Source organism: Watersipora subatra, chromosome 6 (genome assembly GCF_963576615.1).
Source record: "Watersipora subatra chromosome 6, tzWatSuba1.1, whole genome shotgun sequence".
NCBI classification, from domain to species: Eukaryota; Metazoa; Bryozoa; class Gymnolaemata; order Cheilostomatida; family Watersiporidae; genus Watersipora; species Watersipora subatra.
In genome coordinates, this window is record NC_088713.1 from 43,600,743 (window position 1) to 43,672,831 (window position 72,089).

General features: G+C 34.9%; 1 protein-coding gene and 2 long non-coding RNA genes across 3 annotated transcripts in view; all 3 read right to left on the minus strand.

Moving 5' to 3' along the window:
* Positions 1 to 7,690: 7,690 nt before the first annotated feature.
* Positions 7,691 to 51,094, minus strand: LOC137398643 (uncharacterized). The gene is made up of 2 exons (XM_068084820.1): positions 50,988 to 51,094; positions 7,691 to 9,482 (listed from the first exon to the last, which is right to left on the minus strand). Exons 1-2 carry the CDS (start codon positions 51,091 to 51,093, stop codon positions 8,257 to 8,259), a joined length of 1,332 nt encoding a protein of 443 aa, XP_067940921.1. The 5' UTR covers position 51,094; the 3' UTR covers positions 7,691 to 8,256.
* LOC137398955 (uncharacterized) lies at positions 21,688 to 29,818 on the minus strand. Its single transcript, XR_010979080.1, has 4 exons — positions 29,757 to 29,818; positions 26,837 to 26,959; positions 26,218 to 26,331; positions 21,688 to 21,876 (listed from the first exon to the last, which is right to left on the minus strand). It is a non-coding gene; the product is annotated as an uncharacterized lncRNA (long non-coding RNA).
* A 10,670-nt stretch (positions 51,095 to 61,764) lies between the features above and the next one.
* The window catches only part of LOC137398642 (uncharacterized), a 23,527-nt gene continuing 13,202 nt past the window's right edge, over positions 61,765 to 72,089 (minus strand). The window contains exon 4 of the long non-coding RNA XR_010978984.1: positions 61,765 to 62,159. This is a non-coding gene — a long non-coding RNA (uncharacterized lncRNA). The remainder of the gene's footprint in view (positions 62,160 to 72,089) is intronic.

Below are 72,089 nucleotides of genomic sequence, written 5' to 3' on the forward strand. Positions count from 1 at the left end.
CTTTTTTGTTTGACAATACAGCCCTGTTCTGCTTACCCCTGGTAGAACATTAAAACCATGACGAACACTTGCATGAAAAAACGTCTGCTACACCTTGCAGTATGACGATTAAACTATTTCCTTTATTACTACACCAAGATAGGTGAGTTATTTGACTTTTTTGATAAACAGGAGAAGACAACTTTAGATTTAGTGAATGATATATGTACAGTATATAGGTAGCCGGGATAGGAAGATAACTCTATATCGTGACATCATTTCTATAGGAATATATAATGTACATGTAAATAATGTCTTTTGGCTTGAGCGTAGCAAAACAGAGTGATAACAGACTATTATCATGTTCACTTGATTAAATTACAAAATAGGATATTGAAGAAAACTGACCTTAATCAGTTGTTACAGCAACAAGAAGTCCATCTAAAATTTACCTTACTTGTTTGTCACGTGAGCAAAATAAATAAAATAAAATTTAAATTAATATATTTATAATGTATATGTAAATTGTGTAAAAAATTATCTAAAATGTAAATTAATGTTTAAAATTTAATAAAATGTAATTTATAAAAAGCAATCGCGTTTTTGTGTGGTTCTATATAATGTTGTGTAAGATAGCACTCCTGACTGATTTTCTCACGTAATAAATAAATTTTTTGAATTGGCAAAGTGTCTCTTCCTGCCAGGCAAAGAAAATGTTCTCAATGTTATTAACTGTCAAGTTTAATCCTGCAAATTTGTGTGTAAGATGTTAAATACTCTACTTGTAATTCTGTCACAAGTTGTCTTCTCCTGAATTTTTGTATACCGACCTCTCAGTTCAGTAGTTATCTTGCCTTGCTTGGGCACCAATGTTTGTTCTTCTGTAGTACGAGTGTTAGCCACTTTTCTATTTATGGTATATATCCTCTATCAGGCTTCAATTTCAAATTTTGTATGCAATCTCGAATACTGTTGTAGTATCAACAAAAGGTTGGCCTATCTAAGGCTTTGATATAATGTATATTTAGCAATAACAAACCACACTTGGGCATAAAACAAAGGGAGAAAGATCACTCAAATAGTTTGCTGTATAATATATATTTATTTCATCAAAATGATACCAATTAAAAACTGTCTTCAGACAGAAAAGAATCAGTATACAGTAGTAGTACTCGATCAAATGGCCTTGTCTCTTTGTGGTAGAAATAGCAGAAAAAGAGTTATACAATTCTACCCATCTGGCCTCCATAGCCTGCTCTCTTTCCCACTCTCCCTTTTTTCCTCTCTCTCTCCCTCCCTCTTTCCATCTCTCCCTCTCTCCCTTCTCCCTCTTTCCCTCTTTTCCTTTCTCCCTCTCTCCTTCTCTCCCTCTCTCTCTTTCCCTCTTTTCCTTTCTCCCTCTTTTTCCTTTCTCCCTCTTTTCCTTACTCCCTCTTTTCCTTTCTCCCTCTTTTCCTTTCTGCTTCTTTTCCTCTTTCCCTTTTTCTCTTTTTCCCTCTCTCAACTGTAAACCACTTTCACTCTCCCTCTCTCTCTCTCTCTCAATAAATAGTAGTAACAGGGTTGTAATAGTGAACTATTACAACCCTGTTACTGTTACTGCTATTATAACCCTCTCCCTCCCTCCCTCACCCTCCCTCTTCCTACTTCTCCCTCTGCTTCCCTCTTCCCTCCCTCTCTAAAAATTTCTTTTAGCTATGAAAAACTATTAAAGCTTATTTTTCAAAGGCTCTCCTTGCTGCTAGAAGCCAGCTCCTTGGGAAATTCCATGATTAAATGGAATCCCATGGAGACATAGTTAAAATATCTGTTTTTCATAAGTTTGATAGTTTCTTCGGACCGCTTTAATATTGCCAGTGTACAATAAAATAAAATTAGTAGAAACCATTAAATTTAAAACTAACAGAAAATAGAAAACATAAAATACAAAGATTAAAATGTAAGATCAATTATTGTTTATGTGACATACTTAATATTTTTGTTGCAGCTCACGGATCTACGTATGGAGGCTTTCTTCTACTTTGTATAGGCTCTTTATAGGATTGGATGGCTGTTCTGTTCTCATGTCTCTCCTTCCGATGTTTATTCAACATTTTGATGTGTTGTGTTAAATGTAAATAAGTATATAAATAAATGTATATATTATGGTGAGATATAGTGGTCTGTGGGTTTCCTGTCCAGTTAGCATTGTTTGGTCTGTATTGGTCATTTGGTCTGTATTGTTTACATCATAGGTCATAGAATTTCATGGTTTTCTTGGCAAAATAGGTCCTCATATTTTCTTCCAGAACTGTTATCTAATAATTAACTAAGCAAGAAATTATCTATCTGGAGTTATTTTACTTTTAAGCAGACAATTCCTACTTAGATATGACTGATGTTTCAATCGTCTATTAATAAGTTGGTACATGGACATGACACTAATAAAACTCATATAAGTTTCGACTAGATGAGACTATAAATTTTATGCCAGCCCTTTTTAATCTCCTCTTTGAGGAGAAGGTATTTTCCATCTTTTCCTTTTTCGTTGTAGTCATTGGGTACTGATATAAAAATTAGGTTATTTGCCATCAATTCCCAGATTGTGAGTTTCATAGGAAAAACAATCGTGTCATTTTTCTCTGTAATCATAAATTAGAGTAAACAACGGTATTTAAACTAAAGATCATATAAATGTACATGAAACAAATTCCAAGTGTTATGTTTCTGCACAGAAGCAATTAAATAGAGTATTAAATTAGAGAAATGGTTTATTGCACACTCCAGAGACAACTGACTTGATAACAGAAAACCCAAGTATTTATATGTTTGGTCATAGAAAAGCTTTGTAAAAAGCTACAAGCATTATTAATAGCTACAGTACTATATAATATTAGCTTGTATAAAGCTTTAGCTAAAAAGCATAATGTTTGTTGGCAAAGTACCAATAATACTTGGCACTTGCATGACACCTCCTCACTAAGCTAAAGGTTCTTTCTGGTTCTCTTAGACCTTCGGGGTTTGTCTCTGCTATACTCATCTCCATCAGGTAGACGAGGGTTGCGTGGTCTTCTTCTAGACGGAGGTTGCTCTGTTACAGTTGTAGAGGCTGGTAGTTGCAGTTTTGTCTCCTCTGTTATATCAGGTTTATCTCCAGGGTCTTGATCTTCTTCTGTTGAGTATCTTGGTCTGAGTTGTTCAACATGTCTTCTCCAAGTAGGTCCCTTTGGTACCACTTTGACATTGAGACTACGAGTTCCATATCTCTTAGTAACAATGGCTGGAACCCATCTAGGTTGTCTGTTGCGTCTAGGTCCATGATACAAGGCATAGCATGGTGCTCCAAGATTGTAGCTGTGTATCTTGCTAACTGTCTTTTCTGCCGATCGGTTGACTTCTCTGGATTGATGAAACTGTGCTATGTGTGCGGGTGATGGCAATAGGGTGTCAATCTTGCATCTCATCTGTCTTCCATTCAGCAGCTGACTGGGAGAGTATCCCGTAGGAAGTGGTGTCCTTCTATAGTGCATCAGGAACTGTTGTAGTGCAGATTTAGGTGAGAGTGACGATTTCTTCATGGCTTGTTTGAAGGATTGTACTAGTCTTTCAGCTGCGCCATTTGTAGCTGGATGGTAGGGTGCTCCAGTGAGGTGAACAATGCTTCTCTCTTGACACCACTGCTGAAACTCTCCTGAGGTGAAGCTGGTAGCATTGTCAGTGACTATGGTGTGAGGGTATCCAAAGTGTGCGAATATCTCCTCTAAGATGTCTGTGGTAGCTCTGGTAGAAGTAGATGACGTCCTGTGTATGCATGGATACTTTGAGTAGGCATCTATCATCACTAGCCATTGGCTGCCCATGAAGTTCACTGCATGGTCTAAGTGAAGACGACTCCATGGCTTCTCAGGTAGCATCCAGGGATGTATAGGATACTTCTGTAGAAGCTTCTGGTGTTCAGCACAGGCAGTGCACTGTCGGCTTGTCTCCTCTATATCAGAGTCAATGCGAGGCCAATAGACAGCAGTTCGAGCTAGCTTCTTCATTCTTTCCATTCCAAAGTGTCCAAGGTGAAGGATCTTTAATACTTCCTGTTGTAACTTGACAGGAATGACTACTCTGTTGCCATATAGAAGACAACCTTCAGTGATAGAAAGTGAATCTGAGATCTTGTGGAAGAGTGACAGCTGAGTCTCCTTCATCTCTTTGTTACCAGGCCATCCTTCTGCTGTGTAGCGCATTACTGTGGCTAGTGTTGTGTCTTTCTTTGTCTCCTTTGCTAGAACATTGTAGTCTGTAGAGTTGAGCTGTTGTCCAATAGTGTGAATAGTGCATACTGTATCAACATCATCCTCATCTTCTCTTGCATCAAACTCTTTATCAGGTCCAACTGGCAGTCTTGAGAGGACATCTGCATTTTGATGATGCTGGGTAGATCTGTATTCTATGGTGTAGTCATACTGATTTAGTACCAGTGCCCATCTTGCTAGTCTGTTGGCTGCTAGAGCTGGAACTCCTTTGGTAGGTCCTAGAAGTGTGAGAAGAGGTCTGTGAGGAGGTGTCTGTGGTCAGTTACCAAGATAAACCGTCGACCATACAGGTACTGGTGATACTTCTTTAGAGCAAATATGATTGAGAGAGCTTCTTTTTGTATTTGTCCATATTTCCTCTGCGTGCTGGTCAGTGTTTTTGAAACATTGGCTATTGGTCTCTCACTTCCATCAGGATAACGATGAAATAGTACAGCTCCCAGTCCAGTTTCTGAAGCATCACATGAGATTCCAATGTCAAGATCTGCGTTGAAGTGTGCTAAGACACTATCAGTTGATAGCATATCTTTCAGTTTGTTGAAGCTCTTTTCTTGTTCAGTGCCCCACTTCCAGGTCTCTCCTTTGCGTGTCAGTTTATGCAATGGTCCTGTGAGTTGTGACAGATTGGGTATGAACTTGCTGTAGAATTGTGTAGCTCCTAAGAAAGATCTTAGCTGAGTTAAGTCTGTTGGGACTGGCATCTGTTGTACTGCATCTGCCTTCTTTCCTTTAGTGATTCCCTTTGAAGTGAGTTTGTGTCCCAGATACTCTACTGTAGGTTGAGCAAAACAGCACTTGTCTTTTCTACATCTGAGCCCTCTTTCTTCTAATCTTTGAAGGAGTCGACGTAAGTTTTGTAGATGGCTCTCTGCATTGGCTCCACTCACTAGTATATCATCTAGGTATACTGCTACTCCTGGGAGGTCTTGTGTCAGTTGCTCCATGATTTCTTGAAAATACCCTGGTGCTGAGCTTATGCCAAAGGGTAACCTCTTCTGTAGTAGTACTCCTCGGTGTGTTGATAGTGCTAGTCGTCGTTGACTTTCTGGTGCCAACAATATTTGATTGTAGGCATCTGCTAAATCAATCTTTGTGTAGCAATAGCCTCCACCTAGTTTTCTGATTAGATCTTCTGGTAGTGGAATAGGTTTCCTATGTGTTTCTAGCTGATTATTGATAGTCTTGGAGTAGTCTCCACATACTCTGATCTTCCCTGCAGCTTGACCTGTTGTAGATTTGCGTACAGGTACAACTGGTGTTCCATACTGGTTGAATTGAGTTGGTTCCCATATGCCTTTAGCTACACCTGCTTCGTATGCTTGGTTGAGCTCTTCTGTCAAGGCAATAGGAACTGGTCTGGGTCGGCAGAAGACTGGCTTTGTTGAAGGTTTGAAGTTTATCTCTAGTTCAAAGTTCTTGAGACATCCTAGCTCGTCTTTGAATATTTCTGGAAATTCTTTGCACATCTCCTTACACTTGATTTGTAACCTCCCATCTGGCTGGTTCTCTGTGATTGTTGATACAAGGTTCTGTTGTAGCTTGTCATCAATAGAGATGCCTAGTTGCTGTATAGCAGTTCTTCTTAGTAGGTTGAGATCTTGTACAGCACTAATCACAAATGGTAGTCTGACTTCTTTCTGTGCATCCAATTGGGCAGTTAGCTCACATCTGCCAAGCGTCTCTATGAGATGTCCTGAGGCTGATTTGTAGTTAACTGTAGTAGGTTTTAGGTTTGGCTTTCCTAGCTTCTCCCATATTGATTTACAGATGAAGTTGTCACATGCTCCAGTGTCCAGTTCAAGTGTGAAGTTGTATCCCTCCAGTTTGATGTTTTCAGCAAGTTTCACCATCTTGGTTGATGTGCATTCTATCATCTTTACTGGTTTTTCTGCTGCAGATGATTTCTTTTTCTTGCATGCTCTTTCTATGTGACCTTGTTTAGAACAAAAGTTGCAGGTGGCTGCTTTGAATCTGCAGTCATCCGCTGTATGGTTAGTTCGGTCACATCTGTAGCATAGCTTTCCTTCCTTCTGCTTGTCAGGTGTAGAGTTGTTTTTCTGGATTGGTTTGTATCTTGATTTCTGTTGAGCAACCTTGTTGACTTTAGACGAGTTTCCATAAACTGTCTCTTTGGCAACTTTAGCTGCTTCTTCTGTTTCCTGTGCTACCTGTATAGCTTTGTTGAAGTTGAGTTCATTGTCCTTGACCTTGAAGAGAGATTTGAGAACTGCTTCATTGTTTACAGAGCAGATAAATCTTGTTCTGAAAGCCTCATCTAATGGATCTGTAATGTCTATGAAGGCACATGTAGTTGCATCTTGACGAATTCTGGCAGCTAACTCTTGAATAGTTTCTCCAGGTTTCCTCTGCATGTCACTCCAATACTTGTAACGCTCTCTAACAATGAAGCACTTAGGGTCATACTGGTCTTTGAGATATTCCAGTATTTCATCCATGTTGAGGTCGTTGATCTGCTTGGGTGTTGAAAGCTGAGCTGCCATATTACTAAGCTGCTTGTAGAGTGTAGGCTGTTGGTTGGTGAGAAAAGTGCCAGCAATCTTGTCTTGATGAATAGAATTTGCTGCAATGAATGTGTTGAATCTGTCTATGTAATCTGTTAGTAGCTCTGCTGTTGGGTCAAAACCTGGGAAGGGTGGAACAGCGGTTGCAGCTGTTTCTTGTTTCCGTTGTAGGTTTTGTAGTAGTAGCTCCATCAGTTTTTTATTCTCCTCCATTCTTTCATCTTGCTGACGTCTGTATTCCTCTTGTTGCTGCTTGAACTCCTCATGCTGCTGTTGTCTATGCTCTTCTTGCTGCTTTCTCTGCTCCTCTTGCTGCTGTCTCTGGTCCTCCTGCTGCTTCTGCATTAGCTTGATCAGGTCTGCTACTTCTGCCATTGTAGTGGTGCAATTTTGAACAGTTACTCTTGTAATAAACTAGAACTCTTTGTATCGATTTTATCAATGATAAAATCTGAACAAACTCTTTGTAACTGTTCAAAAGAGAAATCCTTGTTGCCAATTAGCTTCTGTTATGTTTCTGCACAGAAGCAATTAAATAGAGTATTAAATTAGAGACATGGTTTATTGCACACTCCAGAGACAACTGACTTGATAACAGAAAACCCAAGTATTTATATGTTTGGTCATAGAAAAGCTTTGTAAAAAGCTATAAGCATTATTAATAGCTACAGTACTATATAATATTAGCTTGTATAAAGCTTTAGCTAAAAAGCATAATGTTTGTTGGCAAAGTACCAGTAATACTTGGCACTTGCATGACACCAAGTAACATAGTAAACATAACATATAACATAAACATATAACATAGTAAACCTATTGGTTAACATGCAACAGCCAACAACTCTATAAATGCTGTATCAAGTCTGTTTACTTTCATATATTGTGTACATGTATTATAGAAACAAACTTAAACAAGTTTATTCACAAAGATAGCCATTAGGCAATTATTACAAGCAGCATAAACAACATAACTACTGCAAAAGGTTTACCAAGTTGAAAAGGGATGGACTAACAGCTTTAACAGATTTACTTTTCAGGTGTAACTTTTTCTTCACGTAAGTAGTAATAAACCCAGTAGATAAAAAGTCAGCTAGTTCTAAACTATGACATCACTAGAGTTTAGAAATCAATATTATATATGTCTACCTGACTAAACATGTATACCTTAACATGGGTATGCGTCATTAGGTATCTAACGTATCTGCGTATCTAACTAAAATTCTAACAGAGAGGTTAAAATCCTATTATAATTATATAAAATGACAGAATAAGTTGTTAAAATTGATTAAAACTCATAAAGAACTTCATTTAATCAAAATTTAATAGCCTTCAATTCAGTGACTAATAAGTCACAAGTCAGAAGGGAAGCTGAAATTATTGCATTCATAGAAAACTTCATCTAAGTTAACTCAAAAAATGTTTTATTCAGTGAGAAACACGTCACAAGTCAGAAGTCAGCTGCTCATAGATTAGAAAGTATCAGAGAATTGAAAGTGACTTTGGATTTCTGGGAGGTGAAATTCTCTCAAAATCATGTTACACCTCTCTACTGATTCTGAATCTCTAGTCCAAATGCCTGGATCTTCTCTAGCCCGACTTTTCCAGCTCACATTAGTAACTCCAGCCTGACTATCATAATTTAACGTTTCACAGGCAATGTCCACCAAATCTCCAGGAATATCTAGATAGTCAAAAACTTTAGTAACTGTTCCTCGTCGGTCACTAACTAGGTTTTCATATTTAATTGGTTTGACTACTATTCCATCATCCAAAGACTGTAGAACAGTTGTGATTTTAGCAGCCCACCAAAAGCATCCCCATTCTACTAGCCGTCTTGGTCTTACTTTAGCGATGACCTTTTTGCAAAATTGATGATCATATCCATTTGTGAAAGCTCTGGAGTTAGAAGGCTGGAACCACCAGTCATCGTCAAATGGATCGTGCATAAGAGTTTTTACGTACTCTTGTGCTAGTGCAGTGTTTCCGAACACACGATCAAAAGAACTTATAGAAGGACGAGCATCTCTGTAAGCAAAGAAAATTTTATGATGAGGAAAGTATTTGGCAATAATCTTAATTGAGTGCTCATCCATGTGCTTTCCTTTCCAAAATACTGAGCTTTTTTCTGGCGTTTGTCGTAAGTACATTTTTACTGTAGCTTCTAGCATTTTTCTGTAAGTCACAGATTTGGAAAAACTTTCAGCGCTGCAGTATCCATGATCACCATACAAAACACTGTAAAACATCACTTGTGGTTCTGAAAACACAGTCCATCCTGGGAGTTGGTTGAAAACCTGAGCCCAAGCAGTTGAACCACATCTGGCTGTATGAAACATCCAAACAACCTTCCGATCATTCACATCAATGTTTTTAACCAGATCATAGAACACTTGGATCGGTAGAACAATCAGATGGGTTGTTTGTTTTGTTTGAACCAACCAAGTAAAAGGATGTGACCTCACATTTGGTATATCACAGTCAACTTGGGTAAATGTCGCTTTCTTAGAAGTGATTGACAAAAGATGGACACGACTGTCAAGTACAATTTCTGCAGGAGCAAATCTTTCATGTATAGTAAAAAAGGTCCAAGGATGTGTTATCAATGAAAATGGATTTCTCCAGATCACTCGAAGTACTTGAGCAGGTTGATTCCAAGTTTCATCATTCATGGATGAGCTTATATTCCTTTCTGTTCCTGAAAAAAATTGAAACATTCCTAAGAAGGTGCCTTCTCCTCATCAGCTTATTTTAGCCTATTAACTCTCAAATAAGGATTTTAAAAAGCTGCTCTGGGTCCCAGAGTGTGTGGGTTTTAAAATGTAGGTCATTTTAACTTATAGAAGCTTTAAAAAATTGTAAATTTGGGCAAACCTAACCTAAACCTAACCTCATTCCAAAGAAGTTGCAATGAGGTTAGGTGTATGGCGGAGGTACACACCAAAATAGTCTTTTTCTGTTCTACAGACTACTGGTTAAACTCTTAATCTTCGTTAAATCTTTTGTGAGCAAAACAGAAAAAAATCAAAAAATATAAAACTTGAGCTGGGTGAAAGTAGAGTGATAAAAGGGAAAAAATGCTTTATTGTCAGTGATTATTTAAAAGACAACAATTATTGCATTGATAAAAATAAATTAACAAGAGAAAGCAAAACCAAGATTTTAATATAGGCAAATAGTATAGTGTGAAAAGGTTCACAATAGTGTAAACAAAAGGCAAATTGGAGAAAATAGAGAGTGTTGAAGAGGAGAGCTATATAAAAAACAAAATGCATTCTGGGAAAGTACAGACTGCTTTAGAATGACAGAAGGGTAAAATATAGTCGGAAGCTTTTGGAAGTTGTTTAAGAAACACTATAATGCTTAGTATTATGTTACCTAAAGAAATTAAAGACAAAAACTGCTGCTATATATATATATATATATATATATATATATATATATATATAGTCAAATTGTAGTGAATAGGAGGCCACTTTGGAAAATATATCCACGATATAGGGCTTTTGGATAATAGGAGGCTTCTGATAGGAGGCTTCGCTAAAAACATGCTAAAACAACTCTACTCGTCATGCTGATCGCATACGTATCTATTTTGCATTTTGCAAAAATTTTGCCGGAGAATGCAACATTTTGGAAAATTTTGCAGGTTGGGAGGCTCTGTAGTATGAATTGGAGGGCCTCCCATTAGCGCATAAATTGAATTTTTTTATACAAAATTTGGAGTTGTTTTCTCTTTTGCACAAGCAATTATCTTCTCTTTAATTTCATGGACTCCTATTAGGTTTTTTATGTCTAGCATTAGATAGTCTTAGTGTCAAGGTCTACATTACTTCTTTTTATATGAATTTAGCTAAATTCCATATAATATTTAATTTTAAGGATTTTAGTTGCAATGAACCTTGATTATTAGATAAAATGTTTTAATAATAGGTTGCAAAAGCCAACTAATTCGGTTTTCAGGACTTTGGTCAACTAATGCCAAAAAAAAGACTTATTGGCAAATATTTTTGTGCTTTGATCAAATGTTTGTCATATTGTTTATCGACATGAAAATTTTGTTTCACCCTTTATAGCTTGTTCGTGTTAAGCAACACAAGAACTAGCATTTTGTTAGTTTTAAACAAGTTGCAATAATGATCGGATTGGTATCGAGATCATCATAGTTTTCACATAGAAACAAATATACTTTGTGATCATATATTAAAGCATTGCATATATTCAAGCATGCTGCAAATATGCCCGTTACATTCACAGAGCTAAAATGTTCAAAACATAAATTTCAAACATGAACTGTGACCACTTTCGTTACTAAAACATGTTCATCAAATCCAATCATTGCTACTAGCAGACAAAACTGGAAAAGATAGCATGTGGTGGCCTTTGAATTATAAAAAAATTTGCGATAGGAGCCTTCGATGAAACCAAGGAGTAACTTTGAACACACTGTGAAGATTACATAGATATTCATCTCGCATTTATCAACATTGGTCAACACTTTCATTTCAAAATATCATTCTTAGTCAAAAGAAAAAAATGAATTCATAAGCGGCCCCTTTAGGGAGTAGAGTTTAGAGATGTTATAAGCTTAATATAGGCGTGTCAAACAAATAGTTTAATTGAGTGCAACAATGACAAAGACAATATTATTACAAACAATGAGTTTGTATGAACCTAAAGGTCTTTTGTGAAAATGGAATCAACCATCAAAAGCAGCCCGAACAGTTGTTGCAATACCAAAATATTGAAAATTGAATGATTTACAAAGCATAGCATCAAACCTTTTGTCAACAAAAATGGATTATCTGATTTATTTCTGTCAAATAAAGTTTTAGAGCTTCAAAACACTGCTGCTACAATAATTGTCCTGCGATTTGTGTGAGCAGTCCCTTGCATGTTGAGTATAGTGCAATATGTTATGGTTAGTGTAACCAACGGCTAGGCACAATTTTTTACAATAATATTCTAGCAAGACATCTCTAAAGTAATTGGCAAGGGAACTTTGCTGATTGCAGACACGCCCAGTTGCAGAAAGAACTTCAAGCTTGGATGTCTTTCCTGTCACTGGAGACCTTTTTGGAAATTGAACAACAACCTGTCGTTTGAAGGTCAGGCATTCTAGACCAATATGCTTCAACGGGTAGAGTTGCTGCTCTTCCTGCAATGAAACCATTTAGTAAGTTGAATAGTTGAAAATTAGGAGAATTTTGAACCCTACCCATTTTACAGACTTTCCCAAAATATCAAGGAGGTTTTCTAACATTAATTACTAAAAAGTGTGTTCCATCACGTTGTTTCAAAATACTTAGGAAATGGACCTGAACTTTAAAAGGAAGCTCTTGCAGCGGGTTACTTTGGCAGCACTACTACATGTAGGTGTGGCACAGAAGATGTCTTCCTACTGAAACTGCATAATTACATTTCTCCTAAAGATATTGCAATTCTAAGTATGCTGATGTTACACCTAACAATAAAACTTTAATCAATAAGCTTTTCTTTGAAAAAGTTTGTTTTAATGTTGTGGTTAACACAAATCATTTCGCTCAGTAAAATTAAAAACAATGATTATCATCAGTGATTTATTTCAAGCTAATGCTTCTTTGTTCAAATCTTAGTTAAGAATGGTATCATTGAAATATAATATGTAATAAATAGTTGGATTAAGAAAAGCTCTATTTTACAAACCAACAATTACAGCGGTACTGTTCCTTTCCCTTCTAAGCAAAACGCACAAAAATCAACAACATTGTACACATTCAGCCTGTACTATTATGAGAACAGTATATGTCCATCTAAAGCCACAGTTGGAAATCAGAAAAAAAAATTGTGTCACATAGGATTTAAACTTGCATGATTCAACGCGTTAGACTGACACAATAACAATTGTGCTAATTGACCTTCTTGCAATAGTTTGCAATAATTGAATGTTTAATTATTGCAACTGACAATATTTTACCGCACTCTAGACTGCCATGGTATTTTTAGTACAAACCAAGTTTAGTCCAACTCTTGAGCTGAATAAAATTATTAACTGTCTAACAGTCAATGTTTTTTCATGCACAGATTGACTATTTAATTGTATAAAAATCCCTTATTATTCAGTTGGCCTTTAACACTCTAAAGTTGGTGTGTTTAGATATGCCTATTGCTGCCATCCATGTACCAATTAAGCATCGGCTTACTGTCAGTCATTTTACTGAAAGATCGTGATTTTACTTCATGGTATGTTCACGGGTTTTTTAAACTTCAAACTCTAAAACATTTTTGTAACATTTTATTTTGCAAACGTGTTACCAGAGCTATGCACCAAATCGACATGTTTATGCTTTGTGCATTACTAAACCTATGTAAAGCTGTGATCGCAATGAAACTAAAATGATCATCTCCAATTTTACTTACACTTACAAAACTATTATTTCCGTCAGAACTTAGCAGATTACCGTCAGAGTTAGTGCTGCGTCTTTCATTATCTTTCTAATTACTAAGCCAGATTTTGAATTGGCTGCAATTTCATCAACATATGTAACTCTTTGTTTTTTAAGTCGCGAGGAACTTGCGAAGGCCATAATAACGCTAAATAGTTCAAATGTTGAAAAAAAGATGAGCGTTTCCGAGTTGAAATTTTCCAAACAAAGACTTAAAACAGACTTGCGAATTTATGCAACTTTCATAGAAAAATATTTAGACATCACTGTCAATACTATAAAAGTACTAAAGGTCGTTGCTTATGTTATCAACAAGTAATAAAATTAAGTTACTATGCGACTGCTTGAAAATTTGCTATAGTGTGCATATGACAGTTGGCCATACACTTTGCATAAATGCGCATATGGCAGCAAAAGGGATATCTTGCTATGAACAGTTTCTATAGTTACATGTTTTCCATGCGCTTCTGCCTTGCCAGTATTTAGGTATTTTATATAATAAAGACATTTAGCTTTAGCTGCTACTTACCACACTCCTAACTGGCAATAGTTTGAAACACCAGAATAGGGTTGTAGTCTATAGCACTAAGCTATCGTACAATACTGTTTTGAATGCATCTTAGGGTGTATCATCTAAGTACTTTTACTATCGCGAAATTCTGCTTGCGACCTGAAACACGGAGGTGAAAAACACTGACTGAAACACGACCACACAGTGGGATGCCAATTTAAAAGCCAAGCAGAACTTCATTGAGACAGCTGATCTAAAAAAGAAACAATATTTACTTGCAACAGGCTGAAACAACATTTACATACAACAGGCAGTGCAGCTCGGCACAACATACGCGTATAGCCAAGATCAATGTTCTATGGCTCTTACAAATATGTTTGTACAAAACACATTTTTATTGAGTAGCTGATTAATTAGCCTGTCATACGTGTACCTATTTGAAAGAAAAGAATCATCTGCCTGCATTGAACCAATAGAAAACATGTTAACAACCCTCACCGACCTGGGATTTTCCGTTTTTTGGGAGCACATATTTTTGTTCTCGCAATTTCATTTTTTACTACAAGTGTAGTAAAAATACCTTGGTAACTTTAAAGGTCTGACACGGCTGGTTACTTAACCAGCCGTGTCAGACCTTTAAAGTTACCAAGGTTTCAGAAATGGGCAATCAATAGACTTTTGAAAATGGATTACTGATTGCTTCCTATGTTATTAGCGGAATAGGCTGAGAACACGACCGAGCTCACACTGCAACACACTTTTAGCTTTTTCTTTGCATCATTATATGTAATAAGTTCTGTTGATTGATATGTTTATAAAAATCTCATAGGCGGTGTGGTTCAAAAATAGGGGACATTCTAACCTGAGGGCACACACATTCATTGGTAAAAGTTAGGTCTTTAACAAAAGCCATTACATTTATGAGAATAGCGATTTGTATAACAAAATATGTTGTATTCTAATAAAAAGTGTATTACGTTGTTCTATATAGATTGATATGGTAATGATGCTACCACTACCAGGCACACTGGCCTTTTAGTTATAACTAAACAACCATTTGTATTAACCGTTTTAGGCAACACTCTTGCTCACTTAAATTCTTGAGTTGTCTGCTCCTGTAATAATATTATGTTTTCCAAACTATGATACAATTAAAAGTGCTCTTGTGAATCCTGGTCATCAAATGTTTTAGCAATTTTTTATAACATCAAATGGCAATTCAAATTTCCTCTCTTCCAACAAGATCAATAATTTTTTTAATCCGTCTTAGCATTTTCAACTTATTAAAGAATGAAGTAATAAATTGTTCAAAAATCATGAACTTGTGGTATGACTACTACTCTATTTCTTACATCTATCGCAAAAAATTATCGTCGACTTTTACGGACCTCAATTGCAATTTAAGAAAGCTTAAGATGAAGAGCTAAATATATAAAATAAGTACATAGATTCATTGCAAGTTTACCAATTTTTGATGAGCTGAAATAGAAGTAGCATAAGTTGAATCAGTGCTTTTATTGAATAACAACAGGTTTTATGTAAACTAAAATCATTCATTGTAGGCAGGTGACACTGGAGGCAAATATAAACAGACAAGATCCTCACGCACACTTTTCGATCAATGTGGATTTTATCTGTATTATTAATACTGATTACACTAAAACTATTTAGTTCTTCTTAAATGGCCAGTGATCAAATTTTGAAATCTCACATTGCAGATGCATATTAACCGACTTAGCGTTGGAAGGCATTTGACACCACAACGATCGTTTTCCCTATATTTTCCAAGTTTATTAAAAATCCAAAAAGTTTACATCACTTCTATTATTTGAATTATTTTGATTCTGATCAAACAAAAAGTCACTAATGATCGCAGGATCAAATAATCTTTTATTTTACCGTTTTGAAAGTCGAGCTGATGTTGACTGTTTTTTCCAAATTTTATTATTTTTCAAGGAGAGGCAATTTGTTTAGTTTTTAGCACAAATCAAAGCCTCTCAGATAATCATTTCATATTGTAAATCATCAACCGATATATTGTTGATGATATTTAAAACTTACTAGTGTTCATATCCTTTGTTTAACGTTACTAGGCGACAGTTTTATAAACGTCTACCGAAAGCGACATAAATTTTGTTTCTTCACGCAACCGGTAAACGACATTTTAGTCGTTTCTCTGCCAAAGGGTTAACACTAAAATAGTACGTCCAGCAAGTCCAGCAAAATCAAGAAAAGTTTAGACCAACAGATTTTGCAAGCAAATAATTTTTTTAACAAATATGCTTCAAGATGTCATTTCTTACAGAAATAATTTTTTCAGTTGTCTAAGCTAGGATTATTAAAAATAAGTCAGCTTGCTTTATAACTCGCATGTTTTTAGACCACTTTGAATTACTCTTTCTAGGTTTAATGTTTTCTTCCAAAATACGCATGATACAACTAAAACACAATTAACACTAAAATAATATGTCCTAAGCTCCAACGAACAACATGAGCCTTCAATTGCTGTGCAGACGGCTTTTCTCCAAAAATTGTAATCTATTTGAAGAAGGTTCAATGCTGGGACAAAAAAACATGAAGTTGCCCTTTCGAGCACTTTAAAAAAATTCAAAAAATCTGAGATTATATAGACATTATTAAAGTCCTTTAAATAGCTCAGAAGTTTCTAGTAGAACAGATTTTCAGCCTTGGTTTACACGATTATGGCATGTGCTTTTACAATAAAGTTACTCTGCCATTGGCATGCAAGTGCCACTTCGCCTGTTTGTTACAGTTCGTTTTTGTAACACTATTCAAGAAAACTGAAATAATTACTAGCTCAGGTAAAATTTCCACTTTAATGCTCATATCAACCGATTAAACAATTAAAAACATTCTGGTTAATTGGCAGTAGACATGAATTTGGAGACAAACAAGAAGGTGAAGTAAATAAAAGCAACAAAAGACTGATTGATACTTGTTGTTGCTAACTAACAAGGTGAAAGCGGTGTCTGTCTGACTTTTCATTTATCCATCGTCGGGATACAGTTAGGAAAAATATATATTTTTGATGAGACTAGAGCTCATAACATTCATCTGGGTATATCAATACTCCAATGCTTGCACCAATAGGTAGCTTTCCAATTTTTGGGAGTTTATGAAAGGCTAGTCATTTTTTCTATTTTTTGACACAACTGACATCTTCTAATGGCAAACTAGTTTAACTCTTTTGCTACTGCATAAAATTCTGACCGAATGATTAACCTTCCCAAATTAATTCAAACGGTTTTTTGAAAAAAAGCGATATAACGCTAGTATTTAAGCAATAACTCAAGAATGAAAACAGATATTATTTTACTGTAAAATGCATCTTATTTAAAAGAATGTTCTCTACAAGGTAAGCTTAGAATTGTTTGGTGAATCTCACTCTCACAATTTTTCTGACGCTTTGTTTGCGATAACGATCTGGTTTTGCCGTTTTGAAAAAATGATTGGAAATTGAATAGTTGAACAAAAATAATGTATATTGGATGCACCTGACTAGCAACAAGGTGGTCTCGTGCGAGACCAGACTTTATTAGTCTAGCTAATGTGTAGGTTTCGTAATGAAAAGCAAAGTGAAACCCTATTGAAACGTCAATACACCGGCTTACTGTCTGTACTTAAATTACTGTGAAATGTTAGAATGGTTGAACTGCAAACGAATTATATTGGTTGCACCTGCTTGGAAACAAATTTCTTTAATTGGAGGCATAATTTGATGTGTCTAGCTAATGTGTGGCTACCTAATAAAAAAAGTGAAACCCTATTGATAAGCTGATGCATAGGCTTGCGGTGGCAAAAGAGTTAACAATGTACTAAAATCTATAATAGCGAACCCTATACATACTCTTATTGCTCCAGTTCGGCAAGAATGTAAACTATATTTTTAAAGCCAGCTATAAAATTCTCGTCATTGAATTTGAGAATTTGCACCAACTTGACACTTTACTTCATGTGAAAGTATTTATGTTGCATCAAACAAAAGCTTTACATAAATTATTTTTAGGTGGAGTTCCCGTTATAAGAGGAATGCATTATAAGAGCATTTACTGGACAGATATTCCAACCAGATAAAGTCCAAACTATGCCCATACACTTGAAGTTCATTCTTTAAATTACCATACTGGGATTGAAATTGAAATACGACATAACAGTCAATCAAGAGAACTTCAATTTATTTATCATACAGGAAACAAATACATTATGTTTAGAGAAAAATGCAAGTTTTTTAACAAAAAAAGTTTGAGCCATGTACATGTATATATAGTACGTAAAAAAAACTACTTTTTATTTTGCGATTTCACTTTTCACAAAGAACCAATGTCCCTGTGTATCACGAAAAATGAAGGATAACTGCAAAAGATAGCTATGACAAGCAGAACGGGATTTTGAGCAAAAATTGGATTTATCACAAACAGATTGTAAGTAATACTAATACGCGAGTCAATCTATTAACCAACATGAATGCCATTGAAAGTTATAAAGGGTATAGCATGGGGCAAATTATTAACTCTTTCGCTACCATAAGCCGATGTCACGGCTTCCGAGGTAATATAAGTACAGACCATAAGCCGATGTATTGGCTTATCATGAGGGTTTCACTTTTCTTTTCATTACGGAGCACACACATTAGCTAGACAAATCAAACTCTGTCTCTACCAAAACAATTTGGTTGCCAATCACCCGCAACCAATAGAATAATTTTTAGCCTAACAGTTTCATTTCTACTTATTATCAAAACAGAAAAACCAGATCATTATCGTCATGGCAATAAGAAACACACAGCGTTCATTCAACGCAAAGAAAGCGTCAGAACATTTGTGAGATTGGGACTCACTAAACAGTTTCATAGTTATTTTGTAGAATTTTTTTGAAAAAGATGCATTTAACAGTGAAACGGTAGGTTTTGATTTTTGTGATATTACTTAAATACTAGCTGTATATCAGTTTTTTGAAAATTTGTTTGAATTAATTTTGTTTGGTCAGAAATTGATGTGATAGCAAAAGTGTTAAATGTATTTGCCAAAAATAATATAATTGAATTTTTAAGACTAGAAGTGATTTTTTATCTCTATAATTGTAAAATACCTCTAAAAAAATTTTTTTTTTTCACTAAAGCTCATTCTACGTTTCTCAATATTTTGGTCTATAAACACCGTGATTTACCTTCACTAAGTTCTTGTGTCCACTCTCTTCTGACCAGAAACATCCCAAAGATGTATGTAAGCTGTTTGAACCTTAAATTGCCAGTTCTGTAGATAACTTGACTAGCATCAAAGAGGATGCAGGACATGTTATGGCAGCACTCTGCAATGATTCATAACAAAATAGAAATAACAAGTTTTTTTTTAATAGAACCTTTTCCGATTTACATTAACTGTTTTCAACATACGTTTACAGCAAATTGTTTGCAAGTTCATTGATTGCTGCAGAAAAAACAAAAACTGAGCAAGTACAAGTGTATTTGGTATTCTAGCCCTGACATTCAATCACAGCTTTTATATTCCTCTCCGGTGTAGTCTTTAGGCATTAGAAGAGCATGACTTAAGCAATGTGAACAAAATTTCAATAGCGATCACCAAGTCATGAAATCGATTGTCAGTTGTCTGACCTTGATTTGGACTTGGCTTCTAGATATTATTGTAAGGTAAAGTTTAGAGCTCGTCACCATGGGTGTTAACTGCAAGTTTCTGTTCCTGTCTCAGACGCTACGCTAACCTATAGTTTGTACAAGTGATATCGCCGGTAAACAGGTAACAGGAATGCAAGAACACGACAACTATAAACATGCAAGGGTGAATAGGAGCTGTGTACATAATTGAAATTAAGCAGTTATTCACAGGGCATAGTCCAATTTGTAAAACATAATAACCAGAACCTGACGTTCAACCAAATTATTGTTAACCTTTTCCACACCGTTCCCGTAAATCTTATGGGCTGAGAGCGCAGTCTCAGCGCACCAAACCCGTAATTGCCATCAGATCTGAGTCTTCAATAGGTATTTTTTAAATTCATTTATTTATTTTAAAAATGGCACTAACATTTTTCATTAATATTTTGAGGAGTTTTAAAAGATATCATACTACTGTTTTGAGGCTGTAATTACTCCCTTCTACGCATGTGCAAAAAGAACACTTTGTTAGAAGTTGAACGGTCTTTATGGAAAGCTGATCATCATGAACGGATGCGATATTTGAAGCGCTATTAAAAAGATTTGTTTACAGGAAGATAACAACAGGTTTGAAAGTGAAGAAGGGAATTTTAGACCAAAAAATGTGAGGAAGCCGATGAAAGTAAAAAAGAGAATCAACAAAATGAATGGGATTGCGAAAGTGAGACTGAAACGGCCGGTGTTGAAACGGCTAATAATGACGGATATCAAAGAGGAGCTGATTTAAAACCAAGATAATTACATTTTGCTAACAGTCTGGCAGGAGTATAAGTTTGAATTCTTAAACAGGTAGGTGTTTTTTATTATTCAAAGCTTTTTAAACATCGGTCACTATAAATATTATTTTGAACGAAACAAATAAATATGGCCTTCAAAAACATTGTGATGCGTCGGAGCCTGTTGATGATAAAGATTTGGCGAGTTGTTTGTTTAGTTTTGCATTTAGGTATTCTCAAAAAGCCTACTATGCTGCCTTACTGGTCCACTGTGACATTCCTTTATTATCTACGCTGATTTTTAATCAATTTAAAAATTGAAAGAAAATTAGAAGCAAGCTTACACTTTATTGACAATTTTGAAGACCCTACTGGCAATAAAATGTTCAAGTTAGAAAAAAATTTTGCCATGACATGCGACTGGTTCTATCCTGTTTTTCACTCTGATAAATTTATATCTGTAGATGAAAGCTTGCTGGCATGGGAAGGATGGCTCAACTTCAGACAGTATATTCCATCTAACAGATCTAAATTTGGAATTAAGTTATTTGCTTTCCGTTGATGTCTCTGGCTATGTGCACCAGTTGTCTGTATACATTGTCGACGAGCAAGCTGAATGCACTGGCAGCGGAGTCACAAGTGGAATATATTTGTGCAAGTCGTGTTTTGATCTTTACCATGCTAACTAAATTTATTTACAAATGGTTTTTTATTGTTTCCGCAAATGCTTCACTGCTTTGTATTGCTAGCATTTTTACATAAATTTGCTAATCTATTGTATTAGTTGTGCATTGGTGTGCTGTATTTGTGGCACACTTTCATCTTCAGAGCAGCGGTCTAATCAAAAAGTTCTGTTCTCATATTGTTTTGCAATCTAGTAATCCATGATTTGCTGTTTCTGCTCATAATAAATGTTACTTCATGTTTTTTGCTGCTTCACCAAATGTGTGAATATAGGCTCACGACTTAATTCTTCTTGCACACAACCGGTTAATGTTTGCTGCAGCACACATGAACCTGTGCATTGACTTTATATGCAAAACTTTTACATAGATTTATAGTCTCAAGAAATGCATAAAAACTAGAGCAAAAAATCGTAACTGCATATAATTATATATGTCTAGCTGCCAAGTTTTTGCAAGCTGTGTGGAGGAAAAAATCTCATTCTGCAGGAAGATTTCTCAGCTTCCAGATGCATATTTATTCACAGTCTTGTGCCAATTTGCACAAAAGTTGGAGCAACCTTGTCGGGTGACTGTCTTGCGCTGCTTATGGACAAGGCGTCTTGAGCATTTCCAGTGGCGCTCCCGCTATACATTGGAGCTCATAACTCCACTTTCAATGCTCTTGGACGACTAATTTTTTTTTAAATTGTTGTGAACATATAAATCCATGCAGGAATTATTTATACAACATTGCAAAATTGCTTTTAGTAAATATGAAAACAATTGAAAATGACCGACAAAAATAAAAAAACTCGTCGCTTCAACGAATTGAGAGTTTTGCAGGAAAGCAAATGCAAGCTAGCTACATAAAAAAAAATCAGCTTGTAGAGAAATTTCTCAGCATTCTTGTGCATGTTAATTTATGTATCTACCTCAATTTTGATGAAAGTTGATGCAGTTTTTACGCAGTGGTATCGAAGGCTCAAATAACCATAGTAATTGCTCTGGTGCGCTGGGGGAATTCCAGCCGTAAGCCCGCGGTCACTAAAGGGTTAGTAAGAACTCTGCACCAGCTTCATGAAGCTAAAAAGTCATACATAATAGTTACATATATATGGAAAAAGAGACAAACCAAAAAGCAGCAACACTTATTCAATACTAACAATGATTAACAAAGCTGAGAATATTAACCAGCATAATGCGCAGTAGCACTGACATACATTTGCTGCTTGAATGGTATGTTTCCAACAAAAAAAGCGGGTTCATTTTTTTAAAAAGATTACTACTCCCTAACAAGCAAAATGATAACAAGCCACGGAACTACGAGTTAGCAACCTAGGCAGCTAAGTTGTACATGTAATCCAGATGAGTCTATTACGGTTTTTAGCAAGGCAAATAATTAACCAATATTTGAGTGTGCACCAAACTAAATTCTCTTTAATGTGCCATTTTTAGCGGCACAAAGAAATCAAATTTTTGATGATCATTTGCACCGACTTGAGGCAGGTGGTAAGAGTGAAACAAACTAGATTTGTTCGACTTAGTCAAAAGCGTATAAAAGTATTAGGCACAATTAGCCACATCAATACTTGTTACAGAAATATCTATCATACTAAGATAGAGTTTAAAATCATTTCTATGAAAAGCCTGTTACAGTGGCTTCTTTTTGTCCTGGGAACATTTAAAATCCTTTAATAGAAAATGCAAAACCTATATAAAATATATAGTATAATATAAAATTAAAACTGGTAGCAAATTTATGTTAGCGATGACATATTTTTATTGTAGTTTTACATTAGCACTATTTGTTCTAAACAGTGTGGTAACTACATGATGTATTTAACAAACTAACGTCAACTCCTTTACTACGAAAGGAATTTCTTTACTGCGACATAAGTAATTAGTGACACCTAATTTCTAAAATGAGTCTGTATAAATGGTTATAACTTTAAACCACATGATCTATTAACAGTCTTTTTATAGCAAATTAATCAGTATAATAATACGTTAGTTGATGCCGCGAAAACTATAAAAAATGTGTTGCAGAATGAGAGGGAACATTTTTCGTTCATTTTGAAATTACCGTGAGGTGAGCATAAAACTCGAGTCAGATGATTCATGAATATTATTAGTTTACAATATATTATTACTGACAAAAATAATTACTCTCATCAGCACTATTACTCAATAAAATTACCCAGTCCATAGAACTAAAACTAGTAAAAATTTGTGGCTGTTATGCCTCCGACATGACTGTCATTTCTAAGAAGAAATTGTCATAAAGCAAATATTCGCAAAGCGAAACTACACTTGGGTTGTAAACATATTTTTATTGGTTCAACATATACAAACAATTGCTTTTTTCATTCAGGTATATATACAGTAAAGTAATTTGTCAATTACTCACTAATCATAAACAATTTGGGTCATGATCTCAGAAACCATGGTTAAATCAGTGGTTTGAGATTGGGAGTTATCTACACTACTATCAAAAGGAGTGAGTTCACAGCTATTTTGCAAAACAAAATTTTGATTTTACCTCAATTACAGCAGGTTTTATGGTCAATAAACTGAATGCATGTAATTAATGCATGCTGAATGCTGAAACCATTAATGCCAAAACATAGTTCCGAGAAAACAAGTGTTGAAGTTTGAGAAACAAAAACTAATGCACAATTGTGTTTACATTTCAAAATGTCATAGCAACCAATATCAATCAAGATGTTGTGATATTTATCTAGATTTCTGAATTTATATCCAGAAAATTATGCTGAAGTTAAAAATCTAAACAGATTGTAGCTGGTTGTCATAGAAATAGCTGTATATCTAAAAAAAATGTATTACTTATTCAGTTAGTGCAGCTTTATAGTCGGATAACTCAACTTCATGGTTTGCGACTTGACCATGGTTTTTGAGATTGCGACCCATTCGTACAAAAGCTTGACAAAGCCACATCATGCAGCACTTGGTTATGCGAAAACACTGACTATCTTTACTGTCCTACTAGGTTCACAGTAGCTCAGGAGTTGAACAATTTGATTCGCACTGAAACAGCTTCGTCAAAAGAAAACAGAAGCAATCAGTGTAAAATCTGCTTTGTATTACTTTTACGTCATGCTTTGCTGTATTTGACGATCATATTGTATACGTGTATAATTCAAAAAAAAACAATACCAGAGGTTTCCAAGCTTTTAATATTAATCGAGCTAATTATTATTATAGCTAATTTAATTCTTAAATGATTAAAAAAATAAAATAACTGAGACAATTTATGCGTAAATTATTGGTGAGCTTGCAACAAAACTTACATTACAGTTATTTAGTCTCAAACCATTTACCGTATCTTACTCTGCTGTGTTGTAAGTGCAAAATATGGGGAAAAGTGATCACAAGATCTTAAAAGATCAAAAGCAAACAGTTAATCGCAGCCATCACAAAAACGTCATAGGTTGGAATCCCTTTACGAAACGGCTAAAATGGGGTGTAAGTTGCGCAGTGATGGCTTCTGTTTAAACTTTTTTGCAACCTCATTTGTCAAAATATTTTTACAAATTTACCTCATGTATTCAATAAATCATGTCTATTGTCCTTAGGTGACTATTTCCTGATCATTGTAATGCTGTCACTTTGAGCACTGATATCTCAAAACCTCGCCTAAAAATTATTTTATTTTTTAACTTTAGTTCGAAGGAATGTATACCCGAAGTGTATACCCGAAGTGTAGAACCCGAAGTGTTTGTCATAAACTAGTGCTACGAGACGTTTTATACCGAGGCTGTGATTGGCCTTTAATTTTACGTGATAACACTGCATGTCAGAACAATAACTACATTGAGTTGAGTACATAATCAAAATACAGGGATTCTAACCTACGATGTTTTCCTGATGGCTGCGATTAACTGTTCATTTTTGAGCTTTTAAGAGCTTGTAATTACCATTCTACAAATTCTGCACCTACAACCCAGTAGAGTAAGACATGGTGAATTTTTTGATACCAAATAACTGTAATGTAAATTTTGTTGCGAGTCGACCTTTAAATGCAACTGCATTTTGACAGCATGTTTATAAGCAGGCTTGATGTAAGAAACAGAGTAAGAGTCATACCACAAGTTCATGATTATTGTGGATCATGTCCACAAATTATTACTTCACTCTTCAATATGTTGAAAATGCTAAGAGGGGTTAAAAATTTATTGATCTTGCTGGAAAATAGGAAATTTGAATTGCCACTTGATGTTATAAAAAAATTGCTAAAAATATTTGATGACCAGAATTCACAATAGCATTTTTAATTGTATCATAGTTTGGAAAACACAATAAATTATTATTATTAAATAGGAAAATTTAATTGCCACTTGATGTTATAAAAAAATGCTAAAAACATTTGATGACCAGGATTCACAAGAGCACTTTTAATTGTATCATAGTTTGGAAAACATAATATTATTACATGAACAGAAAACTCCAGAATTTAGGTGAGCAAGAGTGTTGCCTAAAACGGTTAATACAAGTTATTTTTAGTTATAGCTAAAAAGCCAGTGCGCCTGGTAGTGATATGGTAGCATCATTACCATATCGTTCTATATAGAACAACGTAATACACTATTTATTAGAATACAACATATTTTGGTATACAAATCGCTATTCTCATAAATGTAATGGCTTTTGTTAAAGACCTAACTTTCACCAATGAATGAAGTGTGCCCTCAGGTTAGCATGGCCCCTATTTTTGAACCCGCCGCCTATGAGATTTTTTATATACACATCAATCAACAGAAAATTTTACATCTAAAGATGCGAACAAAAAGCTAAAAGTGTGTTGCAGTGTGAGCTCGGTCGTGTTCTCGGCCTCTTTTGCTAATAAAATAGGAAGCAATCAGTAATCCATTAATCAATTAATCAGCTACTCACTAAAAAAAGTGTTTTGTACGGAAAACTTTGTAAGAGCCATAGAACATTGATATTGGCTAAACGCGTACGTTGTGCTGAGCTGCACTGCACAGCCTGTTGTATGCACTCAGTTAATGGACTACGTACAAACCTGCTTGTGTTTTAAAACGTTTCAATTCTGAGAACCCAAATTAAACTCATTAAAAAAATCAGTCAAACTTTGCAAAAATGGTTAATATTTTTATATTAACATTTAAGTATTAATATTTAATAATAATATTTTAATAAACTTTATACTAAATTTATACATAGTTGAAATACTGTACATAAATATAAAAAACGGATAATTTGTACATACAACTTCATACATTAGTATTTTGCATCCTAACTATTGTTTTAGTTATTTTTTTGATTGCCAGTGCTATGGTATTTTGGTTTAGCCAACTGCCCAATGTAATTAATGACTGCAGTCTCCAGAGCCAACTATAATCATCAGAAGATCAAGACTAAAAAAACAAGGGCTCATAAACTCACCCTTTAGCTTTTTTAAAAACTTGTAGACCGATATGATTGGTTCTATGAGGAAATGATCGAGGGACTATAGTTCGGTGTGGAGAGCTCATCTTTATTCTCCAGATCAAACAACTTCTACAAAAGTAAAATGTTTGTAACAAAATATTAAGTAAGAAAGTTGATGACCACTTTATGCATTGAGCCTCTGACCACCTTTTATTTGGTATTTGCAGACATGTTGAAAGTGGGCTACCGTTAAACCTATATTTGAATGCTAACTCTATTTTAATGGTAGTGCTATTTGAGACCACTTAAAGCAATTGTTTGAAAAATTGAGGGCCATTTTTTATTGAAGGATGGGAGTAGGACTGAAAGATAGAGTGTTGTTGCATCAAAATAGATGCGTTATGGTATTTTTTTGAGGTATTATTATCACGTTTATCAAAAGTTAAAAAAAAAGTTTGGGGTATCGATCAAGTCTAAAATAAATTAAAATTATACCGCAAAAAGGTTCACTTTATGCAAAGAAATTCAAAGCAACAGACAAATGGCAACAAGTGTTGAAACTAATGTGTTGAAAGGTCTATGCGAGGTCATTGAGTAAAAAGCTTATTAAGTGAACTAGTTAAGGATGACCTACCAGCCCTTGAAAATCAGGTTGGTTACGCATCCAATGACTGGGAAGAAGCGTTGAACTAGCATTTGAGATCTGTTCATCATTGTAACATCTCTCAGGAAAGATGACTTTAATGACTACGTAGGCCTAAACAGATAACAAACTACTGATCCACGACCAGTTGATATGTTGGTGGACATGCCGATAAATTTGATATAGGCATACATAAAGTGCTTGCCAACTGGAAAGCAATACATGAGCTGTTATGGATGAGCAGCTTTCAATGCAAGCAGCTGGGCAAATGGCTTTGTACTAGCCTTTGTTATGAAATATTACCCAAGCCTGTGTCAGTAGACAGCTCGCACCTCTGGTAGTTAAAGTGCTAAAATTTTCAAATAAATTAAGTAATTCCATGTCAATAAGATAATACCATAGTCGTTAAATATAAATATAAACTTGTAAAAATTCATGAATTGATGATATGTCAAGTTTTAACGCTTTGATCCTTGCCGATCTTATCAATGCGTGTCAGTAAACCTGGGCAATATTTTCAGCGATCCAAAGAATAGTATAATGATATTTGATCAAACACTAGTAAAAACCTACCACCGATGTCATCAAACAGAAAAAAATGGTATTTCACCATTGTTCGGGCTGAAACTATAAACTTTTGTACAATTTTAAAAACTCGTAAAAAAATTTACAGATCATATCCATCCAGCACACGCTCATCATCATTTCATGACTCAAAATATACTGGAAAAATATAGTTAGTAAAATATTTTCCACCTACAACACAACAAAGTAAGACTTGGTTAATCTTTCCATACTAAATAACTGTAATATAAATGTTGATGCAAGTAAACCTTTAACTCTTTCACTACCACATTAAAATCTTACCGAATGAATATTCTGCCCAAATTAATGAACCAACTTTTTGAAAAGCTGATATACCGCTAGTAATTAAGCAATATCTCGAGAATAAAAGCAGATATCACTTTACTGTAAAATGCATCCTATTCAAAACAAAATTTTCTACAAGATAATTACAAGGTGATTTTTACTCTTGTACAATATCGAACGTTTTATTTGTGTTGAACGAACGCAGTGTGTTTTTCCTTGCTATGACGATAACGATCTGGTTTCACCGTTTTGAAAAATAATTAGAAATGGATTAGTTGAAACAAAAATTTTTTAGGTGCACGTGATTGGCAACACAATTGTTTCACTGGAGACAAATTTTGATTGGTCTAGCTAATGTGTAGGCTTCGCAATGAAAAGAAAAGTGAAACCCTATTGATAAGCGGATATATCATTTTACGGTCACTACATTTATCACCGCGATTTGTTGACAATATTTAGCTAAAAATATTTACATTGATAGCAAGTAGTTGGCAACAAGGTTGTTTCACTGGAGACAAAATTTGATTAGTCTAGCTGTTCTATAGGCTTCATAATTAAAAGAAAAGTGAAACCATATTGAAAAGCCGATATATGGCCTGTACTTGAACTACCACTAAAGCTGATATATGGCTTACGGCCTGTACTTGAACTACCACTAAAGCTGATATATGGCTTACTGCCTGTACTTGAACTACCACTAAAGCCGATATATGGCTTACGGCCTGTACTTGAACTACCACTAAAGCTGATATATGGCTTACGGCCTGTACTTGAACTACCACTAAAGCCGATATATGGCTTACGGCCTGTACTTGAACTACCACTAAAGCCGATATATGGCTTACGGCCTGTACTTGAACTACCACTAAAGCCGATATATGGCTTACGGCCTGTACTTGAACTACCACTAAAGCCGATATATGGCTTACGGCCTGTACTTGAACTACCACTAAAGCCGATATATGGCTTACGGCCTGTACTTGAAGTCTTGAACTACCACTAAAGCTGATATATGGCTTACGGCCTGTACTTGAACTACCACTAAAGCTGATATATGGCTTACGGCCTGTACTTGAACTACCACTAAAGCCGATATATGGCTTACGGCCTGTACTTGAACTACCACTAAAGCCGATATATGGCTTACGGCCTGTACTTGAACTACCACTAAAGATGATATATGGCTTACGGCCTGTACTTGAACTACCACTAAAGCCGATATATGGCTTACGGCCTGTACTTGAACTACCACTAAAGCCGACATATGGCTTACGGCCTGTACTTGAACTACCACTAAAGCTGATATATGGCTTACGGCCTGTACTTGAACTACCACTAAAGCCGATATATGGCTTACGGCCTGTACTTGAACTACCACTAAAGCTGATATATGGCTTACGGCCTGTACTTGAACTACCACTAAAGCCGATATATGGCTTACGGCCTGTACTTGAACTACCACTAAAGCCGATATATGGCTTACGGCCTGTACTTGAACTACCACTAAAGATGATATATGGCTTACGGCCTGTACTTGAACTACCACTAAAGCCGATATATGGCTTACGGCCTGTACTTGAACTACCACTAAAGCTGATATATCGGCTTACGGTAGCGAAAGAGTTAAAACCAGTCTTTATTTTCATTGGAGGGTCAGTGAATGTCTCAATAGCTTAAAACCTTCCAGTTAGCAAAACCAGAATACATTGAAATCAAGGCTCAGAGGCTAACCATGAGACTAAACCATAAAAATACTCATTTTAATATTATCACCAGAACTATATTGAATGCAAATTTTGATTTTTTGTAATAACAGAGAAAAACTATTCTAAGTAGTAACTCTATGTTGTTATTATTGTTATATGAAACAATACCATTTTAAAGTTCTTGTTGGCATAAGTAACAGTAAAAAAAAACAAGAAAGGCGCACAGCTAATGGCTAAGTCCTGGCAGTTGTTGTCTAAATTAGAGACCATATGAATGCAAACCTGGAAAGAAAATATGGAAAAAAGTTAGATCGTTTTATCTGGTCAGTACATACCTGCAATCAAGAGCAAGCCAGGCATTGTAGCATTATTACGAAACTCAATATCGGACTCTACAAGAAAAACGACAATTGATTAGCATCCATTTATGTTGGCAAGTTAGACAGTACATCACCAGTTAGACAAAGACATGAGTAATGAGTGTAACCAGTGCCAGCATGTGGTTTACAGCGATTGATGAGATTAGCTCTTTCTCTGAACTAAACAGCAAACAGGTATGAGATTACATAATGCCATACACTCAGCTATATACAAAGGGGTGTTTAAATAATGCTTCTTACTAGTTTAAGACCTTTATTTCTTGAACGGGGTTCTATGTTTGGCTCTGAAAGCTAAAGCTCGAGACAAAAACTTGCAAACTAGCATATTAATGTGTATACGAAGAGCTTCACGATTTTGCATGTACCTGTATCATGGTTCGTTAGACAATCTTCAACAAAATGTTTACAAACAAAAGCAAGGCTAAGTCAAAATAGTCATTTTCTCTCAAATAATATCTGCTACTGTGAATGTTTACATAACCAGATAAACTCATTCGCACCCATGCGCGAGTTAACGCAAGTTAACATGCGTATTTATAACATTGTCAGGCACTCAACGCGTGTTTACTCGCGTCTGAAATTTACCAACTCTTTGCATCATTATTTTTTAGTTATAAAATAATACTTCTAATTCGCTATAAAGAAAAATTTCTGGCCAATCAGACAAACTTTAAAATATGCTTCTGTGACATCTCCGACAAAAGTTATAACCCGATTAGTACACCTATCTCAATATCTACCAAAACCGGAAATCATCATGCTGACTTGAAATTTTATCGTTTGTGATAATCTTTTTTCAACTTCAGCAGTAAATATGCAGATCAAAAAGTGGTAAGACACTGAAAGACTGCATAAATCAAATTAAAACATTATTTTTAATGTTTCAAAGTTTCTCTTAACTTTTAATTTTGCCAATTTGAATCGTTATGCTCGAATAAAAATGCATTCTTCACGCTGCCAGCTGTAGTCAGACTGACGTTATCTTTCAGTTTCGATAGGATCATATTGGTTCTGAGAGCTGTCTATAATATCTGAAAAGTCAAGAACAGAGTTATTGAACATATTTTTATTATTTGAAACATTTTCATGAAGTTTTATTCGTGTTATATTGGCATATAGATTTGCTATGCATTTGTTTGAAGAAAAAATTCAAAGTTTCTCGTTGGGAAAAATTTGAAGTTTCATGATTTTCGTGTTCGTGACTAACTACATCTGTATAAATAATCTTTATAACTATGTATTGTCTGTAATAAATAACTAATTTCAGTCAAACTTAGTATATTTTGCAATTTTTATGGTGCAAATCTAACTTTGTTTCAGCAAATGAAATTTTTTTGAAAATTGGAAATTTCCTAAAACTACCTTCTTTGATGCATGAATCTACATAAAAGGGATACGAGTTGTTTGTATGAATATAATATAATTTGAAAACGGAGATTTGGCTGGTTCTTGTGAAATTTAAATGAGTAAATTATCTTAAGTTTGTTTTTTGTAGTAGTAATTTGAATTACGGCAACTTTCCGAAAATCAGCGGCATCTGGGGCAAATCGCCTAAAAATTAGGCAGGTGCGAATGAATTAATATCATTCAATAAAATCAATAATATGTAAATCCGCCACAAAGAGTTTTTCTCATGTCATGCATATCTAATACGCTTCACAAAGCCCTGCAATTATCAGTTCCTGCAAATCACTTGACATTTCTACCGCTTGCTTCAGCTTTTATGACTATTATTGCTTCAGCTTTAGCTATTATTGGCTTGCGTGCTCTGGTGGGTTCTTGTCCCAGCTTATTGCTTTATGTATGTACGAAGATGTTGGTTCTAGTAAGTGTTTCCGATCAAGTTTTATTATTCACAGGTGTGTTTTGCCACTCTCTAGCTAGCTCTGCCCTATAAGCCTGACTCTTATTCGCTCCGAGAGCCACATAATGCGTGTATAATGAGTCTGTGATAATATTGCAAAATACTAGATAAACCGCAGTGAAAACATTGGCCTTGCCTTGAATGTGGCAGCAGTGAATAACAACCCTGTCATATTTAGCCATACCATGTCAATTACCTTTTTTGGTCGCTATAACTTTATCTCTATCTCTTTCTTCAAGTATATGGAACAATTCAAGTACTGTTCCATATACTTAAATTGTAATTACAGGTGAAAATGATTTTCTATCATTTTGCAGGTACAACTACAAAAACATTGAATCTTAAATCCAAAGAATAGAGAGTAAACGTTTAAAAACACTACCCTGCTCAAACTTAATTTAGCAAGTAGCATTGACTGAAACATGTTAGATATCCAGTGTTATATTTCAGCAGCCTAATTTAATCCATAACACCAGAATAGTAATTGTGATATTAAAATACAATTATAATTATTTCCATAGATGCATTAGTCCATAGCAGGCATAGTTGTTGAGTATCGCACATCTTTCAAGCGACTAATCCCAACATTTATTCATTGTGCTTCAATAATTCATGTGCCAAACTCGAACTCAGAAGTCAAAATTCTAGCAAACATGATAAAAATACTCAAACTTTCTAATGCCAAAAATTGGGAGAAGATAAACTCACATTTCCAGTGAGTATAATTACTCAGGACAAATATTAGGGGAGAAGTGGGATATATGGAAACAGGGGATACATAGGTATCCCATTATTAGAAATTGTTTACTTTATTTTAGTTTTCTATTGCTTGTATAATATTGTCCAATCCAAAAATAGGTCACTGCTGCCATCTTAGTTTCTGTCAAAGTGAAAATGTCAAGCACGGAGGTAAGTTACCTTTCATCAGTACTGTTTCGTAAATTTACTTAATATTCTAGCAGGTTTAACATGCAGCAAATGAATGACGTTTACTCAAATTTTTGTTTTTAACATAAATAAACATCTTTTAACCGATTTGAGACAAAATTTAAAACTAATCTGTAAATAACTTGAGAGTCATGGCACTTTACAAAAGTTATAAGCTGGGTATACATGGGCCATTAAGGATGAGGGTAGTTGGACCAGTTGGCCCAACTAATCTACTGCAATGCAAGCGCAAAAACGGATAGATGGGTCAAGCGGCCAAGTATAATTTTATCATAACCCATTCAATTTACGCTTTTAGCCAATACCATAGTTTTATAAAAAGAAAGCAGCAAAAATCTATACGTCAAATAATGTTATGGGTAGTGCTGTAATAAGATATTAAATGAAAAGCTTTCAGTTATATGTATAGCCTAAGATCATGAAATTTGCCCTTATGCCCAAGTTTCCTCAAGTGGTGGCCTCTGAATCCTCCATACTGACCCATGCATCTTTCTTCAAAGATAGATGGCCCATTGACTTTACTATATGAAATTATTTGAATGCAGTTGAGAGAGCAAAAGTAAAACCATGTTCACCGATGCACTTAACCAAGCTCTAAGAGCATGCAAAATTATAAATACAACGCAAAAAAACCTTAGTTATTTCATACTAAAAATGTAACTCTTTTATTGGCTCAAGTATCCTACTTCTCACCTACTCTGCACTAACAAAAACCAACCACAATACAAGGACAGCACAACACAGAATGGGTAAGGTCTGTTGGTTAGGTTATTGAAAGCTGGCTGAAATCATCATTGTTAAAGACAGGGTTTATCTCTATACGAGGGTCAGTGTATGTCTCAATAGCTCAAAACTTTTAAATTAGACAAAAACAGAATACATTTAACTCAAGGTTCAGAGGCTAACCAGGATACTACACCATGAAAATATTCATTTCAATGTTATGACTAGAACTATATCGGTTGCTAAATGATTTTTGGTAATTACAGAGAAAAACTATTTTAAATTGTACTCTTTTTGCTATTATCATTACTATATAAAAACAATGTGAATATTAAATTTTCTGTTGGCATAAGTAACGATAACAAAACAACAAGAAAAGCGCACAGCTAAAGGCTAAGTCGTCGCAGTTGTTGTCTAAATTAGAGACCATATAAATGAAAGCCTGGAAAAAAAAATGATAAAAAGTCAGATTGTTTTATCTTGTCAGTACATACCTGCAACCAAAAGCAAGCCAGGCATTATAGCATTATTACGAAACACAATGTCACACTCTACAAGAAAAAAAGACACTTGATTATTAGCATGCATTTATGTGGACCAAGTTAGAGAGTACATCACAAGTTACACAAAGACACATGAGTAATGCATGTAGCCAGTGCCAGCCAACAGAGACAGTGATTGTTGACACCCTGTTGACAGTGATTGATGAGATTAGCTCTTTCTCTGAGCTAAACAGCCAACAGGTATGAGATTACATAATGCCATACACTAAGCTATATACAAAGAGATGTTTAATTAATGCTTGTTACTAGTTTATGACCTTTATTGCTTGAACTGGGTTCTATGTCTGGCTCTGAAAGCTAAAGCTAGCTGGAGGCAATACATGTCCCGCAGGATACTGGAGAAATATCAAGCAAATTTTGGTCATTGAGTTTTCTGATGATAGGATACACGCAAATTCGTTGCAAACTAGCATAATAATGGGTATACGAAAAGCTTAATTATTTTTAATGTACCTGTTTCATGTTTGGTTAGTCAATCTTCAAAAAATGTTTAAAAAAAAAACAAGGCTTATGGCAAAATATATATTTCCCCTTAAAGAATATATGCTACAGTCAATGTTTACATAACCACATTAAATATATCAATCAATAATATAAACATCTGCAGCAACAGATTTTCCTCATGCCATGTGTATCTAATACGCTTCACAAAGCTTTGCTAGCAAAGCTTTGCTGGCACTTAGTTCTAGGCTTCTAGCATTATAAAACGTTTATTTTACATGAATTTTTTTGTCTTGAATCTCTATACCGAAAGGTTAACTACTGCTAACCTTTGCCTTGAAACGGTAGCTTTGATTAGCATATAGTAGGCCTACGGAACTAATTTTTGTATGAGTATTACAATATAAATTATATATTCTTTCAGAATTCAATTAAAAACTCTTTCTGTAAACCATTTTTAATTAAACTTTTGTTATAGATCTTTGAATCACTTGAATTTTTAAGAAGTTGGAAAAATCTGGGATTTTAAGGATATAACGTAAAGCATGCATCCGACAACCAGCTAGCAATGGAAAATTATTCAGTGATGCATATCTACCAATGTCTACCAATGATCGCAACACTCGATTCCTGAAAATCGCTTGACATATGAGCTTGACTTGACTTGAGTATGAAGCAAATGTTAAGCTACAGTCATCCAAGCTTTCATTGAAAGTCGTATATTTTTGTTACTTTGGATGAGCGACAACAACAAATCCTGTAGCCCAATGTAGTCCCCAAAGTTCAAGGTAAAGTAAAATCTAAAGCAAAAGCACACATACCTGCTGCTTTCATTATCAGTTTCATTTCTTAAATACAGTTTTATCCTACTCACGTTGGTCTAAATCAGAAACTTGCAGCCACATAGATCTTCTGCCAGCTCAGTTGTCCTCCATTGATAATACTTGCACTAAAAAGCGTTGCTGACATGAGATGAGTTAAATGAGCTAGATTTGAAGCTTAGATTCGATCCCGAGTGCACTCCAAGTTCACGCAAGCGATAGTAAATCCTACAGAAAGAAATGTGGTTATCAGCACAATTAAATTAGGTGTATGCCCATACGCAGCTACGTAATTTGTTTAATTTTTTGGCTGTTGGATAAATGAAGACTCAGGGTTTACACAGCTGTCTGCAGGTTTGAAGCAGGCCTTACCTTAAGGTCCGGCCACACGTAACGAATTATTCGTTTATTCTGACCGAATCCACGAATTTCACAGAATTCACAGATTTATTCTGCCGAATATCATAGATTCGTCTGAGCTGTGCATGCACACCGAATTCGTTAACGAAACGTTTTTAATTGGCTAACCAATTGTTTTTAGCGAGCACGGTTCTAGTAGCTTTGACAAGTGGTATAGTCCAAGACACGTACGACGACCCACAATAAAAGTATGACCGCGATATGACTTGATACATACGATGCAACGGCCTATGTGCGCTATTGTTGGTTCTTTCTCGTTGGTTCACCATGACAGGAACTTCTCATCGTGTATCCAGAATTTTATTTTAGATGTTTTAAAAACTATGAATTATTTCTTTTTCAATAATAATAATTTATTTTATGCAACAAAAGCTCGGTCGCAAAAACAGTCGCTATCTCTAGCGCATATTGACAGTTGCATCGTATGTATCAAGTCATTTCGCGGTGGTACTTTTATTGTGTGTCGTCGTACGTGTCTTGGACTATACCACTTGTCAAAGCTACTAGAATCGTGCTCGCTAAAAACAAGTGGTTAGCCAATTAAACGCGTTTCGTTAACGAATTCGGTGTGCATGCACAGCTCAGACGAATCTATGATATTCGGCAGAATAAATCTGTGAATTCTGTGAAATTCGTGGATTCGGTCAGATTGAACGAATAATTCGTTACGTGTGGCCGGACCTTTAGCCTATGCAGAAAAAGTATTGTAACTCTTTGATGATTTCAATATAACAGAGAGAGTTTACTATCAGGCGTGTACATTTTTGATGGTTTTAATTTATACGCTACGCTACAGCACATACACTAATATGTATAGACAATATACATATATGTTTAAAACAATAGCTGGGAGAGACTTGCCAAATTATTGGTTTAAAAGGCAATGATGAAAGCGTGCATAAATTTGAGCACAATTTTTAAAAAACAGTATTTTTGTATTGTATAACATGTTCTAGGACATACAAGTTTGAACCATACAAGTGATTTTAATGCCTTGCCAACCCCTTTTGGTAATCTCTGCTATCTGGTATGCCTATGGGATTTATTTGAAGATCTTAGGGCTTTCTGCAATGCTTAAAAAACAGCACACATTTCACAAGCTATTGGCAAGCGAAATGCATCATGACTAACTGCTTGTCAATAAGAAAAGTTTAAAAAACACTAACATTAAGCGGCAATGAATTTTTTTTTCAAATCAGTCAATTTGAAGTTAATTACGTGATTGCAGCAACATGCCCTATCTAGGGCAACAAGCCATAATGGAGAGCTAGATTTAATGATGAGAAGTTGTGGTTCATGTGACTCTATTTAACCCAACTGGCTCAATGTGAAGTCTGCATTGTGAACTACATGACATGTAAATCAATATAAAACAGTTGCAAATACTTCTAACAGATTAAAATATACATATTGGTGCAAATGTTTTAGAGGCAGCTCAAGTGAATAGAATTAGCCATAAATTGTAAAATAAACATGAAATCAGAAATAGGCAGTGAATGTAACAAATATTAATGTGTGTAAAAGTTCAACAGTTTGCTAAAAATGAAATACACAAAATAATTGAGAAAAAATTGCCTTGTTGCCTTCTGTGGCTCGTCTTGGTAGAATAAAATTGAAAATATTGTAGACTTTGAAACTTAAAAAAAAAACTTTATAAACTTAGAAGCTTTATCACCAATAGGGTAAGCTTGTTAAGCCATATTGCTCAGGACAACAACTGCCGCTTTACTGACCAGGTCTAGAGGAGACAGTAGACCAAGATGAGCCGAGAATGCGTAAAACTAAACAGAATTAGTGCACATCTCGGTGCCTAAAATAGTCCTAGTCTCAGCCACACCAATCGCAGCAGAAGCAGCAGCAGCTCTCCATCTTATTCATCCCAACAACCAAAGACTGGAAAGATTATTAGTATTTAATAAAAATGTACCTGTTATATAGTCAGGACACATCTGTTGAAGTAATTATCTATTACACCTTGAAAACAAAGAAGTCTGGGGCTGATGTTTGCTAGAAATATGTTTAAGAAATGGCTAAAAATAATATAAGTATTTAAATTTATTACATATATGTTAAAGCCTATAAAGTAAAAGCCTACTCATATCAAAAGATTTGATTGCACTGAAATATCACTTGCTACTGCGCTATGATGACACAGTGTAGTGGCAAATTGTCACTACCATTGATACAAGGTAAAATATTTGGTAAAATGTTATCTCAGCATTACAGCATCTACTGAAATGTCAGTATCTAGGTCGTTTCCAAATGACATCCACTGCTTTCATTTAGCTACCAATTATGAAGCCTGGTTATGTAATGTTAAACCAATGACTCATAACACAGAAAATCCCTCTCGCTACCCCTTTTATCTAGCTACCCTAGGACACTTATGTATTCGCGGCATCTAACTTTCGCGTTTTCGCGGCAACAGCCTCTCGCGAAAATTTCATGAGCGAAACTAAACTATCACAACGAACGAGCGAAAACGCGAAAATAAATGGCTTTCTTCATTTATATTCACAATAAAATCGTCATATTAGAAATGCAGGCAATTTTCGTGTGTGGTTGGCTCATTGGGCATGTTTTGCTAAACTCATTATAGCTAATACACCGACTGAGCAGCTTGACAAAACAAATTAAGATAATAAATTTTTTTTGGAAAAGCCTAGACAAATGAAGAAGATGATGATATTAGTTTAGTCATTGAATTTGTAACTGATGAGGATGACAGTCTGGTAGGAAAAGTCATAAAATTGAATAATAATTATTGTGGTGATGAATTTTATTACCAACCAAAAGCAATAACAACCCGGTGCCATGGCCACCGCACAACCGCGTGCTATAAATACTTGAATTCTAATATTGGTACCAATCAGTCACTGCGGCTTGACGTCATTGATAGTCTAGGAAACAAATGGCAGCAAGCGATCAAATTACATTATTGATCTAGCCTTCACATTTCTACCTGCGGTTCACAAATACAAACTACCGTACTTTTCGGACAATTAGCAGCTACTTTTTTCTGATGGTTTGAGCTATGCGGCTTATAGGTAGGCCTACAAGGGTGCGGCTTATCACTGTGGCTTATTCTGTGGCTTTTTCTTTCACCGCTAGGGCGCACTAACGGGAATCTCCAATTAGTGCACTTTTAGCTGTGAAAGAAAATACGAAACAATGCCTCACGGTACTGTCCCGTTAGGCACCAAGTTAAAAAGTGTCGGATAATACGAAACTGTGCCGTTCTGCACTGTTCCGTTTTAAATGGCGTTAAAAAGCACAGTCCTTAGTTCTGCGGCCTATAGTAAGGTGCGGCTTATGTATTGTTTTATTATCGTTTTTGGAAAATAAAGCACATGTAGTTTATATAGAGGTGCGGTTTATAGTCCAAACAGTACGGTAGTCCCAAATATTTCGTACCAGAAAAATATTTCGTACCAGCGAACTGGACCTGAGGAATCTAATGTTTGTTCCACTGCATTTATTTTCACATCACTATATTTTCGCACTCATCAGAGCTGCGAAATTAAGTTCCAGCGAAATTTTACTTTGTATGCTACTCACGAAACTAAATACTAGCGAAATATAAGTGTCCTAGGGTAGTCTGTAAATCATAGGCCAATCATGAGAACATATCATGTCCTATGCATATATAACAAAGTTATTCACTGCAACTGCTTGCTGTTTCATTTAATTTTTTTTCATATTTATTAGATAGAGCTATGGAAAAGCTAGAAACACTACACAAGTTTTGTTTCAGATTGATGATGTTTGATAGGTATAGAATTGGGCTCGATGTACCTCGGGTTTTTTTAATCTCTGTTGTCTAAAGCACGTCAACAGACTATCCTGCATACTATGCCGCAACTTTGATGCCACAAAATATCCTGATCTCACAAAAGGTTTGCTATTAAAAGTTGTTAAGTTTTTGAGTCATTATAATTGCTCTTTTCTTTTATTTCCACACAACATCACTTGCTTTTACCAATTTTTCCATTAGCCAGTAAAATAAACTTCATACCAACATGTCAATATCATGTAACTGCAAGGTTTAAAGACAAGGTCACAAAACATTTTTATGTTATTCTAATCACTTAGCTTTGGTAGGGGATTACGTTATTCTTGCAGATTAAGCGGATTAACAGTTGACATAAAACCATGGTCAGGGTTGTCACCATTATGAGAAAACATAACTACTCATTAATGAGCACTGCCCTCACTTGTGCTTGGATATAAAACTCATAGCAATTTCAACAATTGCCAGTCTAGACATCTATATATTTGCATTAGCCGTGCAGTAGCACTAGTAAGTGTGTCACAGCCATGATGCCGTCAGGATAATTGCATTACAAACTTTTACTATGGGTAGTATGCACTATACATGCTGTACAAGTCTTTTATAATGCATACTAATGAGTATTATATCAGTGACAGTATTACCTTCTGCACAGTGTGCAATGCTAGATACAGTGGAAGTGTTGCTAAGGTACATTTTGTAGTGTTACAAGCAATAAAAACCTCTGCATTACGGTTGATTGTACATACATGCACAGTACATTTTCATGAAATATCATTCCAAAATCAAGTATAGTGTTGAAAATTGCAACACAATTGCAAGATGTGGATGATATTAAAATTTGAATGTAATTAGGCAAACAAGTTGATCACCACTAGCATATTGTAGCTTATATGATTGGAATCTGGAATATGATATGGGACTTACTAGACAAGTTCAGTAGTGCTAACAATAGTATTGGACGATCTTGTACAATGCAGTACAGATGCTTAGAAAGTCAGTAGTGTCAGCTGGTTCACAGTATCATTTTCATACTAATTCACAATTGCAGTACGCATGCAGTTTCAAGTTTTTAAGAATGTGCATTAGTACTATGTATGAATTGCTGGGTTTTAAGTAATGAGTCATGAAAGTAAATAGGCAGTGGATGAAAGTAGGAAAATTACAGTAGGAGCACGGTTTAAGTAACAGAAAATGTCCATTTTGCCTTGTAAAGTTGTAATGCGGTGGAAAATTACTGTTTACTGAGCTGCAATTACACAGTACAGATTTAACCCATCACAACTCTGAACCATTCACACAAATCAGCAGTCTGATTGTATTACAATTGTTTAGCGGAGTTTAATCAGCAAGAGCTTGGTTTGAATGGGTCTAGTGTTATATCTAAAAGTACAAGTATACACCACAAAAAGTTGCATTGTTTCAATAGACATTATTAAAACTGCAAATTAATAAAATGTTGCAAGTGATCAACATTTCACTGTAAGTTTAAAGTCTGTTGTTAGAAAATTCTTAACAATGTTCATACTCCTTGAGATAATGTAATCTTTAGTTTTGCGCAATGAGAATGCCTAGGCAAGTAAATGCATTCAGCTAGTTTATAAACAATGCTTACATTAGTAGTGCTGCGGCTCACTGAGATTTTTTATTTTTATAAACAATCATGAAAACAATGTAGCATAGTAACACACTTGCGTTGGTAAACTAAAATTTTCTTTCCTAACTCAGAGTCACGAAAAACTTCAAAGGCTGAAAAGAAATTAACTTCTAAAAGCTTTCCTTGAAGCAAAGCAGTTGCTACTGCTCAAGTATGTAAATTTGATGTAGCTTGTCATGTTTTCACTTTTCAGACCCCAACTATATATCTTACAAAGGCTTTAAAGATGTGGTTGCGTCAAAAAATTTGATTTAATTAAATTAAGACCCATAAAAGGCTGAAACATCAGCTACAATTTGATGCCATTTTTGTCTTTGTAGACAACCCTGTTCAGAGATATATGCATTTAAGTGGGGGCCGCTTTTAAAAAGCTCACGTTCCAGCGGGTGCTTCTTTCGTGACGTCACAAGCAATATATCTGAAAAGAAACCACGAGCGATAAATATGAGGTAGCTTCCTTAGTCAATCATCAGCGTAGAATTTTTATATAGGCCGTAACAAATGTTGTCAGTCGTAAGACGCGTTGGCTGTGATCTCAAATTTAGGAATATTACTATATTATTAAATCGCATGGACATCGATATTTACTAAATTAATTAACATCGTTACTTTAATGAATTACTCGATCGACACGTTTTATTGGCGAACAACATGATTGTAAAAATTGCTGCGAAGGTGACTGTGAGTTTTCTTGGCATCAGGTAGTAAAAGTTCTACGGAGGAAGATTGGAAAATGGAGATAAATTTATCTTTTACTATGATTCTCCTATAAAGTTTCCTGTTGAGTTTACATTCAGATTATATTTCCCTGTTTGAGGCTGAAATGTAATTTCCTGCGCGTGCGAGATACGTATGTACAGTGAATTTTTGATGGCTTCTTTCTAATCTTTAGCATCTAGCAATACAATGGCTTAGATTGATGAATCTACTAAAGGTAATATTTTAGTACTCAATAATACATGTACTAATTAATAAAATTATACATTTTTGCTATCACTAATTATCTTTTTATGTTTTTTTATCGGTTCTCCTAGCTACATTTGCTTCAAATTTTCTGTGGCAGTTTTATGTAGTAAATTAGATTCATGATTTGACTTTAGATGTTCACTTTTCACTTGTAGAAAGTGAAGAAAATCGATTGATCAATGCAAATCTTTAATTTCCAGAACCGAAGCTCCGAATCGTTGGCTTGGCGTACTTGTGCCTTTGTTAAACGTTTATTCGTTTTTAAAATTACACTCGCAGTCTATCAAACTCCCAATTTGAAAGCTTTCAGTAGATATGCTTTAGAATGACATATTTATGAATGACATATTTTTATTGCCTTTGTGTTACTGATTACAGGATGTTTATGTCGTCCCACCATCCGAAGCAGCTTTGTCAGTATAGAAACTGCCATAAAGGGAAAAGAGAGACTTGAATGTGTGCTGTATAAACCATGTTTTGTTTAAGTTTCTTGCAGTAGATGAATTTGTCTTATTGTAACAGCTAAAACTATGTGAGTGGCCACGAATTGATGAATATTTTTAATAAAAGCTTTATGCCGGGATGAAAATATTTTGCTTGTAAAAATTATATAATAGCATTATATTGTTGACGATAATGCAAAACATGATTTACAGAATATTGTATTGAATTGGATACGGTATATGGATGTCCGCAGAGCTGGAGAATGTGAGTTCAAATCCAGTTTGCAGCAGACTTCTCATCCTTAAAACTCTATCCCTATGTATATTATTTTCAAAGGTAGTAAGAAACTAGTTTTCAGTGTTGGCAATGATATACGGCCCCGCACCAAGGATTGGCGACGGACATAATGTGGGCGGGGCTTTCGGGAGGCTGTATACAGTGTCGTATAGGGACATGTCCCTATACGACACGGGCTGTATATCGTTAGTGTGGGTAGCGGCGGAAGTGTGCTGATACAAAGACCTTATTATACAGTTAACTTGACAGAATTACCGTAAACCGGTAGAATTGGTAGTCGGTACTCAAATGTTTACACAGCATTTAGAAAAAGTGAGCAAGACTAATTTTTAATTTTTGTTATTTGAGGCCTTTGAAACATTCATAATAATGTATCTGTAGTAGGGTTTAAAATTTTATTCTAACCAACATGAGCAAATACAAAATAAAGTATATGCCGATAGAGCCGCGTAGGACTAGACTTTTATCGCAAATAGCCGATGTGAATACGAGATATATTGACAGATAAATTCACTTGTGACATCATTTTGGGCAAGTCTGGGCATGTTTTTTTGGCCTGAGCGTTTTTACGGCGACCATATTTTTCCGATTTTAATCTTCAAATATCTTGGCAATGAGATTGCCTAACACAACATACAACATATCAACTGATAGAGAAAAAAATGCTTTCTTTTAGGATCAACTCAAATTTGACACAACCACATTTTTAACAGTAAAAATCCTACCAACAGAAAACAGTATAAGCCTACAAGCGTTGCGAGGTAGCATCATATCCTAAAAAACAAATGAGCTAACAACGACTCTTTTTTATATATGTTGGGTAATATGTGATGTGCTCTCATGTGTGACACAACAGTTGTGATGCAGTCCACCAAAAAAATTCACAGACGTTAAAAATAATCACTTTTTGTCAGATTTAGCTTTCTGTAGCAGAGTTTAATGTATGACACGAGCTAATTAAAGTTATCAAAGCGTTTTTCATGAAAATATTAAAATGTTGATGTCATCTACATGTAAATTGTTGCAACTTTTACCTACTATTTATTGAGTATAACGCATAACTAATCTTGATGTCATTATTTGGCAAATAATTTCCATAAACTTTTTGAAACAAATATTTTGAAAGGGTTCATTACATAAAATTTTAAAAAGTGTTTTAAAAAACTATTGGCATTTTTCAATTTGTTGAATTTCTGCATGTGGTTTTATGTGATTTGGTTGCTGGGATGTTTCAAAATTAAAATTGTTAACATTTAAGTGCAATTATAAGGCTCAGAAGAAAAATATTTCTCCAAAAATTATGTCAATCGTTGCACTTCCTGTTTTTTCCTCCCGTGATGCCATCGGCTATTGCAGCCAAGTTGCAGTGTTATGCATCTTTATTGACATACATCTTATTTTGCGTTTGCTTATGGTTGTTTAAATGAAAATTAAAATATAGGCCTATACTTAGACACATTGCTATAGCTGTTTCAAATTTTTCTAAAGATAGGTTGATTAGAATTAGTCCCATTGTTTTCCATTAACTACTGTATGAACACATGAGGAATCATTGATAATGAGACAGTATGTGTATTTTGATAAACAACAAGCATGACTATTGATGTAATTTTTGAGGTCTGGGCACATTTCTTTTCTTGTGAGCATTGTAACTGGAATTGAGTTTCGCAAATTTTAATCTTAAAATATCCTGCTTGTACGAACTCCGAAAACCACCAGCAAAATTCCATATGATAAAAAAACTTCAATACTTTTTGATTAACTCTTCAAATACTTGACAGGTAAAATTGCCTTAAAGATATTAAAGCAAATGAACTATGTATAAAAATTGAGACTAAAATGTCACAAGCATCTTAATTACTGTTTAAACCATATAAGAATTGCTGACATTTCGGGAAGCACAGCGAGAGTTATATTAACGTGAAATAGACAGCAAGGAGAACCACACGTTTTTAAAAAGCTTGCGAAAAATCATGGCAGCTTTGACTATCCATCATAAGTGGCCTCTGAGCACAAGTTTTCTCATCCTGCATATATGCAAAAGCTGCAAACAAGATGCCTGGATGCTTGTATAGGCAGTTCATTAGCTCAGCCTTTTCATTAGCCTTTTCATCACCCAATACAAATTCCAACCAGTTCTATTTGTAGATGGATGAGAGTGTAAACTAATCAGTGGTAGTGTTCTTTTAAATAGTTTTTACAAATTTTTGTTGCTCTTTGCTGATTTTCTAGCCATAGTACAAGATTGCTAGGAGTGTTCTTGGTCAGTGTGACGACCTAATCTTCTAAGCTCTCATTATCCTTGTGTTTTTCTTTTAACTGTCTCTGGCAGTAATGTTTCATGAATGGGCCAAATTCTAAAAACTATATCTCAGCAAATTATCACAGCAGGAATTTATTTTTCAAAAATAATGTTTGCGTTGCAACTTTTCAGTCTTAACCTATTACAGAAAATTTTATTAAATTTTGCATGCTTGTCACACAAACTAAGCAAACAGCCCATTTATTCAGTAGTATCATTTTTTAAGCGACACAGATAATTGCTTGAGAATAGCAAAGCACATCTGCCCTTTATCTTTGGTAAACGATATTGTTATGAAAGTAATGTGCAAGCTATCTTCACAACTAACTGTCAACCATGGTAATGTTATGCAGATGTAAGTGTGTCATGAGTAGATTATCAACAAACAAGTTTTTCCAAACTGTTTATATATACCAGTACAGCCTACACTAACAGATGTGTCAATAAAGTATAGTGAGTATGCCTAGGCAAACAATTTAAACCAATTGAAGCTGAATGGTCGACGCTGGTAGCGGCATTCTTGGGAATCAGTTTGCATGTTGTAGGTTTGACTTCCCTATTATGCAATGTTTATCCCAAACATCCAACCATGGCTTGGAACCAAGGAGGTCCAGGGCTGTCATTACCAGAAAACTAGTAGCCTACCCTGTCAGTCTGGCACGCTGAATTTTCAAAATTATTACACATAGCTGCAAGGTGGTTAAGCTGAGCCATCGTTAGGGTGCACAGCTGCTCCGCCAAATATTTTGAGTTCAATTCTCTGTGCAATGTTTTTCCTAACCTCTATATTTAGCTTTAGACAGATGGACAGACACGGTTTTTATTAATATTTTTAGTATCATTCTAAAAACTGTCTTCACAACCGAGTGGCTGGTAGTAGGTGAGCCAAGGCCTTAGCTTGAGGAATTTGACTTTAACGAGTCCTTCTACTGAGGAGTCTTCCTTAAAATTTGACATAAATATTCCTATAAAGTATACCTATATGAGTATAGTCACTGATATGGACCATTACATAAAGAGGGCTCTTGTTTGTAAACTAAGGAAAGAGAAGATAATTCTGACAATTTATGGAGAAGTGCTTTCTGCAAATCCTACTATTTTAACTGATTTTAGATTCATCAGTATTCATAAGAAATCTAGCTCTGAGCAGCACTGTTTTCTAAGTTGTTTGAAAAACTGTTGAGCACTGCCCTCAGAGAGATATGAGAAAAGCTAGCTGATTAATGTCTCAATCACTCCAATTACTACAGATAACACTTTCGCTTGGACATTCTCCAGCCTTCAAAGCTCAAATCTTGCCCTTTGTACATCTTCTTAATATCTTTTTTTTACTCTTGCATCACCTGGGATGGTTATATAACTAATCTTAACCCATGTTGTTTCTTTTATGATTAGTTCTAAACCTTTCATTTTGTCATTTTCAGACACTGGCTCTACCCTATGGTTATACCAATATGCTGTGTGTGGCATGTGATGCTTCTCACAGAAAGTCCAGCAACCTGCTGCAGTCACTTGATCATGTCGATGGTTGTATTATGTTTGTGCAATCTTTGAGCACTCATTTACAATATGGCTGGTACATCTTTTGTCTTACACAATCTGAATTTAACATCATTCATACTCTCCTCAATCCATGCTTTCCTGGCATTGGTTTGCAGTGCTTAGTCTTGTGCTGCTGTTATTAGACTATCTACCTCTTTCTAAAGGCTTCTTCTTATCATCCACTTTTGTGTCCCCGTACTCTCTGATTACTTGTTTTTATTTGTTATTTTTCATTCATCAGTTTCGGTGTATATTATCTAGCATAGCAAATTTCCGTTTTTCTCTAAATTCTATATTTGTATTCCTTCTTCATTATTAGTTATCAGTTCATTTAAAATATGTATAATTTCTTCACTCTGGTCCTTGTGTATTTCTTCAGAACGCGGCCTTCATACTTTACAGTTATTATTGTTATTATTATTACTAGTCCCATGGCAGTCCGCTGTATCTTGAGGAATGGTCATGTGTGTCGATAATGTGCAGAGAATAAGTATATTTTTGATTATTCTATCCTTAAAGAAGGCAGCTCATTATTGCATGCATTAAGGTAGTTGACTCAGGTAGTTGCATGCATTAAGGTAGCTGTATACCACACATTTGAAACCAATAAAAACAACGATTTCTAAATCTCTAACCCTGGCTTCAGAGGCCCAGACAAAAATTCCATATACTATAGAAATGATTGACTAGTGTCTGTTCTGTTTGATGTGCTGTTATTAAAACAGGTAGAAAAAGAATGCCTGAACTGGTTCTTCATTAAATGAAGTAATGCGCTTAAACACTCTCTGCTTGATAAGGTAGCATTTTATTGGCAAAAGGCAATGTTTTATTATTTACAATTATATAAATATAAAATGCTAGTGGAAGCAAGAAAATATCTTCTTTGTAACTATTGATGCATCATTGTAGTAGTAGCCAATGAACTAAAACAAAATAACTGGCGTTTTGCTGCCTTCATCGCAAAACTAGCTGCATACGATTCTCACAGTATGTTTGTTCAATTGTAGACAGAACAGTGTAAGCTTGTTAATTAGTGGCATGCTTAATGGCCTGTTCATGGTTTTCTGAACACCTGTTAAGAAGTCGATTAACACTTTCAAGCAGTATAGGCCGTGCGCCAAGGCAGTTTATCTTGCATTTCCATTTGCGCCGTTTTTCAGGGGAAATTTATGCAGTGCTTTAGACTAATTGTTGTATGGATAATTCAAAGCTGAAGAAGTGCCGTAGCTGTAATTTCCACTTCTATGAGAGATTTGATAAAAATGATTTTTTAGGATTTATCTCCCCTGTAAAAACGATTCTTTCCATAGAAGCATCAGATTAGCAACTTTTTCATCAAAATTATTTTGCAGTGATTTAGAATGTCAGGGTGAAGTCGAAGTTTACTTTCTATCTATTGTTGAACATTCCATATCCTATGATTGTTACATGCGCACTTAAATTATATATATGTACATACGTATAAGTACATAGGTATATAACCTTAGATTTCAATAGCTTGATTTTACAATTCAAAATAAAAACATTATAACTATATTTTATAAACTGACCCTGATGAATCATACAAAATAATAAAAACACATTGTGAACATTTTGTATGTCTTTGAATAATGGTGTTTCTACTTTTGTAGAAATTATCTTTTAAATTTATTTGTTATTGTATCGTATTTTTTTAATTAAGTATCAATATGTTGTTGATTAATTAACATTAATAACCAAAGACAAATTTTTTAGCGTAGTTCTGCATGATCATACTATGTTTGCATAAACTTATTGATGTGTGCTATTTATTTTTGGCACCCTTGGGAGGTAATAAAATACAAACTAATTTAGTTGGTTTTAATGCATTTACAACTTTTTGGATAAAAATGTTAGGTAAACCAGCTGTTCTAGTAACTACCATTCAGTCCCTTTTTGCCATGACCATAACCAGTCAGCCAACATCCACATTTGCAAACTATATTTGTTCTGCAATAAATAAAATGCTATGAATTTTTGTACTTTGTGGAAAAGTAGCCAATTTACAGACAAGTTCGAAAGATCATCTTCGAAATCAAACCATCAGTTTTGTGGTTTTATATTCCCAAACCACTTCTTGGTAATTCAATTCATAATTGGTTTGTTTTTCTTTTACATCACAAAACACTTTGATTTCATGCCTGATAAAGACCTGCCTATAAAAGCTCTGCTGGCAGCCATCAGTTGTGCATTTTATGGCAAACTTTGGTGTAAGGAGACTTAACTTTTGTAGTGTGAACAAATTTTACCAAAGAATTCATTAATTTTGGACACAAATCAACGAGGAGACAACTCCAAGTTCAAAACTACCTCTAACGAAATTAAAAATATATCCACGATAGGAGGCAAAATTGTTCCGCCTCCTATTATCAATTTGCTATACACATTTTAAATAATTTTTATATATACGAAGGCCTCTTATTAGGGGGCCTCCCATCCTACATATTTTGAGTATATATATATATATATATATATATATATATATATATATATATATATATATATATATATATATATATATATATATATATATATATATATATATATATATATATATATATATATATATATATATATATATATATATATATATACTGGGACAAACTGATTTCTATTTTTAACTCTAATACAACATAGACAATCTGTGCCAGGAATATTTACATTTTAGTTATTTTACGTTATACGAAAAGTAAAATACATGTGAGTTGCCTAATATCTTCCAAGATTTTTTCAAATTCATTCCTTCAGTCTTTCAAAATAAAAAAGACTTACTTTTTTATTTAATGACTGTATTGTAATTAGCCTTATTGGTTTAAACCGAAAACGTTTCTCCTTTTTGCTATCATTTTCACTTGGTTCGTGTTTCATGATTGCGGTAATTTTACAGTGGGTTAGATAGAATGCACATCTTAATGATAACTTACTTCAAGTTTTTTTATTCTGGGTAGTCTATTTAGCAAGAGACAAACAATAAAAATGTTTGATGTGTCCAAAATAAAGTAAAACAACAAAATAACTTTACTATAATAAAAGCAACATATATCTGTCTGTCTGTTTATCTATCGAATAAGTTCAAGGACATGATAAAAGATAGCTTTAGACGGCACTTCAACTCACAACACTCAGACCGATTGACCGACACTCTAACGAAATAGTTGCGCAGCTGCGTAGGCATTTTATCGACACAAATCTTTTTTTCTTATGGCGAACTAGACTGTCAGGGCACCAGTACATGTATATATAATAGTTTTTGACGTTAGGTGTAATGGTAAAGCCGTTTTCTTTTTTAAGCGTGACAAAGCAATATTTTCAAGGCTGACCACGGAATGTACATTGTTCAAATCAAATTTGTAAACTTGCACCAACTTCAAACTATACATTACATAAAAAGTTGTTGTGCAGTTTGAAGCAAAAACTTTTCATAACTCTTTGTGTAATGTGAAATTTACATTGTAGGCGCGTCTACTATATACTTGCATAAGTCTAATTATTTAGTTACTAACCTAAGCTAGTATCCTAAATCTTTACTAAAACAATAGCAGTGTTTGAAACCAGCTTAATAATTATTATTATGCCTTCCCAGAATGCTTTCTTAAAAGGTACAAACTGCTTTAATATTACAAAAAGTAAAACGTAGTCTGAAGCTTTTGTAAGTTGTTAAAGCATTATTATAATACTTAGTATCATATTATTTAAACAAGCTACAGAAAAATCAACAGCAATACTCAATACTTTGCCATCATAAAACCAGTTTTCTAGTTTCAATATTTAATATATTTATGAAAGTGTAATTATGTGGGTAGCATTAAGAGTTGACTCGTATGGTTAATTGGAAAACAGACGTAATTCATATCATTGTAGCAAGTTAAAGTACGAAACAGAAAACTTGAATATAAAGTTGAAGATTTTAGCTAATGAGTGTAAGTGAGTGAAAAAATCATTTGAACGCACGATACATCAAAGGCAAAGGAGACAGTATAGATACTGCTTTGTTTAAATGGCAAATCAAAACAGTTGGTAAACCAATAACAAAAGGAATAACCTCAAAAAGCGAAAAGAAAAAATTTAAACTAACCAGAGAACTATGATTGTGGGACTCACATATTCTATGGAATAGTCTAGACTTTATGCATTCGCTACAGCATTAAAACATTTAGCATTTAACATATATGTCACTCAACACTGTGTAAGAGTTGAATTTGGGCCACACTCATAGATTGTTACAGTTGGATTTCTGCTGAAACAAAGCTAGATAACAGCATTGAGTGGAGTAAATTTGTTTAGCTGTGAGTTTAAGTGATGAAAGAGAGACAATTAAGCAAGTAAACATGCCAAGGATGTGGTCATACAGAGAATAACACCTAATGTCTGTGACCTTATTACAACTCACCATTAAGTTTCCAGACAAACTTCAACACTGTCTCCCAGAGTAAGTGTAATCTTTTAACGAGTAAGTATAGTAACACAGATAGATTAGGTAGGACCATGATGACCATCTGTTAAACGAATGACTAGTAATAAATGAGTAACTAACTAGTCGTGGTTATTGATGCGTATCCTCCTCTACATATCACATAGCGGTACATGAAGACACACACATGCATACACAGTGACAGTGATGTGATAACGCCTGGCTAACAGCTAAAGCCTGGTTTCCATATGATAGCGGAATGATTGTGCATGGCCCAATGATCGTGCGCAATGCATTTCTTGGGCTGCGATGCAGTGTTTCCATAGCACGCATAGGCGTCATGCTTGCATTGGACAGGGTGGGTAAGTTCTTTACTTTTTCGTACGGGAGACCGATTTCTTCGGAAAACAGTCCTCCGTTGCGACCTTGTGATGTTATAGGAAAACCAGGCTTACTCTTTCGTATAGGAGACCGAGTTCTTCGGAAAACAGCTCTCCATTTGAATGTGGGATACATCATCGACCACACTCATCACAAGGGTCCATTCTGTTTATTCTTATGATCAGCGTACGCATGTCACGCTATCGTCGTGCATTGACGTTTCCACATCACAGCTGGCCTACGCACGACGTCGTGCACCTTGTTGCGCGCTTCGCGCTGTCATATGGAAACCAGGCTTAAGATAGAAACTCTTGTACTTTCAAACTTAATCACTAGCAGAAGGATTTATTGCAGTGAATATTTATCAGATTGTTTTTATAATAGCTGTTTGCAGAATAAACGCTAGTGTATTGAAAACAACACTGTATTATGCACCCGATTTGTTTTCAGGAGAATTATTTGAGGGTTCAATTAATATTCTTTGGAATGTATGAAGTTAACAGCAAGATTAGTCATGAGCTGATAGACCCCGAAGTACTGTTTTCAAACTGTCAATTTTACATGGTCAGGCACGTCATGCAGTTAGCAGCTCTTATAGAAAAAGTAAATTATAGAAAATGAAAAATTTAGTACGGTGCACCTTTGGGTTGCTATAGCACTGTTATCTGATTTTTTGCCCTTTCCACTCAACCGGTTTTTTACCTTACGATATCAACAAAATTTCTCTCAAAATTCATATTTGGCAGTCGGTGGGCTGATTATATCAGTATAACAAATATACCGATACTCTATTTGCTGAAATGTCTCTAACAATAGATGAAAGAGATACAATGCTCAATCTCGTGCAGTTCGGTGTTATTCGTTATTGGCTATTGTGAAAACAAAACCAAAAGCAAGTATAGGTGATAAAATTGAAGCAATGAAAAAGTTGAAGTTCTGTAAAATAGTTAAAAAATAAATACTAAAACTTAGCTTTAAGTATATATTTAATAAGCTAAATTTATTTGGGTAAAATTCAATGTTTATGTTATACGTCTGCCTCAAAGATAAGAACGCCTTACCGTACGGTACTGCACATAGTACATTGTAACCTCACATTTTGTTGCACATCTTAACCACTAAATACACGGAAATTACTGTAGGTAACTATAGTTACTAATATTAATATATTACGCGCTTACTAATATTATTATGTATAGTACATATATAAAATTTTGATGATTTTTACTAGAGGTGTTTGCATTTGATATAGCAACACCTATAGGTCTGTTGCAACACCTCTCTAGCAGTTAAAGGTTGACTTGCAACAAAATTCACATTGCAGTTATTTGGTATCAAAAGATTCACCATGTCTTACTCTGTTGTGTTGTAGGTGTCAAATATGTGGAAATGTGATTACAAGCTCTTAAAAGCTCAAAAACGAAAAGCCGCCGTAGATGGGAATTCGTTTATTTTTCTGATGTAGCCATGACAGTTTGGATATTGTCTTGTCACGTGATCTTCTCACGTAAATTGAAAGGCCATTAAGAAGCTCTATATAAACTTATCGTTGCACTAGTTTATGACAAACACTTCGGTTTTACCGAAGACCCCGTATCAAATATAAATGCTCGCTACTTTACAGTTTTGTTTCGGCTTCAACTAATCGTCAAGTCGTAATCTGATCATGTGACTCAATACTTCGAAAAAAATTTTTTCAGCACTTTTTGATTATCACAGGTGACCAACAGGCTTGTCATGATTATCAGACAATGATATGTACTCTTTCGAGGTAAGGTTTAAAAATTAAATGAATTTTTACGGTAAGTTATAAGATATCAGTGCTAAAAGTGACAGCATTACAATGACGATAAAATAGACGCGTAAGAACAATAGACATGGTTTTATTGAATGCGTGAAGTATATTTGTGAAAACATTTCGACGAATAAGGTTGCATGAAAGTGTAAACAGAAACCATCTACCACAGCTACGTCATATTTGAGCCGTTTTAAAAAGATAATCCAAACTACGGCGGTCTCGTGTGGCTGCGATTAACTGTTCGTTTTTGAGCTTCTATAAGAGCTTGTAATCACATTCCTACATATTTTGTACCTACAACACAACAGAGTAAGGCATGGTGAATCTTTTGATATCAAATAACTGTAATGTGAATTTTGTTGCAAGTCAACCTTTAAGTATGACTATATGGGTGGTCTGCCTCAATATTTCTCACATCTCCAATGGAAGCGAAATATAGAGGAAAGAGCCCGTAGTCACGGTTGACCAATCCCCATTGACCTAATCATCAAGCTTAGGGCTTTGCAGTAATGGAGGTAAAAGGGGTGATGGTAGTATCGGTGACAGTGCCCATAAGGTAGGCCTAACTCATAAAAGTATCTCATAAAGATATCTAATAAAGGTTTTTCATAAAAGTATCTCATAAAGATATCTAATAAAGGTTTTTCATAAAGGTATCTCATAGAAGCATTTCATAATGTTATCTCATAAAGTATCTCATAAAGGCATTTCATAAAGGTATCTTACAAAGGAATTTTATGAAGGCTACTGATGAAGGTATTTAGTAAAGGTACCTCATGTTATATCATAAAGGTATCTCATAAAGTTATCTCATAAATGTAGCTCATAGAGTTATCTCATAAATGTAGCTCAAAGAGTTATCTCATAAATTTATCTATGCTAAAATAAAAAGAATTTTCTTGAAAACAAATCAGGTGCATAATATTGTGCTGTTTTCAATACACTAGTGTGGTGGACGCCGGGCCATGATTTTGTAATTCCTGCACATACTTTATATACGTTGTTATTTTTATTTCATCATTGTTATTTGTTCGTTATACTATATTGCTATGCCTTCATTTTATGTTGTATCGCTGTTGTAACAATTTGTAACTATGCCAACGAGTTAGCGGTTCTGCTTATTTCCATATTAGCAGGTTTTCTCACTCAGTTCTAATAGCCGGAACGAAAGACTTTATTGTATATAGAGGAGCCCGCTCACTCAGTTGAGGAGAGCAATTAGCCGTACGCTCCTCGGCTAGTAGAATTTCCTTCCTTAATAAAATTGAACGAAATCATACTCATTCTCCCTACTTCATGTAATAGTAAAGATGGGAGTCATAATGGGAGATGGATGGGAATCATAATAAAGATAGTGGCAAAGTAAAAGGTCAGTAAATTCCTTTACACTAGCGCTTATTCTGCAAGCGGCTATTATAAAAACATTCTGATAAATATTCACCGCATTTAATCTTTCCCTTAGTAGAAGTTTGAAAGTTTAAAAGCTTCTATTGTAGCTGTTAGCCATAGAAGGGGTTATTACATCACTGTCATTCATATGCCTGTGTATTAGCTGATAAGATATGTAGAGCCTAGCGGAGGATACGCATCAATAGCCACGACCGGTTAGTTTATCCTTCATTACTGGTCATTCATTAAACAAGGAGTCACCATGATCATACCTAACCTATCTGTGTTACTATACTTACTTGTTAAAATACTACACTTACTCTGGGAGACAGTGTTGAAACTTGTCTGGAAACTTAATGGTAAGTTGTAAAAAGGTCACAGACATTAGGTGTCATTCTCTGTCGGTGTGTCCTTATCATAAATATGTTTACTAGTCTGTTACTTTCAACACTTTGTTAGATTATTAGAGTTTAAAACATTCTTTCTGAGATGGGATGTTTTCTCAGTAGGAAAAAACATTAAAATTATTTAGCTTAGTCTCTGCGCAAGTTTGAAGATATTCACATTATATGGAAGCAGCCAACTCTTAATCTTACCTGCTTTTTAGTTGAGAATATCAACAGCTACTAGTCTAGCTAAGGGATTTTCTATTGCTGTAGTAAGTGCAGAAAGTCTAAAACATTCCATAGAATTTGTGTGAGTCTCACAATCATAGTTCTTTGGTTAGTTTAAATTTTACCTTTGTGATTTTTGAGGTCATTCTTTTTATGATACGTTAATCAATTTTTTGATTTGTCTTTTAAACAAAGCATTATCTGTAGAGTTTGTTGAAAACTCTAGATATTGATTTCACTCAGGATTTTAAGAGAGACAATTTCACTGGTTAAGTGTGTGGTTCCAAATCTTTATTTTTACCATGAAACCTGAAATAACACTTCAGTACCATTTTTATGCCATCTTGCAAGGCACAATAATTATGAATGCAAAAAATATGTAAAGTTACAGAATGATAGCAAGTAAAAGTACTGAACATCAAATTAAATGTGACAAGAAACAATATAACATGGTATAATAAAATAAAAATAGCATATGCAACTAACCTGTAATCTCTAATAAATAATTCTTTAGCAATAGACAACTTAATAATTAAGAGTAATGATTTAAATCTGGCTGCCTTCTACAGAAGTTAGAAAACGTCACGCTATGAGTTGAGCAAAGCCTTAGCTTATGACTCAACGCCGGCAACTATCATTGGTCATCACGTATTTGGCCAATTTGACTTGGCATCAACTCCAGGAATGCTAAACTAATAAACTTTTCATACATTATCTATACTGTTCCTTTTGCCTTTGTTGTACCATGTTTTCAAATATTCTTTGCACCCACTTACACTCATCAGCTGATAACTTAAACTCTACTGTATATGCACGTTCTCGGTTTTGTATTTAAACTCGATACCTGGATATGAGTTACGTCTGTTTTCTAATTATCTATATGAGTCAACTCCTAATAATACCTAGATAATTAAACTTCCATAAATATATTAAAGATTGAAGCTGGAAAACTGGTTTTATGATGAAAAAATATCGTGTATGGTTTGGAGTTGTAGTTTGTTTAAATAACATGATACTAAGTCTTATACAATGCACCCTCGAGATACGATGTTAATTCGTTCTAGGGTTGGCATCGTATAGTGAAAAAATCGCATTTAGGGGTATAGAGACCATTGTAATTATACAATGCAAACACCCTCTGGTGAAAATCGTCGATTTTTTTTATAAAAATGTGTACATATTGACAATTAGCAACAAAATAGTATATTAACTTTAGTAATTATAGTTACCTACAGTAACTGTATTGTATTTAGTGTATTTTAATGGTTATGATCTGCAATAAAACGCAAAATTATAATGTGTGTACCAAATGCAGTACGTACGGTAAGGAGTTCTTGCCTTCAAAAGGTATGCATAATATAAAGTTTGAATTCACTTCAAGTTTAGCTTGCTAAACCTACACTTAAAACTAAGTTTTAGTATGTATTTTGAACTATTTTACTGAATTTCAACTTTTTATCACGAAATTTTATCCTTCAGCAGTTCCTATCTTCACTTTCACTATAAACTTTAGCCTACCTGTTTGAAACCTTTTTCAACCTAAATCAATAAGGCCGAGCGATGCAGTTATAGAAAGCGGCCTTTCGCACACTTGACCATTTAATGGCTCTCGAAAAGAAAAATAAAATTTTATTTTCTATACAGGACGTACATACCTTTGGAGTAACGCTGGTACATGTAGCGAGTAAAGCAGAGAGGAGGCAAAAACGTATCAATGCTAATTATGGTGCTGTACACTTGAAAATAAATTTAAAACGTAATGAATTGGAATTTTTTAGCAAGCTAAAAGAAGTTGTCCATTCCTGTCCAATTTTTCTACTTTTTCTACAAAAAATTGATGGTGCAATGCAGAAAATTGCTAGCTAGCGCTTGTAAAAGGATCCAAAGAATGTGGTACAGTAGTTTGTCTTGTATGAAATGAGCACAAGAATCAATGTAACCATACATACAAAGTTTGTACGTATTTATACACTAGGGGGGGGGGGGGAGATAGGGCTTTAGCAAGTTTCAGAAAGTATTGTGGATGCGTCAACTATCTTGAGTCGCTAGTTATATGAGTTACATACATACGGTGAATTGTATTCATGTAGAAGATAACAAGCAATTTATTTTCTTGTTTAACCATGCAAAGACATGGTGAAACAAGAAAATAAAACATTGAATCAAAAGGAAACAAATAATATGAATAAAATAGGAAAAACATGCCACACAAGAGATAAATAATATATATTATACATGTATTGTTTTAATGTACCAGTCCACATCAGCAAATTAAACACTTCAAATATTTCTGCGAATGTGGGGTTTTCTGTATCTTCTACATCTTCGCCTTTACTAAATGGTTGCTCCTTTTGAATGCTGATCGCGTGCATGACCTTCTAACTCCTTCAAATCTTCAGTCGGAAGCTCTTTCTTGTGCTTGCTTTAATGGAGTTCTTGTTTTAATAATAATTGCAAATGCTGATTGGTTGCGATCATATTCCTTGACAATGTTAATAATACATGTCCCTTCTTCTTATTTACGACATCCAACTTTGTTGACATAGAAATTATTTTTCCTTCCTTTTGTAACGTTTGTATCGGTCTCAGATTCCATAGATAACGAATTAAATGTTATAGCTATATACGTATGCTGACTTAAAAGTTTATAGTAAAAGCTATAATAACGCTACAAATGAATATTTGCTCTCGCTTGTGTATTTTACACAAAATTTTCCACGCAGACATGAGAGAATTCGATCATCGTGTCTCTTCTAAAGGTTCTAAGAATGTTTTCGGCAAACTATATTTCGGTGTCTTTTTTATTTCGACGTGTGTTATGAGCACACCGACGGCCAAATTTTAACTCGGGCAAACCTTTTTTCAAATTTGTATGGTGAAATAAAATTCGTATAGCGAGGTGAAGTTATCACAATGTTTGACTTCGTAAGGTGAAATAATTGTATATCAGGGTAATCGTATCTTGAGGGTGCACTGTAATAATGCTTAAACAACTTACAAAAGCTTCTGACTACATTTTACTTCTCTGTTTTTCTAAAGCAATTTTGTTCAAAACAAGAAAGCATTCTGCATTCTATATATCGTTCCTCTTTGACCCTGTTTCTATTTCTCTACTCGTCTTAAGCCCAAACTATTGTGAACTTCTTCACGCTATACTCTTTCCCTATATTGAAACCATAGTTTTGCTTTCTCTTGATAATTTAAAAAGCTAATATTATCACTTAACCTGTTTTAAAAATATGGCTTATATAAGGTTTTGAATTTAATATCGGTTTAAAAAAGAAAGGTTTTCAACTAGTTACTATTATTTAGAGCTGCACAACAATTAAAAAAATTAATCGCGATTAATAACTGGTCTGAACCAGTCAATCTTCGAATAATCTTAGAATTAATATAGCAAAAACCTGCATATTCAAAAACAAATAATACAGCTACATATAGATTAATTATATTTTAGACAATTGTTAGCAGGATTATCTGTTATGTACAATGTACATAAGTTACAATGTAATAATTATTATAGGTATGAATACAGTCTATGATGTCTGATTCTGATATATGAAGTCTATAATTAAGTCAGCCAAGAGTTGAGGCAGCACAGTTTATTCACATTATCCGAATAAAGAGATACCCTCTTCCTACATACAATATTGCCAGCTTTAGAGAATAGCGACTCACAGGAGACAGTAGTAGTTATTGTCTGCACAGCTGGTGATGATTTCTGCGCGGTAGGATGAGAATTAGTGGGGGTCCTACCACACAAAGTTGTCGTCAGAATAGTCACTTTTAAAATCACTGTCGTCACTTTTAAAATCACTGTCGTCACTTTTAAAATCACTGTCACCTTTCTAAGTTGGTAGCCAAAACAACCTTTTTCTTCATATTCGTTATTTTAATACAAATATCCATTCTGGTGGCACTGGGTTGCGTTAAAAACCTGAAACTTGCTCAGTTTGAACTTCTGCTAACCAAAAGCATGGCTAAACCAGCGATCTTCACAAACTTATTAGTGATGGTTGGGAGTGTTGCTGATTACTCTGCGAAGAGTGACAGCCGTCTTGGGTTTTTAGGGCTACATTTCTTGTATTGAAAATAGACCGAGATTGTCTTTCATAATCACTGTCAGTCAGCGACTTAGAAACGGATTTGCTGTCAATGTCGCGGCATTTCATTGCTGTTTACTTTAATTATATGGCAGTCTATAAATGCTGAGCCAGATGCTTCAAACACAAACTAGTAAAGTTTCGGTTGAACGTGTTGAATTATGGACAAATAATAAGTTAGTAAAGGTACAGCTACACGTAACAAGTTTTTCGTTGGTTCTAACAAAAATCACGATATGATTGAAACACACACAGAATTATTCTGCGCTGCTAGAATCGTGTGCTAGCGAGCACGATTCCAGCAGCTTTGCAATTAGTATAGTCCAAGAGACGTATAATGACACACAATAAAAGTATAAGTGCAATTCAACATAGTACACACGATGCAACTGCTTAGTTTGCGTTATTGTATGTATTTATTGTTTGGACGCTATAGCTACAAATTGTTTATTTTTAATTATATTTCCTTTTTAGCAGCAAAAGTTTTGTGGTAGAAAATGTTGCCATCTTTAGCGCAATCAAGTCATGTGCATCGTATTTACTATGGTAAATTTCCGTAATATTTTTCTTGCGTGTGGCATTATGTTCTCGGACTACATATATTCTAAAATTTGCTAGAGTCATGCTCGCTAACCAATAATAGCGCAATTTAAACAGTTACATCATGTGTTCTATGTTGAATTGCTTTCGTACTTTTATTGTGTGTCGCGATATATGTCTTGGACTATACTAATTGCTAAAGCTGCAAGAGTCGTGCCCGCTAATAATTTGTTTAATCTGTAAAAGCGTTTCGCCGACGAACTCGGTGGGCATGCAAATAATTCTGTGAATTTCGACCGATTAATTATGCGTTTTTTGTGATTTCGGCCAGAACTCAGAACCAACGAAAAATTCGTTACGTGTAGCCGTGCCTTTAGTAATTCTACTTACGCAATCATCGTCACATACATTGATAAATGGTCGTCTCGTCTGTCACTTTTTAAATATCCCTGTCGTCGGGTCGTCAGAATCGTCACAAAACATGGGAGGACCCCCATTAGTTAAATTATATTTTAATGATGATGTGCTGTGGTGGTAGGCAAATTCTTTTTGGCATTTAGTGCACTTCGCTTTCTTGATTACACTTCCAACAACGTACGGAAACGCGCTTGCTAATAGGGAAGACATTTTTTTGCTTTCATGTTCCAATAAAGTGTTAATCTTATATTACTAATATTCTAAAGATGACATATGATTGTGATTTTTTGAAAAATAAAAATACATGTATAATTCATTTAAAAAGTTTTTAAAATTAAACAAAAAATAGACATGAGATACATGTATTAAATAATACTGAAATCATTTTTGTTGCGATTACCTAGAAACATGTTCGAACAGCTAACATAATGGCCGCTTACGGCTAGATCGGCGCGGTGCTTGTGCAATGTATTGTTTAAACAAGTTTAATGTTAGCGACTCACTTTGTGTTTTCATAGTTGAGTGCAAAATAGTTGTGGTTGTATATAAGTGGTACGAAAGTGTTGCTTGTCATAATATTTATTTGTTAGCAAATTAAATGGTGATAACCTGCTATGTTAGTGTTGTAATAAAAAAAGTGGACGACAAGTACGACACCGAGTTTCCACCATTGTCGTCGCAGAACAAAACCCTTAAAACGGAAATGATAGCCCTGAAAAGGGCTGAGGTGGTTGGTGAGACTACTGGCACTCAAAAATCGATTTTGACCAGTGAGTCCAGTAGCCCGAGAGGGTCACTGTCGTCCCCGATAGGATCTACCGATGGGCGAATGGTCTTGGACCCCACTTCATGCTTGTGTCAGAGTTAAAAACGGTGAAAGTTAGAGTCTGTTGCAAACAGTGTAACAAAAGGCAGCAACCACACTAGCATTAGTGTTGGAAGCACTGACAAGCCAGCTTAGGAGTCAATGTGAGAGTCAGCGGAGATCGGAATGTAGGTCAGCATGAGAAGCTACATAGATAGGAGGCCGAAGCATCAGATATGACAGCTAGGAATGCATGATTGATTGAAGCGCTGACAGGTCAGCGTGAGAAACAGCGGGGATAGGAATGCATCAGCGTTAGATGCATTGGAGCATTACGAGGACAGCATAATAGTAGCTTTGAAGCATGGCTACCCAGCTGCCACAAACAGCATACTAAATGATGTACTGATGAAAATATTAAGCATATGAGCCATTTAACGTCTTTAACCATTACAACTGATGAGAGACATTAACAAACATGATAGATGTACCCCCCCCAGTTATGATTATCATCATTACGTATGACGGAGATGTGTTACCATCTACAAATCAATTATAATTGCCACCACTACCTAAGAAGAAGAACAATACATCACAAGAACTAGCAACAAGCACAAGAGACTAGAACAAGAACAACAAGCACAAGCAGGGACACGTATACTGTACATCAAACCATCAACCGATCGAATATTTACAACACTTTTATATGTATAGCTTATCTCATCATTTATTATAGATAAAATGACTATGTGAAATCATAATATAATTGCGCATGAACTTTTAATATTATGAAAAACAAAACAAACAAAGAGTTATGTAATAACTATAGAATGCATCATATGAAACATAAATGTCTCTTTTGCCTTATGTTAGATAGATAACCATACGTATAGCTGTCTCAAGATGAGTATTATAGCAAAAGCCTTTTTTTAATCAGTTATTGATGAATTTTAGGTTATGGCCATTATTGTAGAAAATATCAACTTAGTCTCTTAGCTTATTGACTTGTTAGCTTATTGGGATTCCCAACATTGTCATGGAATCCCAAAAAGATGACGTCAGATATCAGCTGTCAGAAAGGAATGCTGGTTGACATCGGAGTTACTAAAAATAGACATTACAGGAATGTTAAAAGATACGCAAGAATGAACTGAGGCAGCCAATGAAACTTGTCAACAATCAGAGAATGAGTATATAAGGAGGAGCAGGGGAACTGGCAGCGAGCCAGAGAAAGACAGAGCGCAACTGGCAGCGAGCCAGAGAAAGGCAGAGCGCAACTGGCAGCGAGCCAGAGAAAGGCAGAGCGCAACTGGCAACAAGCCAAATAGAAAAGGGGCGCATAGAAGGAGGCTAATATAAGCCCTATTGGCCTGCAGCAGATAGCCTGCAGAGGATAACCCTATTGAGGAGAATAAACTTACAACAGAGCGATTTTCCCCAGGAGTTGGGAAGCCAGGAAAATTACTAAGCCCTGAGAAGATAGAATACATTCAGCCCCCTGCCAGCAGAAGGAGCCATTGCTACACGCCGCTTCACTACACACATCGCAGACACGTAACTATTAAACCTAGAGAGGCCATAACCAATAGGGCTAATTACATTTACACAAGCGTACTGTTATTTTTGCTTGCTTTGGCTAGACAGCATTGCTATTTTTGATCTGTTAAGGAAAATAGAGTTTGCAGACACTTGAGAACAAACCACTGGCACACTTTTGTTGTTATTAGATAATTGCCTACAATCAGTAGTAGGCTGTGCATCTCAATACTACTTGTGTTGAACTTGATACTTGGGGCTCATCATTGCAATAACGAGCTACTGTCAAAACAAATTGCAACTAGGACTAAAAGGAGTGCCCATCTTCATTGATTGAGTTGTTATTTCAATTTGGCCTTATAGCAGCAGTCTGATTTTTGTGGGCAGAAGTGCCAATTTGTCTGCGGTCAAAATTTGTCTTGGGAGAAATTTAACTCAAGGTCCAGAGGCTAACCATTACACATAGAACCATAGAACCATAATATTATTACTATCAGAGAAAACACAAAAAAACAATACAGTTTTTTTATTCTCATTTCTGAGATTATCAATTTAAAAAATTCAAATATTATCAACTATTCTTATTATCACTGCCAACATCATTAAATATTAAATATTTAATATTAATAAGTCTTAATCTTTCTTATTTCTTAGTTTCTTATTTTTACAAATTTCTCCCCTGACACTTGTAAAAGCGAATGAGCTGTCAATCAGTGTGTACCCGTATTTGTAGACATCAGAATGCGTAAGAGTTGATGACGTCTTTTCTAAGCCTATAATCCGGCAGCTTCAAATTGCTAACTCAACGGATCTATATTACGTTCATCGCAATTAAGAAAAATTTGAATAGTCATTTATAAGGCGCACGCTTAACACTTGTTCAATGTAGAGTGTATGTATGTGTGATACTAACAATTTTTTTATGTTAACCATTTATTACCATATTGTTCTAAGATTTGCATGTTACTATACAAACACTAAAAAAATTATTAATACTCGAATTGCGTGATTAGTTAGTGACAAATGTTATCGTTTTTGTATTCGAAATATGTTATTGTGGAATTGGTTGACCTGATTACTGTGCAGCCAATCAATTGTGGATTTTTCTTGGGATTGCTATATAACCTGCCAGTTTGATCATTGTTGGTGTGTTACTGCTTGGTACTGAGAGATATAACACCAATAAAGATACTGCGTTCTTTACAAACAAGCTCTGCTTGAGTTTGAAAAGCAAATAGGTATAACATTCTTGTCACTGTTTCTGACTTTAGCATTGTGATATTAGCCAGCGTATCATAGCTGCATTCACTATAAGTGCTATTGACCGAACATCAAGAATTATTGCGCTTGGCTTGCTAGGGTGTAATAGTTGAGAACAGACACCATCGAGTCTGTTTATCGGCTCTCCATCGAGTCTGTTTATCGGCTCACCATCGAGTCTGTTTATCGGCTCACCATCGAGTCGGTTTATCGGCTCACCATCGAGTCTGTTTATCGGCTCTCTCTCGAGTCTGTTTATCGGCTCACTCTCGAGTCTGTTTATCGGCTCACTCTCGAGTCTGCTTATCGGCTCACTCTCGAGTCTGCTTATCGGCTCACTCTCGAGTCTGTTTATCGGCTCACCCACAAGTCTGTTTATTGACTCATCAAGTTTGTGTGAACTCGCTCTTGAGTTGGGAGTTGTCTATCCTTGTTGAGTAGAATTTACTTCAGTGTTATACATTGAACAATACAAAGGGGGTACATAATGATCGCCATCTCGGTAGTATTTTATTTGAAGCTTAATTGACTCAACTCGGTGAATCATGTGTTTGTATTTATCGCGTTAATCGTTTCATTAACGCGATCATTGTGCAGCTCTACTATTATTACAACCAGAGTTGATTGTACCTTTTTAATATTATATATAGAATGCTAATAGTCTGAAGTTACTAGTAATAAAAAGAGCTGCTCAGTATACAATATTGATGGAGAAGACAGTTAGTTAGGAAGTATCTACTTCAAATTTTGTAGGGACTGAAGCAATAATAAGATCTGCGGTAAATGATGAAACATGGAATCAGCCTGCTCAAGTTCTTCGAGTGATCTGGAGAAATCCATCCTCATGGATAACTCGTCCTTGGACCTTTTTTACCGTCCATGAAAGATTTGCTCCTGCAGAAATTGTACTTGACAGTCGTGTCCATCTTTTATCAATCACTTCTAAGAAGGCAACATTTACACAAGTTGACTGCGATATACCAAATGTGAGGTCACATCCTTTTACTTGGTTGGTTCAAACACAACGAACAACCCATCTGATTGTTCTACCGATCCAAGTGTTCTATGATCTGGTTAAAAACATTGATGTGAATGATCGGAAGGTTGTTTGGATGTTTCATACAGCCAGATGCGGTTCAACCGCTTGGGCTCAGGTTTTTAACCAACTCCCAGGATGGACTGTGTTTTCAGAACCACAAGTGATGTATTACAGTGTTTTGTACGGTGACCATGGATACTGCAGCGCTGAAAGTTTCTCCAAAACTGAGATCTACAGAAAGATGCTAAAAGCTACTATAAAAATGTACTTACGAAAAACACCAGAGGGCAGCTCAATCTTTTGGAAAGGAATGCACATGGATGAGCACTCAATAAAAGTTATCACTAAGTGTTTTCCTCATCATAAATTTCTCTTTGCTTACAGAGAAGTTCGTCCTTCTGCAAGTTCTTTTGACCGAGTCTTCGGAAACAATGCATTTACTAGAAAGGAACTAAAGTCTCTTATGCGTGATCCAAACGATGATGACTGGTGGTTCCAGCCTTCTAATGTCACAGCTTTTACAAATGGTTATGATCATCACTTTTGCAAAAAGGTCATTACCAAAGTAAAACCAAGACAACTAGTAGAATGGGGATGTTTTTGGTGGGTTGCTAAAATCACAACTGTACTACAGTCTTTGGATGATGGAATAGTAGTCCAACCGATTAAATATGAAAACCTAGTTAGTGACCGACGAGGAACAGTTACTAAAGTTTTTGACTATCTAGATATTCCTGGAGATTTGGTGGACATTGCCTGTGAAACCTTAGATTATGATAGTCAGGCTGGAGTTGCTAATATGAGCTGGCAAAGTCGGGCTAGAGAAGATCCAGGCATTTGGACCAGAGATTCAGAATCAGTAGAAAGGTGTAACATGATTCTAAGAGAATTTAGCCTCCCAGAAATCCAATGTTACTTTAATTTACCTGATACTTTCTAATCAATGTGCAGCTGGCTGTTGAGTTTTTTTCTACTGAATAAAAGGCGATTGAAATTTATAATTATATTACCTATGTATGTTAGTACTCCCTTTTTGTGGTAAACTTTCTGCACTAAGGACATTATTGGTACATGCCAAAATAATCTAATTTCATTTAAGACTAGCTTTCAAGCGATGATGACAGCAGGTTATCAAACAAACAACTAGTTGTATATAGACCTAAAATATTCTCACTTGTAATGGCTATGATAAGGTACAAACTCATCTTTTACTATTAGATGCTAAAAGGTCATAGTGAGACACTAAATATAATTGAAGAACTAAAGCCCAGCAGTGACGGCTATTGCATAAAATCAGCAGTCCCATTTTTAACTTTTAAAGTAACTGTAATTTTGCTGCAGTGATATGTTACAATTGTAATAAATTACTATTCACTTAAGTTTGACTTTATTTCAGCTAACAAACTTTCTGTCTTTATAAATTTTGTCACTTCTTTTTATCAAAGCATTCTATTTTTAACATAACAAACAAAATAAAACAACTATAAAACTGTTAAATGTAAATGTGAAATAATTAGCAAGTAATAGCTAAATTAAATATATTTTGCTACGATTACAATAAAAGATGATTTGGTAATGATACAATTAATACGAACGGATAAAATGAAACAAAAACTCTGAATTAACAATTAGTTTGCAGAAGTGTGCATGTATAAAAAGGTTACTGTTCCGACAGAAGCTATCCACCAAAAATTTGAATACGACGATACTAGTACCCCTCGATACTGGCACAAATGTAAAAATGAGATATCGTACTGTCTTTGTCTGGTACTTTGTCTGACCAAACGGAGAGAGAATGTAGAAGCTATTCTTACTCGAGATAATACAATTGTTCGTGTGAAAAGTATTGACCTTTACAGATTTAACAATAGAATCTTACGAAAAATCAGAAATAGAGGTGTAACGCTCATGTGAAATTGAAACGGCAAAATTAAAAATTGCATATTAAAAAATATGTAATGGAAGCAAAGAAATAGTTTTTATACAATTTCAAAAATAACAAATGCAAAAAGTAATATTAGGTAATAATCAAAAGTGCACATTTAGCATGCACTTTTGCACCGTGTATGTGTGTGCATACGGTATATGATAAGAGCAATAGATTGTTAAGGAATGTATAGCTCAATGGTTAAATTTGTGGCTTGAAACTTGCTGTTGCAATCTGTGAGTTTAAATCTAGCACGCAATGAGCTCTTCATTGTGAGATTAATAACTATAGCTGGACAGGCAGGCATCAGAACAGATGATGACAAAAGGCGACAAAATTTTAGATTTATATATATATATAGACTACAAGTATCATTGTCTCTATGAAACTTTAGAAGAAACTTCTAGAAAATAAATCAGCCACGTGATAGTAAGTATATTTTTCATCACTTCTGTTTAACATAGCAACTATTTTAAACAGAAGTAAATAAATCATGCGATTTGTAACAGCAAATTGCTATCGTGAAATAGTGCACATTGTACAGGCTGTCGTCCATGCTTGGCAAAATATCGGAAAAGTTTAACAGCTACAAACTTTGTTGACGTATCCGCATTGCTTTGTTGATGCTATCGGTTCACGGTTCACATAGTCAACAATGAACACTGAAAGGACAACTCCGACATACATACCGCGATATATTATGAACCAGCTGTTAGGCATGGATGCTATAGAAAGTTTATGCTTTAGTTAACCTTTGACATGGCTATGCGTTATGGGGCTGAGTGTGTCTACCTAAAATTCTAACAGAAAGGTCTATTCTGGATTTTTTAGAAAGACATTTCTAAATCTTTTAAATTTACTCACTTTTAAATACATTAAACCTTACTCCAAAGACTAAAATTTAATATAAAAAAAATGAATCAAAAAATATTTTTTATAATATTGAACATACAGAAAATAAAAGGCTGTTCAGCCTTCTTGCCAAAAAAAATTCTAAAATCAGTTGTTATACAAATTTTTATAACAACTGATTCTTAGCTTGAGTAAAGACTAAATAGTCGACACTGCAATTATAAAACTATTCTTTGTGCTAAACACCCGTGCAAAACCTTTGTTCATTTATGGGAGTTCATCTTCTTTTCTGTGAAACAAATTTAAGTTAGAGGACAGCCAAAATGTTATTGGAAGTACAGAAAAAGGTGAAGTGAGTGAAAGTGAAAAAAACAATGAGACGAAAACTTGCAGAAGTGCAGAACCTAGCAATCTTTATTACAGAGTAGAACGTGTACAAAGAGCTCCGTTATTGTATTTTTCTGCTATTCTGCTGGTCTATGAATTGCTATTTTGGCTGACTATATGTTTCATTTCACGGCTTTATTAATAGTCTGTGGCTTATTCAGTATTTTATAACTATTATTGTAATTAAATATTAAATTCATTAAATTTAAATGATTATTAAATTTAATTTAATAATGATTTACAGTGGTAATAACAATAGTGGTACCATCAATAGTGGTAACTTCAATTTTTATAGTGGTACAACCAACAGTGGTAACATCAATAGTGGTATCATCAATTATTATAGTGGTACAACCAACAGTAGTAACATCAATAGTGGTAAGTTCAATAGTGGGAACATCAATAGTGGAAACATCAATAGTGGTAACTTCAATTATTATAGTGGTGCAACCAACAGTGGTAACATCAATAGTGGTATCATCAATTATTATAGTGGTACAACCAACAGTGGTACCATCAATAGTGGTAATATCAATAATTATAGTGATACAACCAACAGTGGTACCATCAATAGTGGTAACTTCAATTATTATAGTGGTACAACCAACAGTGGTAACATCAATAGTGGTAACTTCAATTATTATAGTGGTACAACCAACAGTAGTAACATCAATAGTGGTAACTTCAATAGTGGGAACATCAATAGTGGAAACATCTATAGTGGTAACTTCAATTATTATAGTGGTGCAACCAACAGTGGTAACATCAATAGTGGGAACATCAATATTGGTATCTATAAAGTAGTAACATCAATAGGGGTGACATCAATAGTGGTAATATCAATAGTTTAATTCAATAGATTAAATAGTTATTTTTATCACAGCAATCAATATTCTATAACAAAACATTCATTTCAAACTTCATCTAAATGATCCGTGTTTTGAAATGGAAAAGTTAATATTTATTGCAAACGGAACTCTGGCAGTCGGGTGCACTGGGAGGTATCGGGATGTGGAATATCTATCTGCGCAATTATTCCGCATTGCAGCAGTGTGGTGGAGTAGTGCTCTTGAATGTAAAGTTGGATATAAAGGTTGAACTCTTGCGCGATGCATTATTTATTCCTAGCCTCTAAGTATGGCTTTGGATGATGGACAGAGAAGCATGGCTCTTATAATAGTAAAGAAGGCTTTTTAGAAACATTGTCTGCATTTATGAACAATGACGGCGTAATCAAAAAATCTTAAAAACATTGTTTAGTTTTATGAATCAACTAGCTGAATGCACACGTAATGGAAAAATCTTAGCACAGAAAACTTATTTTTATTTAACATGTACAACATTTACCATCATCACTTTCAAACTTCATATTATGAACAAAGTGTTTTGCGCTGTTTAAACAGTTTAAGAGAAAAACAAAAATTCGTACAAAAGGTGTTTAATAGTGAAACAATTGGCAAGTAATGGTTAGATAAAGTCTGCTTTGTTAGAATAACTACAATGAAAAGTGATTCGATACTGATGCAAATAAAACAAACTGATAAAACAGAATAAAAATCATTAATATGTTGAATTATTAGTAACAATGACTACACACAAGTGTGTATATAAAAAAAGTTACGGTTGCTGCAAAAGCAATTCATCAAAATTTTGAAAATGTCAGTGCTGGTACCTCTCGATACTAGCACAAATGTAAAACGGATATCGAAATTAAATGCATCAGTGAAGCGCACGAGCGTACGCCATATGACCGAACTGATAAAGAATTTAGAGGCAATTCTTACTCGAGAATATCCATGGGAACATTTTTTAACTTTGCAATTTCTAGCAATTACCCTTTGCAATAGCTGGAAATCCAAGATTAAAATTGTGCAGCTACAGTTACACTTTAATGGAACACTTGAAATAGAAGTGGCACATATGAAAATTACAAATAAAAAATAACTAATGGACTTTAAAATGGCTTTAAAACTAATTTTGAAAGAAGAATAAACAGAAAAGGTAAAGTTAATTCATAACAAAACGTACATACAAATATTTACTTTAAGGGCGATAAGCTTTAAGGATGCCGTAGATAAGCTACCTAAATATGATAAAAACAGCGCAGCCTCGTGGTTGGGTTCACGCGTCTGCTGTCAATTGCAATCGTCGTGAGTGTCAATTTTAGCACTGTTCGGATTTTCATCGCCAGATTTAAATCGCTATAACTGGACACAGCTATGCCAGAAAACAAAAGACTAACGAAAGACAAACATTGACTATCATATATATAATACATATATATATACAATCTATATAATATTGTATATACCAGTATTTAAAAGCTGCTTATAAGTGGCAGATAACGTAGTTGCCTGCCACTTACCATTAGCCTGACACGCTAACAATAACTAATTTTAGTAAGCTAGTAGGCTTACTAATAAAAGCCGTGAGAGCAATCTTTAGTGACTGCGTAATGCAGAAGGCTGTGCGTATTTTAATGAAGATGGCGACTTATATGAATTAGGCGACATATCGCCAAACGAATCCATTGCATCTTGCGTAGCTTAATTGGTTAGGTTGTTGCCTGGGGAACCGCTAGGTTCTGAGATCAAATCCAGCATGAAGCGAACCTTTCATTTTTTTGTAGCAAAGATACAAGCTAAGGCAATGACCTTTTTACCACGTTCTTAAATATTTTGATAAAATCCAAAAATGCATTCAAGTTTAGTAAAATGAAAATAATTTCTGATCTTCAAGTAATTGCAACTCGAATTATAAGGTCTTTATATGTTCACTGTGAGCTTGTAGACAAGCTTGCTACTTTCAATGCATTTGTTTAGTGATCAACTCCAAATAAGTAACCTAGTTTGCATGAGACTCTTTATGAATTCCAATGATAAGTATGATTATTTGAAAAAAATTTGTTTGCCATTTCATAATATTTCGGTAAGTTTTTGAAACTTTCTATTAGAATTTTAGTTAGACACACTCAACCCCATAATGCATAGCCATGTCAAAGGTTAACTAAAGAATAAATTTGCTATAGCATCCATGCCTAAAAGCTGGTTCATAGTATATCGCCATATGTAGGAGTTGTCCTTTCAGTGTTCATTGCCGACTATGTGCGCCATGAACCGACAGCATCAACAAAGCAATACCAAAACGTCGACAAAGTTTGTAGCTGTCAAACTTTTCTGATAATTAGCCAAACATGGACGACAGCCTGTACAATGTGCACTATTTCGCAATGGCACTTTGCTGTCACAAATCGCATGATTTATTTACTTCTGTTTAAAATAGTTGTTGCAAGACTAGTATTTGATTTAAACACGCGACAACAATGAAGCTTCTCTGAGAGTAATTAAAAAGGAAAATGAGAACACAACAACACGGCGTATTTGGTGATGCAAAAGTGTATGGGTTTGTGATAGTGTGAACATTGTTATTAAAGAAAATCACCAAAGTATTGTGGCATCAATGCTGAGATACTGTGAACCAGCCTTGAAAAGTACTGGTATACCAGAATATACTGTAAAATCTCTAATTGATGGCCAACTTTATTTGACCACCTTATTTGACTATGAGAAAAAGGTTGAAAAATAGAGCACCATGGCATTCAATTAGAGGTTTTACGGTATTTGTTTTTGCAGCAAATCCAGACCCGCGTTCACTCAGTCGTGAAAGTGTTTAATTTTGAAAGCATTTGTTAGAGCAACTTGCTATGCAATCTTATCATCATTATCTTTACATCATTATTAGAGGCTAGTTGTGTTTGATTCTATTGATACGTAGCGGAACATACGGGCCAATAACCACGACTAGTTAGTTAATCATTCCTTACTAGTCATTCAGTAAACAGGGAGTCATCATGGTCCTGCCTAGTCTTTCTGTGTTACTATACTTACTTGTTAAAAGACTACACTTACTCTGGGAGACAATGATGAAATTTGTCTGGAGACTTAATGGTAAGTTGTAAGAAGATCATAGTCATTATATATCATTCTGTCTATACGACCTGATGTTTGATGTCTGATTGCTAGTCTGATGCTTT

Bases quoted from the DNA above. Each gene is read 5' to 3' on its own strand.
- LOC137398643 (XM_068084820.1), bottom strand. From the start codon at position 51,093: ATGGTCATCATGGTCCTACCTAATCTATCTGTGTTACTATACTTACTC. The intron at 9,483-50,987 runs GTGAGTTGTAAT...AATTTTTTTCAG, and splicing joins GTTTGTCTGGAAACTTAATG to GAACAGAAAGGAATATAAGC.